Raw genomic sequence first — 72089 nt, forward strand, 5'->3', positions numbered from 1 at the left:
GTATGTGAGTGTTATATAAGGTCTTAACTTATTTAGTTATCTATTTATTTACTTAGATAGTGAGTGAGTGACTTAAAGAAACAAACAAAGAAACTAACTAACAAACAAACTAACAAACAAACAAACAAACAAACAAACAAACAAACAAACAAACAAACTAACAAACAATAAAACAAACAAACAAAGAATCAAACAATCTGACAAAAAAAATGAATAAATAAATATTTAACTAACTAGGAAACGAACTTACACACTAACTAGCTAGGAAACTAACAGACTCTCTAAGTAGCCAGGTAACTAAGTAACAAGCTAGCTAACTATCTAACTAACTAACTAACTACATTGTTTCATTGTTAGCAAACTAGCTAGTTAGTTAGTTAGTTAACTAACTAAATAACTAACTAGCAAACAAACAAACAAACAAACAAACAAACAAATAAATAAACTATAAAACAATAAAAAAAAAATTACAAACAAACAACGAAAAAACAAACAATTTATCTACAAAGATATTAAAAACTACAAAAAAAATTAAAAACACACGAACAAACAAACTAGAAAGATATTATAAACTACAATTTTTTTTTAGACAAACAAACAAACAAACAAACAAACAAACAAACACACAAACAAACATACCAACAAACAAATCATTATCACTATTGTTACTTGGTACTTCAGTTTCAGTACACAAGTTAGTTATTCTGTTCGTGGTGGTTTTTATTGTTTTTGTCATCATTATCATTCATTATTGGTATTACAGATCTTGCTATTTTTTTTTTGGCTGATGCTATTTCTGTATAATTATTATTATTATTATTATTATTATTATTATTATTATTGTTGTTGTCATTATTATTTATTGATTGGTTGAATCAGTGATGGGAGTATATAAGGTACACAATCAAGAAAGAAAGCAGTGGTGAGAACAGCAGATGACTTCGAAATTAGAGTGGGGGTTCACCAAGGATCTGCCATTAGCCAGCTCCTGTTTATAACATTAATGAAAAAGGCAACAAAAGAAGAAAAAGGAAAGGCACCATGGGAGCTGCTGTCTGCAGATGACTTGGCAGTAAGAGCAAAAACAACAAAACAGTGAAAGAAAGGTTTAATAAGTAGAAGGAAGGAATGGACAAAAGGTTTACAAATTAAAATGATAAAAACAAAGTACAGGTGACTGAAACAGAAAGAGAAGTAATTAAATCAGGAAACTATCCATGTGGATTCTGTGGGAAGGGATTAGGTGTAAATTCTGTCTAGTGCACATGTTGCAGGCAGTGGTGCCACCATAGATGCTCAGGCCTCAGACATGTAAGAGGAGTGCAGAATTTTACATGCTCAACTTGCATAAAGAGACAGCTAGGACAAGAAACTGAGAGGGATGAACTAGAGGTGAATGGAAGAACTGTTATTTGGGAGATATTCTGCAAAGTGAGGCAGGAGTGGAGAGGACATTGAGAGTGAGAGTGGCAGCAGCAAGAGTAAACTGGAGGGAGATGGCTAATCTGCTCCTGAATCATAACATCCCTCTAAAGACCAGAGCAGGGGTGTACCAAACATGTATCAAATTAGTGATGTTCTATGGAGCAGAAACATGGTCTATAACTACAAAAATTGATGGAGGTTGTGAGAGCAAGTGATTGCATAATTCTGAGGTATATGGCAGGGATCAGGTTGCAAGACAGGGTGTCCACTGCAGATGTGGCTAACAGATATTGAGTAAAGGATCTGGAAACAATGCTCAGAAGGGAAAGACTCCAATGGTTTGGACATGTAAAGAGAGCAAGGGAGGATACAATGCTGGGAGTTGTGGAGACATTAGAGGTAGAAGGAAGGAGACCAATTGGTAGACCTAGGAAAAACATGTAGGCATATTCAGGAAGAATGGGCAATAGTGGGACTGGATGAGCATCAGGCAAAAGACAAAGTAGAATAGACATGAGCCATAAAGCGTCCAACCACTCAGGAAGGAAATGGACATGAAACGAAATGATGATGATGATTGTTATTAATATTATTTTTACCACTGTTATTGTTGTTGTAATTATTATTGTTATATTTGTTATTACTGTTGTTGTTATTCTTGTTCCTGCTGTTATTATTATTGTTGATGTGGCACAGAGTTTTGTCACCTTCATTTGGTCTGCCCAGTCCTGATCTACACATGCACAGAACCAAATGCTTGCTAAAACAGACTAACTAAGTGAAGCATCTTAGTGTAAGTACCAAGGAAAACCAAAGAAGCAATACAAGGCAGAACAGCTCAAAAGAAAAAGAAATAGATCTCTTGAAATCCTGATTTCTGAAGGCAAAAACAAGATGGCAACAAGACAACATGACAGATTTTATGGGAAAATGGCCATATTCAAGGAAGAAACACTCCCCATAATTCAAATACAAGGGGACCACGTTATCTCATTTTTCACAATTACCGACATTCAAAGGTGCAGGAAAAACTTTACTAATTCAAACAATGTCCAATTTCAAAAATGACATCATCAATTACTTAAAAAAAAATTTGGGTGGAACAGATCCCAACAAGCAGTTTAAAAAAAAAGACACAATACTGTGTCAAAATTAAGCAACCCTGTGAATGTCAACAAAGCCAAGACAAACCAAATCAAGAGTATGACTCTACACCACAGTTGTCATTATTGTTGTTGTTGTTGTTGTTGTTGTTATTATCATCATTATTATTATTGATTTTGTTACTGATTTTGTTAGTTATTATTATTATTATTATTATTATTATTATTATTATTATTATTATTATTATTATTATTATTATTATTATTACTATCATTATAATTACTATTATTATTATTATTAGTGTTCTTGTTCTTCCTATTCCTGTTATTATTAATGGTACTATTATTTTTATAATTATTATTTTGATTGTTCATGTTACTGGTTGTAGCTGTAATAGTAGAGGTAGCGATCGTAGTATCAGTGCTATTCATCACTCCAATAATTTTCCACTGGCAGAGTAGGCCAGGGACAAGGACACTGGTATTTGGGTTCAGTTAGGTAAGGTTAAATGCAAAAAGCTCCAGGCACACTTACATGCAAACATACATACATTTATGCAAACATGTATGCATTCATGCATAACTGCATGAAAGCTTATCCAACATACAGACATTCACATACACACATCCATATATTTTCTTAATCATGCATTTATAAATTACATGGTATTTAGATGCATTCACTTTCATTTCCTCTATTCATTCTTCTTCAGAATGCCAACTGGTGGTGTGGAGACAGCATGGGCCAAGACACCGAGGGCTGGGTCATCATCATCACACTGGGCTCACTGTACCTGAGGAATAAGTCCAAAGTAAATGACTGCCCAATGAAACAACAAATGACCATGAAAAAAGAAATACACACACACACACACACACACACACACACACACAAAAAAAAAAAAAATTCTTATTGTCTAGTTAACATACTACATCAGCAACTATTATTTCTGTTACGTGGTTTTCACTATTCAACAATGGACAAGAGAATCAACAAATTCTCAATCATAACCAACACAAAAATAGTAAAATAGCTATGCTGATGAAGTCCTTTCAACTACCTTTAACCATCCTCTCTTCTATTATTACTAGGAAATGAAAACTCTTGTATCCTACCCTGGGCAATTTTTTGGCTAACAGTATAAACAGCCCCATCTATGTTAAAGTTGTCATTTGCCATGGAAACACAATTTAAGACCCTCTACAACTGAAGATGCTAACTGATGGCCAATCATGACTGCATGTTTCATGAATGTGATATGACAGTGCCCACTTGGGGATGCTCTTTCAATACTGCTAGTCTTCCGAGCACCATATCTGGCACCACTAAAAAATTGCAAACACCATGATGGGCTTGGGCCAACCATCTGGCCCCGAGAGCCTGCCAGCACTATAGGCAAAGATGGAAAAAAAAAAAAAAAATGATTTGTCCTGAAAAAAAATTATTTGCCAAACCACATAAAATCATTTTTTGCAGTGTGAGTGTGGAGAAAAAAACAGAACAAGATCCCTGGTAAGTCCTTCAGGAGACTAATATGGGCTGAAAATAAACATTTGCTTGAAAACACAAACAAAAGTGCCAGGTCAATCTGTCACAAGCTGATGTGTTGGAGGCAGGCAAAAGGTTCCTCGTATTGAGCACTGATCATTTCTTAAGTGACGTCAGATTTTTTCAATGTAAAATTAGCTTCACATTATATCACATACATAATTAAAGGAATGCTTCATTACTTACAGCAACAACACTAGATATTGCCACTTTGACTAAAGAATCGAAAGATGAGGCCAGACATGTCTTGTTGCCAGCATAGGGCTGACCCACCACACTGACACAAGTCCACTGTAACTCTAAAGGTTCTGGCGACACCTGTCCATCAAACGCTAATGCGCGACCCAAAAAGACTCCATTTTTTAGTATAACTGGACCCCCAGTGGTATTAACCACAACAGCTACGGTCCTACTTCCCTCGCGTACCATGTTAAGGGTGGACTCTATCGCTAGCGTGTTCACGACTAGGCCCTTCTAGACAGATCTCACAACCTACGGTGGCGTTAGGGACTAACACGGGGATGTGCATTGCAGTTTGTTGAGGGATTTCATGATTCCCTACGACTATCGCATTGACATTTTTCCATCCACGAAAAACATCAGGTGATGTTGGTGGTTTATCATGAAGTGTGTTGGTGCCCGGTGGTGCCCACACACAGTGGTGTAACAGACTGACTGGAGGACCCTGGACAAACTTAGTTTGTGAAATTTTGCCGGAGGCGGCCGGTAAGTGAAGCAGCGCCCTGGCCCACGGGCTGGTAGTTGGCAGTAAAATAATATAAAAAAAAAGGCACAGCTAAAAATTTTCAATAGCAAACCATTATCATGGAAAACTGGTCACACCTGTAGTGAGACAGTGAGACAGGACGTGGACCGTTTGATGACGACACTGACAGTGAGACTAACGACGACCAAAGACTGGGCACAGGGACTATAATCCAACCAAATTGTTGAGTCAGTTTGGGCGTACGCTCCCACGGGTCCATTTCTCCCCTCTGCTCTGCCACACAGTCCCAACACCTATCTCTTCCTCTCATATGTAAGGTAAAGGTAGCATATGATAGGAAAAAATAGGTGTCGGGAGTGTGGCAGAGAAGAGGGAAGAAATGGACTCCAGGGAGCCTACGCCCAAACAGACTCGACAATTTGGTTGGACTACAGGGTGGTAACTGTTGATAATGAGGACAACCAGAACAGGGGGATACCAGTGTGTGATCCCTCAGTCTTTTCCTTTGCATGGTCGGAGGGGTCAGATTTTGTACCAGACCTTCATGCGTTTCGGAATGAGGGGAGAGGTTTGACTGAAGACTGGCCTTGCAACGACCAGGCAAGGGAGAGCGACTACTTCCGTGCTTTTGTTGATAATGAGATTTTGGATTTCATTGCTGCTCAGTCAAATGATTACTATCATTATAAATATCCACCAGGAGCGCTCTTATGGCCCTTTTCCAAAGTACAGCAATGGGTGGATACAACACGAGATGAGTTGATTGTCTTTTTTGCCCTTATTATGTTGATGCATCTTTGTAAGCAGTCAAATCGACAAGCATATTGGCGGAACACCAATCTCTCAATCCCCCTGTTCAGAAAGTATATCACTAGGGACAGGTTTTCATTGCTAACAAAGTTTTTACACTTTGCAGACAATAATCACCCTAGCAACTCTGACCCTATCTGGAAGGTGAGAGATGTATTTAGGATGATCCTTTCACAATTCAGTAAATACTTTGATCACTTTCAGAAAATGGTCACTGATGAGTCCCTAGTATTATTCAAGGGTCATCTCAGCTTCAAACAGTATGTCACGACTAAAAGACATCGCTTTGGGATATAACTATTTGTTCTTTGTGACTTTGAAACTGGGTTACTTGTTGACATGACTGTTTACACGAGCAAAGACGTGGATATACCAAAAGTCAATAAGAAAAACCCTCTAGGCATGTCTGCTGCTGTTGTCATGAAAATGTTTGATGACGAGATTTTCTATTCTCTTTTTTATATTACTCTCTCGGTCCCACATGTCCTCTGCGTGTATCGAAACACACTAGAAATTAATCACAACAAGGAGAGGGTATTCCACGGCTGCCTGGGATTGAACCCGCGACCAGCGTGACGGGAGAGCCACTCCTTACCGAGTCGGCCAAAGAGGTACCCCACTGGCTAAGTGGGTTATGGGAGGCTCGTTCATCAGGCCGTCGCCGCACTACAAATGATGGCACCATACATAGGTGAGGGTCAAATTCTGTATACTGACAATTGGTATACCAGCCCTGCTCTCTGTAAGTTCCTACATGAACACAAAACGGGGTCATGTGGGACTGTACGGATTAATAGGAAGTTCATGCCAAAATTCAGAGGACCTAAGACAGTAGTTGACAACGACCATGGCAATGATACAGTTCCAAAGGGCAAAAATTCTTCTCCTTCATTCAGATAGAGAAATCTGGTAAGATTCTCACTCTGAATTGGGGCGATAAGAAAGAAGTGCAGTTGCTGTCAATAATTCACCGTGGATAAATGGTAAACACTAAAAAGATTCACTTTCGCACTAAGAAGCCAATTTGGAAACTAGATGTTGTCGTGGACTATACACAAAACATATGAGACTAGTTGACAAATGTGACAGTCAGATTAGTAGCGTTGAGTGCCTGAGAAAATCTTTCAAATGGTATCACAAGTTGTTTTACCATTTGCTAGATATTTCAATGCTCAACACCTACAACATTTCGCTCATCACACACGACTCGACACTGACCAAGAAGCTGATACTTCGGGACTTTGTGTATGATGTCTGTATGCAGCTCCTTGAAGACCATGGACGACCACTCAACCCGACGAAAGGACACCGCCCTACAAAAATTCCAGACTGTTTGTGTGGCTGTATACATTTCCCACCCACACACACACACACATACGTTAGGCTTACGTCCTCCACCCTCACGCATGGGTAGTGGTGGTAGGTGAGGGGAAGAGGATGGGGAGGGGGGGCGGAAGCGAGGGAGGCCAGAGTGAGGCGTGATGATTGTATATCTACATACAGTAATCCCTTGTCTGTTGCGGGGGTCAGGTTCTAGAACCCCCCACGTTAGGCGAAAATCCGCAAAGTAGCGACCTTATATTTTTTTATTGTTTATATATATTTTAAGGCTTTATAATCATACTATAATTCTTGTTTCGACTTCCGACATTTGCTTCACAAATACGTACTTCGTGCAGAAATTAGTTGGGCAGAGCGGAAGAATACTCAGAGAAAGGACAATATGAGCATAGCTCACTTCTTTTATATCACAATTAGATAAATACGTAAGGGGAAAGGGAGGAGAGGGACAAACTGAGTCATGAAAAAAAAATACCGATAGAGGTTGTAAGAAGTGAGAACAAGGAAAAGTAGTGGAGGAAACAGCTAGGGAGAGATAAAGAGGATGAAAACAAGGAGAAGGGTGTGTGTGTGTGTGTGTGTGTGTGTGTGTGTGTGTGTGTGTGTGTGTGTGTGTGTGTGTGTGTGGGGGGGGGGGGGGGGGGAGGGGGAGAGAGAGAGAGAGAGAGAGAGAGAGAGAGAGAGAGAGAGAGAGAGAGAGAGAGAGAGAGAGAGGGTCATATAGGAAAAGGAAAAAGACTAAGAGGACCTACTTGTTGATAACAAAACCACAAAGCACAATTTTTATGCTGGAAGGAGAGGGTAAGGCAAGGAAGAGGGAGTGAGGCAGGGATGGGGAGGAGGGGGGGTGATTGGGGAGGAGGGAGGGACAGAGAGGCTGGGCCCAGCACTGTCTCACTCCCTCCTCACCAGATGGCAGCATCACCTACCTTAGGTTCATTTTCTTTAATTGAAAATTGAGTTCGGAATTATGTTATAAATATAAGGAATATTTATGAAGCAATGACAAACATTTAGCGGCACATAATAATTTTATCGTCTTCATATATATAAAAAAGGACTCCACTAATGATTTTTTTTCATACTTTAAACACCATGAATTATTTCATGAATTAATTCACTCTTTACGGGTTAATCTCAACCTAATGAAGAAGATATTATCTCCCAGTTCTGACACAAATGAGTTGTTCATAACATCCTCGCATTGTAGGATGAAGTCTCTCGCAGTGTAATCCGGTTCATTGCCTGCAAAAGCTCTGACTGATGCCGTAGTCAGCAGAAGTTTAATGGTGTTAGTAGCCATTGTGGATTGTTGGTTAGTTATTACCTTTGTTATGATGCAGGTGGGAAGGAGGAGGAGGAGGAGGAGGAGGAGGAACTCTCTCATCCTCATCGGTCTCTTCCGACTCCTTTACCAACTTCTGATATACCTTGGCCAAAGCTTCTAACTCCGGGTCAGGTTTCTCTGCCATTTAAAAAGAGGCATTAGTAAATTAAGGCTTCATGAGGAGGAATATGGTAAAAGGAAAAGTATTACCGCTAAACTGCACTAAAGGTAATGATCATTCACCGCTAGGTGTGTGCTCACTCACCCCAGATGCTTCCAAATCGCATTAAAAAGAGGGAAAAGAATAATGAGTGAATACTTAGCATGATAAAACTACCTTCTCCACTGTGCAACAAAACACACACAAGAAAGGAGAAAACAAAATGAATGACTATACTTAAAATGCGAACAATGTTCACAATTCAGGAAAAATATTAAACATCCACACACACTTGAATAAAATTCAACAGCCTAAGGGAAACTAGATACGGTTCCACACACAGCACGTAAAAATCACCTGAAATGTCTTAACAAGTAGTGTAAATTAAAACCGATCAGTGTTGTGTCAGCTACATGCATGTGGATACCATGAAAATGTTAAGACGGCCCCCTTGGTACTCCTCCGTCCTTGGCTGGCTTGCCCGCGTCCTTGGCTGGCTTGCCCACGTCCTTGGCTGGCTTGCCCACGTCCTTGGCTGGCTTGCCCACGTCCTTGGCTGGCTTGCCCACGTCCTTGGCTGGCTTGCCCACGTCCTTGGCTGGCTTGCCCACGTCCTTGGCTGGCTTGCCCACGTCCTTGGCTGGCTTGCCCGCACCCTTTGCTGGCTTGTCCCCGTCTTTGACTGATTAATTTCCAGAATGTACCCATAGGCATTTTGAATACAGGAATGCTACTACAGCTGTGATGGAGAAGGTAATGAGAGAATGATTTAGAACAGCCAAAGATCGGGATGGAGGACGCCGAAGGTGACATGAACACCAATGCACTGAAGACTCTAGGAATTCACAACAGTAGGAGTAGTAGTGGTAAACAATCAGTGTTCTTCCCAAAAACCTATCAAAGGTGGTGTCCTGCAGGGCTCTGTCCAATCTCCCACTCTCTTTGTCCATTGATGATCTTTTTCCAAAACAAACTGTTCTATCCATTTCTATGCTGATGACTCTAATCTGCATTATTCAACATCTAATAGAAAATCCTCCCAACAGGAACTACATGACTCAAGGCTGGAGGCTGCAAAACGCTTAACCTCAGACCTTACTATCATTTCTGATTGGGACAAGAAGAACTTAGGGCTGCTTTCACAGTCGTTTTGTTTGTTTTGATCGTTACCAATGGCGCCAATCAACACTATAGTTTTTCACATGAAACTGGCCTATGGGGTAGTGACGGCTGCAGAGGAAGCAAGAGGTGTTGAGAGTGTGTGGTGAGGAGCGGGGCTGGGATAACCCCACAGCCGCCACTACCCCATCGGCCAGTTTTAAGTGGACATTCTATAGCGGTGATCGCCACAATTGGTAACGATCATAACAAACAAAGTGACCATGAAAGCGGCCCTTAGTGTCCTTCCAACGCCTCAAAAAACAAATTTCTCCACTTATCAACTCAATACAATCTTCCAAACGCCTATCCCCTATTCTTCAACAACACAACTATCACCTTCTACAAAAAACATCCTCGGTCTATCCTTAACTCAAAACCTCACCTGCAAAACATCATATCTCTTCTCTCACTAAATCAGCTTCCTCAAGGTTGGGCATTCTGTATTGTCTCCGCCAGTTCTTTTCCCCCTTCTAGATGTTATCCATATACAAGAGTCTTGTCCGCCCTTGTATGGAGTATACATCTTATGCCTTAGGGGGCTCCACACACACACACACACACACACACACACACACACACACACACACACACACACACACACACACACACACACACACACAGCTCTCTTGGACAGTGTAAAGTCTAAGTCTCTCCATTTCATCAGCTTTCTTAATGACAGTCTTTTACCTCTTAATTTCTGCCGCCATGTTGCTGATATATCAGTTACTGATATATCAGTAACTGATATTTTTTGAAGTTGCTGATATATCAGTAACTCAAAAAAAGAAGCCTTGTCTTGTGTCAAGACCGGAGACATTATTTTTTGCATTAAAAACACCTAAACATGATAGGTAGGACACATGAATGGGTAATAATTTTGAGAAAATGTTATCAATATAATGTAAATAATATTTATTGGGTCATGTAAAAACAGCAAATTTTCCAACCAATTTTAAAATGCTGTGGTGTGATGTTATTATCAGTTACATTTTTTTATTTTTTTTAATCTACATACTCTTTTCTCTGAGCTTTATCTCACGTATTATTTTCATATGCATACTGCAGTGTGCCTTTTTAAGCTAGAGCTTAAAAATGCACACTGCATTATGCACATAAAAATAGTTATATGTTCTAAAAGGTTTTAGTCAAATTTTCGCCAACAGTCAACAATATGCTTCTTTACGGTGCTTATGCCAGTAATGTATAGATGCTGTATGTAAGTAGAATGGATTGTTGCAGCTAACAGCAACAAAAAATGTGACAATGTTATAAGGACTAGTTAAGGTTATTTTTATTTTTTTCAAAGAATATTGCTTTAGTGGTACATGTACCATCAATTCTAAAGTTTTCTTTGTTCAAATTATGGGCTGGAGGACAAAAAATAAAGTTTGAATGTGAATATATTGTAACGGTACAAATGTGTATTGAGTGAGTTAGTATGGAATGCAAGTGAGTGAATGACTACATTACAACAAACGAGCAATTAAGTGAGCGACTGTGTGGACGGGTGAACAAGTGTGTGTGATAAGTAGAGATTATTGGTGTGAATGAGGGTGTGAATGGAGGCAAGGCGAGGCACACGGGGAGAGAAGGAGCCGAAGAGCCGTCAACAGGACGCACGTTTTGCTTGACCATCCATCACAGCCCTGTGAACACCACCAACCACCACCAGCACGGCAAAGGCGAGGCAAGGCACAGCAGAGCACAGCAAGGCAAGGCAAGGCAAGGCAAGGCAAGGCAAGGCAAGGCAAGGCAAGGCAAGGCAAGGCAAGGCAAGGCAAGGCGAAACAAAGCACGATTTGGCAAAGCGAAACAAGAAGGACAGAAGCAGCACCACAACACGCCTCAGCCCATAACCACATCCTCGGCCTCTTCAATCACAGTCAGCCCATAGCCACATCCTCGGCCTCTTCAATCACACTCAGCCCATAACCACATCCTCAGCCTCTTCAATCACGCTCAGCCCATAACCCCATCCTTGGCCTCTTCAATCACGCTCAGCTCATAACCACCTCCACGGCCTCTTCAACCACGTCTCAGCTCTTAAACAACACAACCCTAGCCTCGTCAACAACGCTGCTACAGTTACCGGCCCTGGCAGTCTACACCCGCCAGCACCTCACTCGCACCAGTGCCTTCATCCTGCACCAGTCATCACTTCAAGGGTCTTCAATACAGATAAACATTCACATGTTCCCCAATCTCCCTGATAGATAGTTAGTTAAGTTCAATAATATTCATTTATGTATGTATTCATTTAAAAATGTCACTCCGCTAACTGCCAAGGGGCTGTAACTATATTCATACACAAGAAAAGTTGTTAAGTTACTGTAAGTGCTATAATTTTAAGCCTGTCAACCTGCCATTTGGGCATTACTGAACACACACCCACACACGCACATTAGTGAATTATCACCACTCCCCCCTTAACTAAACGTTGTCTCAGAGTGGTTCACACGGGAATCCACTCCCCTTCCATCATTACTGCACATCACAACCCAGAACGAGTGTTCACTTGTCCTGAGGCTTGTCTCAACATCATTGACAACCACTTGGAAATAGCCAGACAACCACCCCGCTACCACATTACCATCTAAACAGTGGCCGTCAGAAGGAATGTAGCATTGCCCTTAAAAAAAAGACGTTACAATATCAATAGTTGTACAGTCACACTACGTATTGCCCAGGGGATGGGATGGCAGGTTCCTCTCTTCTCCTTTTTTGTATAACTTTGCAACAATACACCATCAATCAATCTTTTTCAAGCTAATTAAACTGGTTTCCTTAAAATGTAATTCATACTATATTTTTATATAGCACTACACAGTTATAATTTAAGTTGTTGAAATATATTTATTTTCAATGACTACGTAAAAATGGTACGTGCGGTAAAAAAATATATATAAGCCTCCAGCACAGAAGTAAACTCTTGCAAACCCTAAATGAAATGTTTGTTTAGGGCGTGTGATAGTTATTTTTCGAGTTTGCGTCCTGCGTATAGCAGAAAACTGTTTGTTTCATGTACTTTGAACGTCTGCCTCCAAATAACCAACATAAGCATATATAATTACAATACACACACTATTTAATAGTTTATATTAGGTAACTTATGAAAAATGCCATCAAATTGTGCGTGATCATTGGCAAATCGCACTTTAAACTTGGCGGGCTTAAGGATCACAGTACACATATATACATCCACACAAGAAAGTAGTATCTCAAGTCATATTATGTAAAATATGTGTATGGATGTATGTTTAAGTGTCAGTTGCCATACTCTTAAAAAAAAAATTTCTGTATCATTATATTATTGCCATATTACAAAATGATAAAGTGCATTGAAGCTTTGTTTTGTATTGGTCCATGGCATGCAGTTAGGTTTGAGCAGGCAGGGCTAATGGTGGACTTCTGGTCACTGGTCACCGCCCTCCACACCACCTCCATGGGCCAGCATCATCAACTCCTCCACACAGCTGTGGGTGAGGATAACGTATTGCGTCTCAGACGTGGTGGCCCTGACGTACGGGCCTCCGCCTGGGCCTCACAATGGTCACCTCCACCGCCTGGCCTGGCCCCCGACCCTCACTGACCCTGGTGCAGGACCGTCAAGGAGACCACTGAGCACTTGCTGCACTGCCCCACCTCCACTCCCAGTGGGTGCTGCCATGACACCACCTCCGTGTCCTGGACATGCCCTCCTTCGACCTGCCCACCCTGCTGGCAGCGGCAGGCGTCCACCCCTCACGGCAGGAAGTAGCGGCCACCCGCCCCACCTGCACCTTCCTCAGGAAGACGCGCCTGTGAAGCCCTCTCAGGAAAACACCAGAGATCATGTAAGTGAATAGTTGCCTCAGCCCATAGCAACAACAAGACTGGTCACTTGTGGTGTGAGCAACAGATACCGCATTTCACCCAACAAAGGTATGTAATTTGATTCGTACCATTAGATGCAAGCATCATGTTCACTGTGGTCTACTAAACTATGAAATTATACTGGTGCTTTAATGGTTATCTCGAAAACTAGTGCAGGGGTAGGGGTGGCCATGAGTCACTTTGAAAATTTTGTGAACCCAGGCTTGGTATACTGTATGTTAAATACGCTAGTGTACGTATAGGTACGTAGGTACCGCAAATCTATATATAACTTAGAGAGAATGGGCCTCAGTGGCTCAGTGACACTGGCTTGCCAGGGTGTTGCATCGCATAGGTTAGAGCCCCACCCTGACCCTTTGAGGTGGAGAGGATAGGCCCCCGGGATCTTTCCTTCACCCCAGCCTGAGTGTTGGCCTTAAACTTATGGCATTGGGCTTATCTATTACTGTCTGGGTGGTTGTGCAGCATGCACTGCCCCCCAACCTTGGGGTATATACCCAACAATACCCGCAGGTATTACAGGTAACTCGATTTGCGCGAGTTTGGTTTATGCGTTTTTTAAATAACGCAGGGTTCAAAATCAAAATAAATGTTTCATTTACACGTTTTTTTCACTTATACAAGATATTTTATGGAGTGGCCACCAGATGTCTCACGCAACTGGACTCACACGGTGCCGCGGCCACACAGCTGAGCTCAGTTGTTCCCGCGCGACACTTGAACAACAATACAGTACCCTCCCTGCCACGCTACTCAACAATAACAACACCCTCACTGCTGTGCTACCACGAGGGAAAGGGCAGCCAGAGGAGGAACCACGAGAGGGAGAGGAGGCAGAGTGATACAGTGGGCAATAAAGGTACAAACCTACCTCCTGTTTGATTTACATTGTTTTTGATCTGCGCGACCTCTTCAAGGACACAATACTCGCGTAAATCGAGTTACCTGTATTTCATAACGTTCCCCGTCTCACTGTGGTACTTCTTACCCTAACCATGGGTTAGATCTCATTATTCTATGCATTTTGAATGCCATATATGTGCATCGCAAACGGCTAAAAACTCCACTGCCAATTTTTAAAAAGTTAATGAGTTTTTATGGGTGAGAGTGTGAGTAAAGTCTTAGTATTCAAAGTGGCTAGATTTACAGTGCTGTAACTATATGAATTCTCAGGCTATTTATACAGCCTCCCTTTAATATTGGTAGGCCTAGGCCTAGAACACTTCTAAATTAGACTAGGTCAATGGCTGGGGATTTGTGGGAAATTTACTGTAAAAAGCACCACCCCCTGTAATGTTAGGAATTAGGTCAGTTAACCAGGGGATTAGACAAATTAAATATTTCCCTTATGGAACTAGTCTCGGGCCAAGAGTTCAAGCCAACTAAGAGTATCGTCTGAGCTCAAACAAGCCTTGGATGGTACTTACATCGCTCATCGGCTTCCAGACCGAGACAGTATCACCGTATTCACTGCCTGAAGACTAAACACATTTACCATGAAAGGAATAACAATAGTTCAGTGTTTCCTTTCATGAAATAATAAATAATTGCCCTTGCGGAATTATAATTACAGAGCAAAGATAATTTAACTGATCGAAAGCCACGCCATCTGGCGAGGGAAATTCAAAATACCCCTTCAGACCCACGTGTTGGCTTTTGGCCCACAACATCACCTGCTCTCAAGCTAGCAACACCTCAGCGCTTTCGCCCCATATTAACTCGCGGCAGTGCTGATTTAAACTTAGTCTCGAGGACAACAGGACTCCTCCAGAACTTACTTCAAGAGACCACTTCTTTTGAAACCCTTCGAAAGATAAGCGCCTCCTACGGTGATTACAAATAGGTATTACTATCAGGCCTGTTAGGATTATCATTGCAACGCTGGGAGGTGCTTGGAGGGGAAAGCCCGGCACCCCTGGTGTATTAGTGGTAAGTGGTTTCTGTGCCTTTTTGTGGAGTTGTCCTGGTGTGGTTCAAGTGTCTTGCAAGAAACAATACCGTTGGGTACGGTAAGTTCACTGTATCACAACAGTAATGGCTTGTATGCTTTTTATTTATGGTTGCAGGAATTAATAATAATAACAGCTGTAACATTTATAACATTATATGGGCAGTACGTTAACCTGAAAACCCCCGGAAACCCTTGAAACCCCCCAGCAAGCCCTCAATATCTCATAAATAGCAACAAAAATACTTCATATATACACATCATGTCATGGATGAACGCTCCTATATTGTAAATTTCGGTCAAGATTTACCCTGAGTGTGTTGTTCAATAGAGAATTTCAGAACACTCCTTCAATCTCAGACTGTTGTGCTGATTTCAGTGGTGGTATTAATTTCTTGGGCAAATCCTTCGTTACTTATCTACAGGCTTATTTCAGAATTTTTGCACGCGATGACGGGGGTTGAGGGGGAAAACCCCCCTTTAGGGGTGGGGTCAAGGGGGCGCAAGCCCCCCGTTAGGTAGGCTAGCTTATGTTAGGTTTAGTTTAATTACATTAATTTCAATTTTATTTGATTTGTGGCAGCAGGAAGGCACAAACAGTCAGTGTGGGCTGGGGTAGGGTAGCGTGGTGCTGGGTGAACAGGGTGTTCTCCGAGTGAAATATTCTACTTATTATTAACAGGACTCCCACTTCAATGTCCCAGACAGGACATAACCCCACCCTCAGTACTTCATCATACAGTATACCTGGTATACATCATACAGTAATGTGTGCACAGTACTTATTTGAATTTATATATTTTCATTTATTAATTTCTATTCTTTAACATGTAAAATGGTATAGGTAGCAATCATAGCACTACCTTTTATTCTTTGTACAACAGTTTCAAAATAAATCTGTTTACATGTGGAATTAAGAGCATTGCATGGTAATTCCAAGCTTATGCTCTTTTACTTTCCTCTATTTGTAATTTGTTTCATTAAACTGATTCCAGGTGCTGTTACTCCCGGGCTGCCAGCAGTGAAGCTTTATGACAGAGTACAGGAGGAGTTCCAATCACCTCACAAGGAGACGAGAGGAAGGAGGACCAAGTTAGTGGGAAAAAAGGGTGAGAAAAATGCAGTCACATAACCATATTCTTTACCTATCTTTTGATGCATATAATCAACAATGAAAATCAATGGTAGTTACACCTGAAGATTAGCTGATCCTGAAAATCTAACCTGGGGCGGTATTAATAAAGACTCCTAGGAGTGAAATTCAACTTTCAAAGAGAGTTTCCTCCTAACTTAGCTGCTAACTTCTAGAAGTCGCAAGTTTACTGCTAGGAGTCACCAATTTTAAGGTTATAAAGAGAGATGGTTGCATGTGGAGCGGAGGGAAACTGACTAGTTGGCATCTCGTCTTGGCGGCCGAAGCTCCGCCCCCTCGCCTGCCTAAGCCACGCCCCATGTTGACAAACCAAGTTTACTGCTAGAAGAAGCGACTTAACTGATAGGAGTCGCTGAAAATGTAAAAGTCCTCGTGGGTACTTTTAACGACTTAAAAGCTAACATTTCGGATGTCTCATTCAATATAATAACGATAATAACAGCTGACTGATGGCCCCCACGCACTAATTATCGTGTCTGAAGTGTTGTGCCAATAAAAATACGGACAAACAGCTGTTCCAGGGGGGAGGCACCAATTAAAAAAAAAAAGCAATGTAGCATTGAAGGCGATTATAGTAGGCTACTTATTTAAAGTAATGCACACTTTCCGACATTATTTCCTACATAGCTCATTCACATAGGCATACTAAATATAATCACATAAATAATATCTTTTACAGTAACTTCATACAGGTTGGAATAAGGAATAACCCAGCAGGCACACGACGTCAAACCGACGTTGATAATATGTAGAAATTTGGTCATGACGTCGGACACCATAAAATCGACGTCAATTCAACGTTAGAATTTCAATGTTGATCATGTGTCAGATATCGACGTTGGAATCACATTGAAATCTCGTTAAAAATTCACCGATCTGAAAACTGACCTATTTTGTACGTTGAAATGTGGTTGGAACCTGACGCTGAACCAACGTCTTTCTTCCACGATAAATTCACCGTCGACTCAACGATAGGATTACAACGTCACTTCTACGTCCTATACCGACAATAAATCACATTGAAAAGTTGTTAGGAATTCACTAATTTGAAGACTCCTATGCTCTAAAAGTTGAATTTTGGTTGTAACCTGACGGTGAACCAACGCCTTTCGTCAACCATAAAGTCAACGTCAGCTGAATGTTAGAATCACAACGTTGGTTATATGTCACATGTCGACGTGGAAATTACAAAGAGTTGTGGTTGGAAGTTCACCAAGATGAAGACATGACTTGTATATACTTTCTAAGTTGAATTTTGCTTGTAACCTGACGATGAATCAATGTCTGTCCTGAACCATAAAGTCAATGTCAATGGAATATTAGAATTACAACGTTGATTATATGTTGGATGTCGACGTGGAAATCACATTGGAATATTGTTTTGATTTAAACAAGATAAAGGCTGACCTGCTTTAAGTTGAATTAAGGATGAAAATGGTTACTGAACTAACATTTTCTTTTCAGTGTGATAGCCACATTAACTGTAAAGTGTAACAAAGTCACAATGCCAATGGATATATACATATTCCCTACTCTTGTTGAAAATCTATTGTGAATCTAACACAATTTCAATGTTGATACTTTATTACATTTTGTATTCTATACCTACTGATACCAAAATGGATATCACAATACTGTCACAAAATGTGAGTAATAACTGCAGAATAGCATATTGTAACAGCAGAACATTCGTGTCCCAGTGGATATAGCGTTAATTGGCGTTAATCCATCAAGTACTACCTAAAAGGAATCTAACTCTGTGTAAACACTAATCCTCCCCAACGGCACCATTCCGGCGTCTATAGCATTCAGTCGTTTATAAGTACCAGCCCGCCGTAGATATACAAGCCCCAGAACACAAAGGCCTCGCAGATTTCACCACATTTACCACTTTATTAGGGTAAGTTTGAGTTTATCATGCATTCACAGTTCAAGTTAAACAATGTACAAGAGTTCTCAGAGTATCAAAAAGGTGCTATACCATGTATAACCTTAGTATTCATAGTATATAAGTTAGTAAGTATTTTGTGGAGCCAGCAAATTCTTTCTTGTCTGTTCCCATTTCCCTACCTCAAGCTACTACCTCCTGCGTAGTTATATACTCTTTGTGTCAAGTAAATTTAATAGTGCTAACATAATACTCATGTTATTTTGTATACATAATGTAAGAATTAGTGCATTTCTGTAGATTTATAAATAATAAGACAGGGTATTATGAAGTTTAAAGATTATTATGAAGTTTAATAAGTGCCTGCAAGAATATAATTATAAGCAATTAATTCTTGCAGGGTGCAAGATATGCAAGATATGCAAGATACATGCAAAACTGGAGTCAGAAAAGTAAACCTATTACTTCACGAAGTGGTTTGATCTTCCACCAAGCACCACCGCCCACTTCAAGATATATCTTCGATCAGCTCTATAACAGACTACTGGACTGTGGATGTGTCAGACTATATAATACGTAAGCTATAAACTAATATTGCATCATACTGTACAGTACTTCTGATGGTGTCGTAGTAAGTATAGCACATATGCTTTGTCTATGTTTTTAAAACTAGGTGTGTCATGATCTAGGTTCACAGATATACTGTAGCTTGTATGAATAGAATGCATGGTGACGCACTAGATGTTTAAAAAATTTCCTTACGCCCCGTTAAGTTTCGTGTAGTTTTTACCCCGAACTCCTCTTTGCCCCTTTACCTGGCTTAACCATCAATATTTCGTGTTTATTAGGTTGGCAGTAGTTGCCAGAGTTTAGCCAGAACTACACTATTGACAATCCAGCAAAACAGGTTAAGGTCTTCCCTTCCATCCTAACCTAACCTTTTTTGATGGGTTAGCAATATTGTATCTTTGGCTAAGATCTGGCTGGCAGCCCATAAATGCTCGGCAGCAGACAGGAGTAAACCAGATCTATTCAGTATTGTCACTTAAGTTAACCTTACCTATGTAACCTACCTTTTCCTAACCTATACATTTGTGCATGTCAACTCAGACGGAAACGACCAGTTACCACCATGGCACGTTATTTGAAATGGTGGGGGAAGATCAATGCAGATGTTAATGCTGTAGCACAGGAGAGCAGCTCTAGTGACAGTATTGAGGATAATTTTAATGAAGTCAGTGAGTCAGCTGGTGTACAAGCAGAGGTGCCTGATGAGGTTAGGTGTCTGGAAGCTCCTCAGCTGGCAAGTGACTCTTATTTAGCAAGTGTTGAGGTCGGGCCTAGCTCAGCAGGCATTTCTGACCATAACACATGTTCTTCCTCTGATTCTGAGATAGACAATAGTGATCAAACTACACATTCATATTCTTTTTCTGATTATGAGATAGAAGAATCAAGCAACTCAGGAAACACAGAGATTAGACGTGAGCTAGCAGAATGGGCACTGAAATGTAATTGTACTAGAAAGACACTGAATGACCTACTAGCTATACTTCGCCGGCACGGACACAATGATCTCCCTGCAGATGCCCGAACGTTGCTTCAGACTCCAAGGACTGTAGACGTGTTATCTAAATGTGGTGGCCAATATGCCTATTTTGGTATAGAAAAAGGTATCTCACATATTTCTGGGCTGAAATCACTTATATCAAAGGGAATTAGTTTGCAGTTCAATATTGATGGTTTACCACTATTTAAATCAAGTAATGTACAGCTTTGGCCTATAATGTGTAGCATAAACCGTGGGCATGTCCCTTTCATTGTTGGGATGTTTTGTGGAACAGGAAAACCCAGCCCGGTGAAAGAATACCTTGCAGATTTTTTGAAAGAGCTTCACAAGTTAACAGTTAATGGCATTAAATTTGAAGACAAAACATACAATGTTTCAGTTGATGGCTTTGTGTGTGATGCCCCTGCAAGGGCATTTTTGAAATGCGTAAAAACCCATACTGGATACAGTGCCTGTGAAAGATGCACAGTACATGGATCCTGGGATGGAAGAGTAGTATATAACACACAGGAATTATTCCCTCTCCGTAAAGCACAGCAGTTTCAAAATATGGCATATGAAGACCATCAGATAGAGCAATCACCTCTCACAGACATTGGCATTCTTTGCATTGAACAGTTTGCCTTGGATTACATGCACTGTGTTTGTTTAGGTGTTGTGCGACGTATTTTGTCCTTTTTAAAACATGGTCCCACACAGTGCCGTCAGTCAGCTCGCCAGATATCAGAAATATCAAATAGACTAGTGTCGTTGAGTGGATTGATGCCCAGTGAGTTTGCTCGACAGCCCAGATCGCTGGAAAGCAACTGAACTGCGCCAGTTTCTCCTTTACACAGGCCCTGTAGTTTTAAGAGATGTGGTCCCAACACCAATTTATGACCACTTTCTCTGCTTAAATGTTGCCATAGCTTTTATGTTAGATGCTGATGCTGACAAGAGAAACTTTTACTTGCCATATGCTAAAGAACTTTTAGAGTGTTTTGTTGGCAATTGCCCAGACATTTATGGTAACACTTTCACAGTTTACAATGTTCATAACCTCATACATTTACATGAAGATATGACTTTCTTTCAGTGCTCTTTGAATGATATATCTGCATTCAAGTATGAAAATCATCTCCAGATGGTAAAGAAAATAGTCAAAAAAGCACAAAATCCCATTGCACAGATTGCAAAACGCTTAACAGAACTTAATGCACATGGATCCACTAGTACAGCCAAAGTAATATATCCTGTCATCTCTACAAGGAGCAAAGATAACTGTTTCATACTTCATACAGAAGATTTTGTCTTTGTGCATGAAGAAAAGAGCAGTGGTGAACTTGCTTGTGAAATTATAGGTCAGATTCATATGCAAAATTTCTTTGAAAGTCCTTGCAATTCAAAACTAATGAATATTGCTTTTATAGAGACCAAACATTTGAAGCAAAAGCTCAGAAAGAAAGTAATAGACAGAAGTTGCATTTCTCAAAAGTTGTGTGCTTGCCGTATGATGATGGCTTTGTATTTTTCCCATTATTACATAGGGCTGAAAAGTTTTAAGGATCAGTCCATATTGGACAAAATAGCTTCTTTACCCTGGCCTATCACCAACAAAATCTCAATTACTGTTGTGAACACTGCACTTAGGTGTATGAGTAAAGTACCTAAATATGTATGTTTGCAATTATGTTTATAATTTTGTAGTTGTTGCTTCCTTACTGCATAAAGCTTTTATTTATTTTATTTATTAGATGAAATATAAAAGCATTTAAATTGACACCATCAGGGGTTACAGTAGTGTGCAAGCCATGTATTATAGCTACTATGTATATATATAGCTTATCACATTATTCAATCCACACAACTGCTAAACAGTATGGCAATGTGGGCTCGAGCAGTGTGGCTGGAGGACAATGAAGAGCAGGAGGGTGTTATACCACAGAAGTGGATACAGAATCAAATGGTCCATTGGCCACCTGGTGTTAATGCTGCCCCCGCTATGGCTGAAATGAGAGATCCAACACCATCTTGGAGAAAGTTCACACTTGTGAAAGTAAAAATTGCTTCTGGTGTGTAACAATTTTGTTCAAAACTGCTTTTGCCTATTTGAATTGTGAAGTAAAAGAAGTACTGCAGACTTTTTAGATATTGCTTATTGTGATTTTCAGTTCTCTCAAAGAAGATAATAATGCTACCATACATGTACTGGAGGTTGCATAATATTATTTGCTATGTGCATATGTTTATGCATATTTTATTACATGTATGGTCTTACTTGATAGATGACAAAACTGTCTGTGAGGAATGCAATACTACCACGACATCTGAATTGAGTGATGAAGAAGAGAATGTGAAACGACGCAAGAAGAAAAAAATATTTGAAGACTTCTACGTTGCAGGTAAGAATGAAATCTAAAGGTAACATATTCAGCATAGACTGCACTGTAAATATTAGGTAGACTATGTAAGAGTTCAGCTTTAGAGATAGATGAGATGGCAGTACTGCCATCAGGATTTGATAAAGAAGGGAAAGATGAAGTAGTAAAGTGACCCTGTGTGACTATCCGTGACTGACTGCCGCACCTCCGCCGCTGCCCGTCTCTGGGCCGGCATGGGTGTGTCAGAGGTTGACTATTATTTGCTAAGGAGTATGTGTTAATTACACTTATGATAGACTGTGTTAAGATGTGTAATGTGTGTGTACTTGTAACACATTATTGTGTTATGTGACACCACTATATGTGTAGTGTAATAGAGTAAACACTAAATTAAATGGAGTGTATGGACACTAACTGATACACCTGAATATTGCTGAGCTAAACAGACAGACATCCTGTCACCACTGTACACTCATACACACATACATAAGAGCCTACTTTAAGTCACGTAGACATGGGAATGTCTAGATAATTTAATATACCTATTTTATATATGCCTATTTGGGTTACAGAGTAAGGCATATAGGCCAGGTAAAATAATGGATATAGATTCTCTTTTATGCTAAAGTGAATTTTTTTTTTTTATGATTTGCAGATGAGTGCAATGACATGATGCAGGAAAAGGAAAAGAAATGTGAGTCTTTCCATTAATATTAACAATAAATATCATCAGTATTAACATCCTGTGATGGGAACAAGATATTTTGCCACAGTAATCCCTACATTTTGTAGGGGGTGGCAAAAGGGATAGTGTGGGGGGGTTGGGCTTCCCTTCTTCTGTATTACTATCTCATAAATAGACAAGGCACACTGTTGAGTAAGAGGATAGTAAATCAACTCTGTAAACTGAAGAATATGCCTTGTTTGGATTACCCACCTTTTATGAACTAAACCACCTTGGTACATAGATATGTAAATGTATTTGTAGCTTTTATCTTGCTTTTTACAATCTAGTAGTTGTTCTTGTATTTTTATATCATTGCTAACATGAAAGCACATTGTATTTCTCCACCATGTATCATGTTTTTCAGGTGGTGCCTCTCTACCAAAACCCCCAGAGAAATTTGTAAGAAAGCAGTTGATACAACAAAAGAAATCTCCCCAGAAGAGACAGACTCAGGTGTTTCCTACAAGGACTTCTCCTCGGAAGAGAGTGCTGGATTCATCCCAGAAAGGGATACCACATTCACAAGCCCTTCCTAGATCCTCATTGGAGCTGAGTAAGTACAGTATTGGCTTGCACATCTTGCTCTTGGCGCTCACACATAGTCTTAATGTGTGATGAAAATAACATTATTGGAGCATAAAAGTGAAAGTCCAGAATTTCTGTGATGCCATATCTGTGTGCATTACCACTCTGATGGCAATCTATGGAATCTGTCCAAATTAGGTAATAATTAATCTGAGGCTTATGAAGATTGTAATCAGTGCATTTATTCTCTTTCTGTTTTATGGATTAAGCTGTTTGTTTACTGTGATAGGTAATTTATCATCAGTTAGGTTCTTGTTTTGAATAGCACCAAAACATATTACTCTTATGCCAAGGTTTTTGGAACATAAATAAATTGAAACGTATTCATGGCTTGAGCACTTTGGTGATTTTGGTGAATGTTGACTTTATGATATCTGTTTTTGACAGGTTGTGTTTCACAGGGGGCTGGTCCATCCTCACAAGGAACATCACATGGGATGGGTACAGATGACATGTTGCCTATGTCTGATGGAAGTAAGATTATTTTTCTTGAATGTATTGCAAGTACTTGTGAAACAAACAGACGTGGCACTAGGGCATGGGCTTCAAGGGAACTTACTCTGGACAGAAACTGGCCGAGCCGTGCAACTGACCTACATAAAGTGTAGGCAGGGTATTATCTCCTTTCACTGGGGGTTCAGATGGTAGGGTGACTGGGATTATGTCTTGTTATGGCTTGGCTAACTCCCTTCTTGGGGGAAACAGACTTGGTATATATATAGATAGGAAATATGTTCATCTTATGAATAAGATAAACAGTTATAGATTAGTCTTTGAATAAGCATATGGGCAATATGTGTTTTGCTTTACTTGTAGCTGTTGCTGCTCTCTTTCTTTTACAGGCATTTGGTATGACATCTCTACAGCTCTAATCTTTTCCTACCCAGCTTCATTCCACTCCCATTCTTTACTTCCTTATGTTAAAGTAGGTAGAATTACACTCTTCTTTTGATATCTCTTAGCTTCCAAAATTATAGTTTAATTCCACTATCTATCTCTCTGACGCCTCGCTCCCTCTGGGAGAGAGGCTTTCCTATCCACCCTATCATATGCCTTTTCCAGATCCATAAAGGCTGCATACAACTTCTTATCTTTTCCCAAGTACTCCTCTACTACCATTTTAATTGCAAAACACTGATCCACGCAACCTTTCCCCTTTCTGAAACCTCCCTGTTCCTCACTGACCTTTTCCTTGGTCACTTCTATCAGTCTTTCAGTTAGGACTCTCCCATACACTTTTCCTGGCACACTAAGTAAACTTATCCCTCTGTAGCTGTTGCAGTCATTTCTGCAACCTTTACCTTTGTACAGAGGTACAATGACTGCCTCTCTCCACTCTTCTGGGACTTCTCCGCTCCTCCATGCTAGATCACATATCCAGAACATCCAGTCTGCTATTACTTCACCTCCAAACTTTAGCATTTCTGCAATCACTCCATCTATGCCTGCAGCTTTGCCGCTCTTTAGCCTAGCCATCACTTTCTCCACCTCTTTTCTATTTATTCCTTCCTGCATACCCACACGCTTTCCACCTGCTTCAATGCCTATACTAGATACTATTGCTTCACCTTCCGTCCTTCCATTCATTAGGCGGTCAAAATGCCTTTTCCATACCCCTCCTACCTCATCCTTACTACCTACAAGAACCCCATCCTCCCTCTTCATTCTCACACTCCCACACTCCTCTCCCCATCTTTCTTTCTTAATTTCCTTCCAAAATAACTTCTTGTTCTCACTGAACTTTTCACTCAGCTTCCTACCAAACTCTTCATCTACTCTCTTTTTACTTTCTCTTATCAATTCCTTCACCTTCGGATTCCATGATCGATACTCTGCTTTCCTTTTCCTTTTAATTTCATTTACTTTCATTTTAATTTAATTCCACCTTCCAGATAATTTCTTTATTCCAGTATCCTTCCTATCCTACATTGTTCTTTCATGTTGTGCTTGCATAAGATCTAAATCATTATCAACTGATCTTTTTTCGCACACAAAAAAATGGGGATAGCCCAGACAAGACACATCCCATGACTTAGTGAGTTGATATACATGATTTAAGTCTTGTTTAAGCACACCATGAAAGAAAAATTGAGGATAGGAGGATATTAAAGAAAATATCTGTAAGGTGAAAGCACTTAAAAAATCCACAGAATAATAATATTCTGAACTCCAAACTGTAATGTATGTGATTGTAATAGTGAACCATATTTTCCATTACAGAATTTCAGAAAAAAGTATTGTTCATTCTGTCTAGTATAAGGGATGGCATAAAGCAAATCCAACATAAGATTAACCAGAGCAACAATGACAGTGAGGTGGAGTTTGAAATCAAGAGAATGAACTCAATAGCTGAAGTCCAAGAAAATGAGAAACTTCTTCAGGACCCAGAAAGTCTCAAGCATGCAGTAGGTTATTAAGTCAAGGTTATCTTGTGAAAGTCACATACGCTTTGTGTGATTATGTCTTTATGCACACAAACACAATATAAACCAGGTATATACTGTATATATCCTAATTTCAGATTTCCCGGCTAAGTAGGATCGGAGGAATCAGCATGAAAGATGCAGTTGCCCAAGCAATGCAAAGGTAAATATGTGGTATAGTAGCATTGCACCTCAATGTATGTTATTATAATATTCAGTTTTGCAACCTACATAGGATATTAGAGGCATCAGCATGAAAGTTACAGGCAATGCACAGATATATATACTCGCTAGTGTATTTTGTATTAAAGCTGATATTGCGGCTAGATGTATTTTGTATTATTAATGTGCAGGTCACATGAAATGCTAAGCATGAAAGTTTTCATAATGCTATCCTGTGTACATAATTTATTTTTTGTACAGTAGAAGCTTGATTTTCAAAACTTGGTGGGATGTAGGAGTGTTAATTTTCTTTGATGGAAATTTTTTTTTAGATAGAAGGTTAACTCCCAAGAATGTTTAAATGGGAAGTGTATAGATAAGCGGTTGCCGGTGTGAAGATTATACTTCTAAATCAGTCCCCACTTAATCAGAATTCAAGTCATGCATGCTTGGTAGTCATAAGTGTCTTAGACTTATTTTAGTGATATGATGTAATGGAATGCTTATTTGATATAGGACACTCTCTGCAATTAAAATAAGAATATGGCACTTTGCAGTAAATACTATTTAGCTAAAGAAGACAAATGTTACCAGAATGTGGAAAAAAATCACCTTATACAACACGAAACAATGTAGTCTAACACAACACAGTATAACACTACACAATGCAACATGTAACACAAACCAGTAAGATAAACTAATGTAACAAAATAAAAGTAGATACAAAACAGAACACAAATGAGAGGCTAAGTATGTTAATATGTACGGTGCTACAGTTAGTATTTAGACAATAGGAGAGATTCATACATTCATGCTACACCTACAAATAAAGTTGAGATGCAAGAAGCAACATACAGATAACCAATGATAATGAATTAATTGGATTCTACATGAAATATTACAATACAGCTAGTAATGTGCTAGGATGCACTAGTCAGGATGCAATGTGTTACAGATGTTGATAAAGAAATAAGAGTCTTACTAACAAAAATATAAAAATAAATTATGAATGTTAGGGAAATTGCTAATAGTACAACATTCTGAGATGATTAGTACATACAGCTGCAATACTTTTTAAATCTTTTACCTCTAATAACCCTGAACAACAATGTTTGTTCAAAGCCATATTTTCCTCTCTTCCCTTTCATGTTCATATGTGCCATGACCTCATTGGTTAAGACTCTGTAGGACCCACAAAGTACAGTAACAGAAAACCTTATCCCTTTCCAGTAATATTTTGTCTGGTATTACACCAGATAAGTATATACTCATCAGTCTGGGACAGAATCCAGTGTTGCAGAGGCTGTGGCTAAATGCTTGAAATATGCACCTGATAGGATTGGAGGAGGTGGACGGAAAGTCTCAAATGAAGGTATGCAACATTTTAAAGCACATACAGGGTGTTTCATGAGTCGTGGTACTTATTCAGGGATATGATAGTTTGGGTGATGCTGAGTAAAAAATTCTCTATACACATATAGCGGTTTTTGCTTTGTTTAATCTAATATGGTCAGTGAAAATTAAGTGTGGCGAGGGGCTGGGTATGTGTTGCGGGGAGCGCTCTCTCAGGTGGGACACGACGCGTGTGGCATGATGTGCCTGTCTCTTGAGAAACAGTAATTATTCTTCTGCTGCTCCCTTGGCATTTCTGTTGCAATATCCATACATGAATCTATATTATAACAGAATACTCTACATGTTACTGTAAGTAAATGGCATCTTACAGTATGTACTATGTAGCGTGGAGGAATAAACTTCTCTCACAGGCACGACACTGACGTTTGCGTAGAGTTGCCATGTAGTCTTTTGGGAGGGTGTTGGGTGAATAAAGTGCTGACATGGTCCACGATTATTTGCCATGATTGTACTTTATTCTAAAAGCTAATGAAATCATTGAAACAATTTAGATGCAGCCTTTCTAAAGATTTCAAGTTTCATAGTGTATATGTACTTTCAATGATTAATGTTTCTCTAGAGGCAGGCATATCATGTGTCCCGCCTGAGAGAGCGGTCCCATAACACATACCTGGCCGCTGCCTCATGTAATTTTCATTGACCATTCTTGATAAAACAAAGCAAAGACCACTATATGTGTATAGAGTATTTTTTACTCAGTATCACCCAAACTATCAGATCCCTGATTAAGTACCACAACTCATGAAACACCTTGTATATAATATATATATATATATATATATATATATATATATATATATCTATATATATATATATATATATATATATATATATATATATATATATATATATATATATATATATAGATAGATAGATAGATACTATTATTTTGCTAATAATTCTTCTTCTTACATCAGCATCACCAGGTTCATCTGACCATCCTGGTCCCTGTTCATCTGTGTCCAAGTCTGACCACTCTCGGCAACAATCAAAAGAGAAAGTTTGTACATGAAGAGGTGTCACCTCCTTCAAGCAATTCGTCTGGAACAACAATGCTTTTACCACTGGAAATTGATGAAATGTCATCTGAGTCTTTGTTGGAAAATGAAAGCTCTGATGAGTGATGAATATATATATGTATAGGGAAACTCAATTTAGTTTCTGCAAGGTACATGAACAGCCGGAGTAGAGAAGAGGGGGATGAGAGGTCTCATACTTCTAGAACCTTTATTTTCTGCTCTGATTGCGTCACCCTCCTTTTGTTGGAGGAAATTGGCCGTAGCATATAGATACTTAGTAAAGTAACCGAGTAGTATATCCACTTTGCTGCAACTGTAATATATACTCCTGCAAATACCTATGCATTAAATATCCAAATGCAAAGTTATGATTTCATATTGGTCACTACAAACATGCATTAATGTGTTGTAGCTTAACTTTTGTATCCTATGTACTTTGTACTATGTACTGAGCTAACATACAAGTCCATGTAGTGAAAAACGCCTTTACAAGATGTTTTATGCAAATGACATGAAAGGTAAAGATAATAATAATAATGTTGGTACACATATACAGACACTTTATTTTTACCTACTGCAACTGTTTCTGTAACTTTCCCAGTTTCAAAATGATGTTACCTACTCTGAGAAACCATTGTTCAGTAATGTTAAACTCAAAATCAACTTAAATTTTAGCTAAAGTCAAGTGTTTACAAGTTATTCATGTGTTCAGTATGGGTGATGATTAATGTGGTATTGGAATAGCCCTTTTAATGTGTGTACTGAAATGACGATGAAATACCTATTGATTTTCAGTATGTAAACTAAGCTTAATTGTGTACCAGTTGCACATAACTAACTTTATAGTCTATCCAATCTTGGTCCTCACTTTCTAATGTGATAGCTAAAATAACTCATAAATGTTGAGTTGGTAGTAATGAAAATCTGTACATTTCTTTTCCAGACTATATCTCACTACCAGAAACAATGCAAAGACCTTTCCTGAGACAAAGTCCATGGTTCTGGGTCATGGTGAAGCATATGTCGGATTTACATTCAATCTAAGCTCAAGATCGAATACAGACAGCATGTGCTTCACCAAAGACTATAGACTAGACTGTTTACTGATGTTAGTATAGTCTGGTGAACAATTTTCACGACCTGGAGCAATGCTGAAAATCTAATGTTGATTCTACGTCGGGTGAGCAACGTCAGTTTTTCAACTGGAATTCAACGGGAATTCCAACATTGAAAAACAGAGCATGATTCAACGTTGAAAACCAGATGTCAGTTCAATGTTGAAATTCCACCATTGATTATACGTTGGAAATATTACATTAAAAAAACTTTCAAAATCAATCAATTCTCAACGTAGATTCTACGTAAGGGCCTGACGCAAAATCAACGTTGATGTGCCTGCTGGGAAGTTTCGTATCTGTGACTTGGAGGGACGGGTGCGTCGTCTGCCGCGCTCACCCGTCACCCGCGAGCGTACACACCTGTCCCTCCAAGCCAAGGATACAAAACTTATTCCTTAATACAATGATTCCTACCTGTATGAAGTTACTGTAGAAGATACTTTTTATGTGATTATATTTAGTATGCCTATGTGAATGAGCTATGTAGGAAATAATGACGGAAAGTGTGCATTACTTAATAGGTAGCCTACTATAATCGCCTTCAATGCTACATTGCTTGTTTTGAAGGGCCACCTGTTATCCCATGAAAACTGGCATAATTATTATTGTACTTTGTTTCTTAGGTGACGTCACTGATTGTCAGAGTAGAGTACCAACATTCAATTAAATTACGAATATTTTTTTAATCATGAAAATAGCTAGATTATCTCAATCATATATATTTGGTACGTGTCTTTGATACAATGCATGACGTCATGAACAGCCAATCAGGTGAAAGGGGGGGCGGAGCCCGCATTGGGGAGAGGCTTTTTAGTGTAAATAATTATTATTAGCCAAGTAATTTGGACAGACTATAGCAGTAAAGTTAAAAGCTACTGCTAAAAGGAAAACAGCTTCAAGCAGCACTTCTAAAAGTACTGCTAGGAGTCTTTATTAATACCGCCCCTGGTCTTAACCACCAAATGAACAGAGATAGAACAAGATATAGTTAACTAATATTTTATTCATACTTTGCTTCTTTCTCTTTTGAAAATTAGTATATGCAATTGCAATATACCACGTTTTCTTAGATAAGTGCCTTAACCCCTTAACTCCGGGTGACGACATATGTCGACATTACCTAAAAAGTCCCTCACCCCGGGTGACGACGTATGTCGTCTTACCAATTTTTGAAAAATGCACCAATATTAGTGGCTTCCAGAACATTCTGGGAGTGGAAAATTCCATCATCCATCATCCCGCGCACTCCCGCCACCTCAAGCCGCCCTCCAGGCACCGCCCCTCCTTACTCCCTGTCATCACCGTTTTACACCCGGCACCAACACACGCACAGGCACGTACCACTGCCCCGGCACTCACTCACTCAGTACACTCACTCAGTCCGATTGACACACGGCAATCGTGGGCGCGACAGCGAGGAATACAATGTGTAAACAGCTTGGTGTGGTAGGTATACAAACACGTAGACAATGCAACGCAATACGTAAACATTGGCAAACAGACGGGTGAAGGAAATGTACATTATTTTTCACTTTTGTCGCGAAAAATACAATAATTTTAGTTTTAGGTGTAAACAATGACATTCCAGTGCAAACAATGCATTTTTTTTGTATTTTATAGGTTCAGTAAAGGGGCCATAAGTCATGAATGCTCAATTTGCCACCGAAACTTACAACTTTTTCACAAAAATTTCATGCAAACAAGAAGCAAACAACAATTGGAAATCGTTTATGGCGGATTTTCTCGGTTGATACTGATACCACACACTCATATATCATGAACAAACATTTTTTTTCTTCAAAATTCAATGTTTTTTGGGGTGTAAACAATTATCGTGGGTGTAAACAATCACTACTTGTGATTTCCTTCAATGAATAAGCATAGCCAAACAACGGTGTAACTCACATACGTCATTTTTACCTCTTCATTTCATATGTATCGCGTAAACAAGTCACTGTTTATAATGTAAACAATGATGTTTGTTTGCCACTGTACCTCATATATTGCTACAATACACTTGCAGTCACAAGCAATGGAATGATGTTTTTTTTTCATAAAAAAAAAGTACAATCATCCAATAAATTTAGATGTAAACAACCCATAAACAGCTTTTTTTTTCAGGCCAGCCAACTCTGCAAACAAACAGTGTTCTGCGCTAGTACCATTTCACAGAAAAAACGCGTGTTAACGTGCCCCACTTGTTTATGCAAACAACCGAAATTCCTTGTGAAAACAAAGTGATACTGTGTATATATGAGCTCAGTATTATACAAACAGCTTTGTGAGTGTGTGGTACGTCCATGCGTGCTGGGAAGTGCCAATAAATGGGGGGCAAACTACCCTTGTTTGCTCCCCCCCCCAGACTTCATTGTCTACGTATCGGTCAAACAACACCGCCATCTTGAAGTCCAAGGATGTACTTTCATATGCTGTTTGGTTTATTGCTCTGGGTTAAGTATTTTTTTTTGGCGAATATTTTCCCAAGGGCAACGTTTGCCCAATTATTCCAGACTGCAGCACAACACTGCTGAAATATGCCCGGGGTTTAAGGGTTGAATAGTGAATTTTTATTCTATCTGTTCTCTACTAATAAAAAAATAAAAAATCCACCTTGTTAAAAATTAGCACCGGACATGATCTAAGCATGTTATATTGTAAGTGCATACACTACCCTCTCAAGTTTTGCGGTTTCTGAGTTTAGCGCTTAGTCCTAAATTCTTACCATCCTGACTTTTGCGCACTTTCACCGTGAGTTTCACGCTGCTTTGACATGTACGAGTCACGTCTGCCTACCGTCGGCATCACGTGCGCTGCCTTAGCCCGTACAGCCCCACGCTGTTTTGAGCTCTTCTTCACCTCAATCCCGAGCCCCTATCAGTTTTTTTTATTGCATAAATCAATTGTAAATGATCTAAACCTAAGGGAAAGGGTATAATAACACTCATATCAGCTTATTTTTGCCTCTCTGGGGGATGTTACGGATGGTGCTGCCGAGCGTCCTCCCGCCAACTCCCCACATCTTGCGCGCCACTCTGACGCTGTATTATTCTTGCTTTAGTGATGTTTGTAAGCAGTATGATTATCTCTTTAAATTTATAGTAATAACTAAATACATATTATTTGTGTGTAAATTTATGTCATACATTCACTTTTATTGTTGTCTCTTTCGATCTTACTGTCAATCATTATTGTCTTGGTAATAATATGTAAGAAACACAAAATGTTTTTGATATAGACTAGTTAGTGTTGAGTTCACTATGGTTGTGGCTGGGTGTGGTGGGAGTCAGGCGCTCTCCCTCTCTCTCTCAAACAAACAGCGACGGTGCACTAGTGACTGACAGCCAACACATTGCAAACCTCTTAAACAATTACATTTCCTCGGTGTTTAATACTAACAGTCTTCCTCCCGCTACCACCAACACCAGTACTAATGTAAATCTCGAGCATGCATTGCCTAATTTTGAAATAACAACCGATGAAGTCCTTAAAGCTCTATATCCACTTGAAATAAATAAAGGTTCCGGACCCGATAAAGTATATCCTATACTGCTTAAAGAAACAAAGAGCGAAATACTCTCCTCCCTCACAACCGTATTCAATATGTCCTTGCGACAAGGCATCGTCCCTTCGGATTGGAAAAAGGCTAACGTGACACCGATTTTTAAGAAAGGAGACAAAAAAATAGCAGGTAACTACCGACCCATTAGTCTAACTTCAATTGTAGGTAAGCTACTTGAGCATAATTAGAGACAAAATTGTGAGTTACCTCGAAAGCCACTCATTAATTGGGGATTCACAACATGGCTTCCATAACAAAAGATCCTGCCTATCAAATCTATTGACCTTTTATAACAACCTCTTCCTAGTTTATGACGTAACCAAATCATTGGACGTAGTCTATCTTGATTTCCAGAAAGCGTTTGATAAAGTCATAAATTACTTTATAAATTAAAGCAGATAGGTATTGACGGTCAAGTAAACCAATGGATTGTGAATTGGTTGAGCAACAGACAACAAAGAGTTGTGATTGACGGATCTAACTCAGTGTGTGCGGCGGTCACTAGTGGCATCCCTCAGGGCTCAGTTCTTGGCCCAGTGCTCTTCATTATTTACATCAACGACGTGGATGCTGGACTCAATAATCGCATTAGTAAATTTGCAGACGACACAAAGATTGGTAACTCGGTTCTCACTCATGAAGACAGGCAAAGCCTCTGTAACGGTCCAAATGTGTAATGAGTGAACGAGTATGGAATGCAAGTGAGTGAATGATTATATATTACAACAAACAAGCAAGTGAGCGGATGTGTGGACGGGTGAACGAATGTGTGTGTGATAAGTAGAGATTATTGGCGTGAATGAGGGTGTGAATGGATGAAGGACTGTTCTGAAATCCCTCATCTCCAGTCTCGAACCCTAGAATGATTATTAGTTAGCTAGCGATAGATTATCTAGTTGTAATGCAGAGAGGGAGTCACGTGAAGAAGGGGGAGGAGCTCAGCGAGGAGCAAAGGCGAGAGGGCAAGGCAGGGAGAAGCATGGGCCAGTGAGGAGACGAGCACCACTACAGCACGGAGGGCAACCAGGGAGGAGACAGAAACCCTGAGATACAGGCAGACAGTGAGAGGCAGAGAGCGAGACCGACGAGCGGTGAAGGACGCACGTTAAGAGGTTGGCATGACCGTCCATCACAGCCCTGTGAACACCACCGCAAGCACGGCAGAGGCGAGGCAAGGCACAGCAAAGCTCAGCAAGGCGAGGCGAAACAAAAGCACGGCAGAAGCAGCCTCTTTAACAACGCCTTAAACCAGCCTTGCCGTCATAACCACCTCCACGGCTTCTGCAGCCACGCCTCAGCTCGTAAACCACCCAACCACGGCCTCTTCAACCACGCCTCGTCAACAACGCTGCTGCAGTTACCACCCCCGGCAGTCTACCCCCCCCCCCCGCCGGCGCCTCAATCACCCCAGTGCCCTCCTCCATCCTGCACCAGTCAGCACTTCAACACAGATAAGCATTCAGATGTTCCCCAATCTCCCTGATAGTTAGTTAGGCTTAATAATATTCCGTTATGTATGTATTGGTGTAAAACTGTCACTCCGCTAACCGCCCAGGGGCTGTAACTATATTCATACATAAGAAAAGTTATTAAGATACTGTAAGTGCTATAATTTCAAGCCTGTTAACCTGCCATTTGGGCATTGCTGAACACATACCCACACCCACACACGCACGTTATCACCACTTCCCCCTTAACTAAACATTGTCTCAGAGTGGTTCACACGGGAATCCACCCACCTTCCATCATTACCGCACTAAAACCCAGAACGAGTGTTCACTTGTTATGAGGCTTGTCTCAACATCATTGACAACCGCTCGGAAATAGCCAGACGACCACCCCGCTACCACATTACCATCTAAACAGTGGCCGTCAGAAGGAATGTAGCGTTGGCTTGAAAAAAAGACGTTACACCTCCAAGAGGATTTGCACAAAATTTCAGTTTGGTCGGATAGATGGGAGATGCCCTTTAACGTAGACAAGTGCCAGGTCCTTCAAGTTGGAACAAGAAATAAGAAGTTCGATTACAAAATGCGCGGCGTTAAACTCACAAGCGTTCAATGCGTTAAGGACCTGGGGGTCAAAATCACGTCAAACCCCAAATTCTCACATCAATGCATCGATGCAGCAAATAAAGCAAACAGAATGTTGGGCTTCATTGAAAGAAACTTTTTATTCAAGAATAAAGATGTAATACTTCCGCTCTACAATAGTTTAGTCAGACCCAACTTGGAATATGCGGTACAGTTTTGGTCTCCTCACCATGCAAAGGACATTGCTAAATTAGAAGGTGTTCAGCGTCGGGCAACAAAAATGATCATTTCCTTGTGCAACAAATCCTATGAAGAAAGGCTTTCCACCCTTAACATGTTCTCTCTTGAGAAACGTCGCCTCCGAGGAAAACTGATCGAATGTTTTAAAATACTTAATGGTTTCACGAATGTAGACAGAACAAAATTGTTTATGATCGATGACACTTTGCGAATGAGGAACAATGGCATAAAACTCAAATGTAGACAAGTAAATTCAGACTGCACCAAATTTTTCTTCACCAACGTTGTAGTGCAAGAATGGAATAATCTCCCACCGTCAGTGGTCCAGTGTAACACGATTGACTCCTTTAAAAACAAGCTCGACCGTCACTTCCTTGAACTTAATATTAACTAGAGTAGAAAAACAACGTTTTGGAGCCATCTGATTAGTGTAAATTCACTTCGGTTTAAGGACAGACCACCTAGTCTGGACCATGGGGTCTGTGTGGTCTGATTTTCTATGTAAATCTATGTAAATCTCTCTCTCTCTCTCTCTCTCTCAAAGAGACAGAGAGAGCTACCACATGTCCAATTTGGAAACCCTTGCAATGGCTACCATACAAGCTGCCTAAGTAAAGGGAGAAGTTGGTGTTGGATACAGACGGCAGCGGGCCCTCGGTGTACAAATGCGGTGTTGGTTAAAGTCGACAGCGGGGTTGTATGGGTTAAAAGGCGGTGTCACAATGGCCGTTTTCCTCCAACCATTGGGGACATGGGCAACCGTAATTGCCCGCATGCTCAACCGGGAGCAAGTTGTCGGTTGTCTGTACGGATGGAAAACAGTGGTCGGTACGAGCATACTGTTTTCCGATCTGAGTGCTCTCGTCTTGCAGCAAACAAAGTTAACCTACGCTGGCGTCTTTGACTTGTAAAAGAACAGGTGCTCGTACACCTAGGGACGCTTTCACAGTCACTTTTGTTTGTACAGATCGTTACCAATGAGCGGCGATCGCCACTACCAATAAGAAATACGCTGTCACAGTTGTCTTTCGCGGCAATGTTTGTTTGCAGCACTACCAGAGATTGGAACCTCTGGTAACGGAGCTCCGGTAGCCACGGGGGCTCCCCATTGAAGCTTACCAATGACATTATATAGTAATTAGTACAAATTCTTGCTCTTAAGTGGTTATATTACTTCTTTATACAGACGTAAAGAAAAATTAAACAATACAGTAACACGTTGCAGGGCTTCAATGGTAATATGAGAAAAAACTTGGAATATGAATGACATGAACTCACTTCACCTGCTGACCAGTAAACGTCCTGCTGAGAATTTCAATTTGATTATTTAATGGTTTATTGTTGCAAAAGTACACAATTGAGGAGAAGGGAGCTAGGACTTTAATACTTGTTACCATTATTCACCTGTTAGGCCTTCTTGGCCAAACTTTCATATTATTCTAGACAGCCTCATTATGTATACATGCATAGGGCATACAAATAACAAAATTAGCCCTGTTATGTAAAAAATGAATGTGGTCTGGTAAACAAGTGTGACTAATGAACAAATGTAATGAATGTAGGTGAGGGGTCTGTCTTGCTGACATCTGTTAAATAACAAAACTTCAATACTTGTCACCATTATCAAATACATTTTCATCTATTATCCCAAGGAAATATTAGGCTGTCAGCAAATTTGAGCGCTGTATCAGCGAGACACTTCATCATATTTATTGTTCATAGTTATTATTTATATTTATTCTTCACGTTTACTCTTTGTACGTTTATTTTTCACATTTATCCTTCATAGTCCTCTGCTCAGCTGATGTAATGCTGACATTTCCCGCCGCTCAGGCACGCCAACACTGCCGAACCACACGCCTTCGCCTCGTCGTGATCGTTACCACGCTGAAAGTCGCCGATACCACGACAACAGCGACTGTGAAAGCCTCGATGGTAATGACTGCTACCAGGATGGTAGGGCCTTTGGTTAGGGTGCGTACCAGATGACTGTGAAAGCGGCCCCTAGTCACCGCTCGTAAACCAAGCCGTTTTCAGTCATTTTTTGGGCTCGGAAATCAAAACGCTCTTACACTAAGGCACTCGCAAACCAAAAATGCATTGCAGTAACAAGTGACCTCCGAAAAATAAAAGGGCGCAAGGGGGCGAAGCCCCATTTATGAAGTATATTTTGTCTACAACACACTGCTGTATTGTTTTCCATCGCAAATGGAAGGGAGGGGGGGGGGGTCAAGGGGGGTGAAGCCACCCCCCGTTGGGTAGGTTACATAAAAGTTAGGTTGGGGTAGTTTAAATTTATTCAGCATGCAGTGAGGGGTGGCGGAAAATACGCAGCACAGGACGGGACATTGCAGCTTCAGTCCAGCCGTTGCTGCAAGAAATATCTCTTCACAGAAATAAGTCGCTCTGCTATTCAATATGCATGCACATTCGGGGAATTCAAAGCAGGAAAAACATTAATTTGCCTGGTTTAGTTCTAGTTTGCACACTTGTGATGTTTGTGAGTGGTGAGTGAACTATAGAAACAGTAGGCAAGTTGAACCTTTCTGCGAGCTATTTAGCGCCTGCGGTGGCGGGTTCACAACAGGCATTGAAAAGTCAATCATTTGGTAATTTCCAGAGAAAATACTATTTCTATGATATTCAGCATCATATTTTGTCCAGAAACAAGCAGTCAGCATCTCAAATTAGTAGGCTACCCTCTTGTGAATAATACCCAAAATGCATAATAATAATAGTAATTCCTTCACAATGCTTCATTATTATAAATAGTGGATTGGAGTGGTGCCCCCTAAGATTAGCCTAAACAAATAAGCCCTCACAAGCCAGCAGAGGCCCAATGGACATACTTCTGGACTTTAACTGAAGGCTTCCCCTCCCCAAAACCCCCTTTGTTTTAATCGGAGAAACCTAATATCACTTCCTTATCTTAATTCAACCAAACCTAACCTCCTCCTAATGGGAGTGATATGGGTAGACAAAGACCAGAAGAAAACATCTGAATTAACTTACCTAGCTGTTTGGCAGGGTTACTCTGCAGCAGCTGGATGAGGTCTGGCGGTGGGACGAGCAGGGAAAGGGTGATGGCACCAGCGGGGCGGGGTGAGACGAGCAGGGAGAGGGTGATGGCACCAGCGGGGCGGGGCTTGGCTCACCCCTGCAAGAAACTTCGACAGGGCTGGAGAGGGTGATGGCACCAGCGGGGCGGGGCTTGGCTCACCCCTGCAAGAAACTTCGACAGGGCTGGAGAGGGTGATGGCACCAGCGGGGCGGGGCGGGGTGAGACAAGCAGGGAGAGGGTGATGGCACCAGTGGGGCGGGGCTCGGCTCACCCCGGGGAACAGTTGTCCAAAACGCCAAATTCCCAGCCAAAAACCTACGGATTTGAAAACATGGGTTTCGCACAACTGTTATATGTTTTATTATCATTATTATCATTATCATTATTAGTATTAGTATTATAATTATTAGTATTATTAGTAGTAGTGTAATAATCATCATCATCATTATTATCACATTATCATTATTATTGTTTTTATTTAACCCCAGCAGCGCAGGCGGCGAACATCATATGCCGCAGTGTTGTACCTTTCACCAGCGCTGGCGGCATACGCTGCGATATTTCGCCCTCTCCAGCAAATTTCCAGGACTTTTCTGCCCTCCTATTTGGAGTTGGTGTCACTCCCATATGTCAGAGGAATAATTGCCTGGCTCGGGAATAGCTCATCTGTGTACCTAGCTGCCCTGGTGTCACATGCTCAAAGTGTCACGCAAAAAAAAGTTGGAAACTACGTAAATTTTTGCAAATACATATTTTTACCTATACTTGGTTTGGTGGAACTGACAACTTAAGCTATTCCCCGATGCAGTTTTGATACAAAGAGATGGCATATCAACATCATATATGAGAAAATTCAGGGAATGGGCTATTTAGTAAAAGCTACCACCTCACTGCCATGAGCCAATTGTACAAAGATGTATCTGTCCACCTCTACTTACTAGTGTCATTACTACATGAGATATCAGATTATGTTCCTGATACACAGATTTGGCATATCTAAGTGATTTATGGGAATTTTTTTACAATTAGAAGTGTGTACTTACAACTAAGACACCATATCTCATTTATCACATTTACCAACATACAAGGGGTGCATGTTATCTCATTTATCACATTTACCAACATACAAGGGGTGCAGGTTATCTCATTTACCGACATACAAGGGGTGCAGGTTATCTCATTTATCACATTTACCGACATACAAGGGGTGTAGGTTATCTCATTTATCACATTTACAGACATACAAGGGGTGTAGGTTATCTCATTTATCACATTTACAGACATACAAGGGGTGCAGGTTATCTCATTTATCACATTTACCGACATACAAGAGGAGCAGGTTATCTCATTTATCACATTTACCGACATACAAGAGGAGCAGGTTATCTCATTTATCACATTTACCGACATACAAGGGGTGTAGGTTATCTCATTTATCACATTTACCGACATACAAGGGGTGGAGGTTATCTCATTTATCACATTTACCGACATACAAGGTGAGCAGGTTATCTCATTTATCACATTTACCGACATACAAGGGGTGTAGGTTATCTCATTTATCACATTTACCGACATACAAGGTGAGCAGGTTATCTCATTTATCACATTTACCGACATACAAGGGGTGTAGGTTATCTCATTTATCACATTTACCGACATACAAGGTGAGCAGGTTATCTCATTTATCACATTTACCGACATACAAGGGGTGCAGGTTATCTCATTTACCGACATACAAGGGGTGCAGGTTATCTCATTTATCACATTTACCGACATACAAGGGGTGTAGGTTATCTCATTTATCACATTTACCGACATACAAGGTGAGCAGGTTATCTCATTTATCACATTTACCGACATACAAGGTGTGCAGGTTATCTCATTTATCACATTTACCGACATACAAGGTGAGCAGGTTATCTCATTTATCACATTTACCGACATACAAGGGGTGTAGGTTATCTCATTTATCACATTTACCGACATACAAGGTGAGCAGGTTATCTCATTTATCACATTTACCGACATACAAGGTGAGCAGGTTATCTCATTTATCACATTTACCGACATACAAGGTGAGCAGGTTATCTCATTTATCACATTTACCGACATACAAGGTGAGCAGGTTATCTCATTTATCACATTTACCGACATACAAGGTGAGCAGGTTATCTCATTTATCACATTTACCGACATACAAGGTGAGCAGGTTATCTCATTTATCACATTTACCGACATACAAGGTGAGCAGGTTATCTCATTTATCACATTTACCGACATACAAGGTGAGCAGGTTATCTCATTTATCACATTTACCGACATACCTCCTTTACCTCATTTACTGACATACAAAGTGTGCAGGAAGAAACTTTCATATTTCAAGCAATTTTCAAATTAAAAACATACGTCAACATTTACTAAAAAAAAAAAAACAAACAAACAAACAAACAAACAAACAGAAAACCTTATTCCCGATAACCGATAACTGATAATGAGAAACCTTAACGTGGATAACCGATATTCATAACTAGAGACACAAGTATAGGCGATAACCGATATAAATCCACAATTCCGATACTAGCAAGCGATAAGTCCGACAGGCGAAAACGATACTATATTGATATTTCAGATCGAACAACATTGATGAATTTAAATTTTCATTATCTGTATTTTAGGATACTTACAAAACCTTAAAACCACACGTTGACACGTACACATGGACGGTAATACTAGAAATGCCTGAGCCGGTGTTGTGTTATTTGGCGTCTCCACCGTCAAAAATTGTTTACAAACACTGGTCTCTCGTGAACGGTGCATGGTCAGACCAGCAAGCGTACACCTGTACAGTCTCACAAAGCTTTTAAACCGTAATTAAGAGTTGCTGGACGGCTGAATCAGACATATAGTACCACTACCACCATCCTCGCTGTTTCTAGAACGACACTCTGTACGAGTTGTATTTATATGTACAGAGTGTCGTTCTAGAAACAGCGAGGATGGTGGTACTGTATGTTTGATTCAGCTTTCCAGCAACTCTTAATGTGTTAAAAAAGCATTGTGAGACTGTACAGGTCTACACTTAATGGTCTGATCATGCGCAGTTCACGAGAGACCAGTGTTTGTAAACAAAAGCGCCAGCTTTTGACGGTGAGACACCAAATAACACAACACCGGGTACCTTCAGTATCATGGCATGGTCACAAACGAATATGGAAGATCAAATTTGAGGCAGTGAATAATCATTTTTGGGGGCAAAGTTAAATGATTTTTCTCTATGATATATTGATTTTTGAGTATCATAAAAAAATAACCTAGTGTTTTAATTTTCATGATCTAAGTATGAAATCTCATCACCGAAGATATTTCATACCCCAAAGTTTTTTCATAGAACACCGGGCCACGCATGCGCAGTAGGGAGACAACGTTTTTTTTTTCTGAAAGGCGGAAAAAAAAGTAGCGATTATCGCTAGTTTGGTTACAAAAGTAATGAAGATACCGATATATATTTAAATAAGTAGCGGATGGTCGATAATCCGATTTTGTTATCAGCGATAAAGTATCGCGATAACGCCCAGCTAAGGTCATATTACCGTATTTCTTATATAGGATGAGGTCATCTATGATGTGATCTCAATCCGAGATGAATATAGTATGACAAAATGTCGCTGTGAATCTATCTATCTGTATATTGAGGCTGTTTCCCCCATAAAAGGAGTGACTCCACACTCTCCAAAACCACAAATCTACTGAACTGTGGCCCCATCACCGGATGCAGTTTAATGTCCGACCCAGGATAATTACTAATATTTCCTATTACATATATTTCACAGATGTGAAAGTAAGAAAGAGTAGTTACCAACAGCAAGATGAAGGCAGTCAGTCTGATACCCTACATATAGCTAGCAGCAGTGACAGTCAACACAGCAGTTTGGACCTGCATGACAACCACAGCCTAAGGAACAGATCTGACCGACAGACAAGACATGACAGCAGTGACCAACAAAGCAGACATGACAGCAGCGATTGACACAGCAGACATGACAGCAGTGACCGACACAGCAGACATGACAGCAGCAATTGACACAGCAGACATGACAGCAGTGACCGACACAGCAGACATGACAGCAGTGACCAACACAAAAGACATGACAGTCGTGACCGACGCAGCAGACATGACAGCAGTGACCGACACAAAAGACATAACAGGGGTGACCGACGCAGCAGACATGACAGTCGTGACCGACACAACAGACATGACAGAAGTGACTAACACAAAACACATGACAGTCGTGACAGACGCAGCAGACATGACAGCAGTGACCGACACAAAAGACATGATAGGCATGACCGATGCAGCAGACATGACAGTCGTGACTAACACAACAGACATGACAGTCGTGACCAACGCAACAGACATGACAGAAGTGACCGACGCAGCAGACATGACAGTCATGACCAATACAACAGACATGGCAGCAGTGACCGACGCAGCAGACATGACAGTCATGACCAACACAACAGACATGACAGTCGTGACCAACACAACAGACATGGCAGCAGTGACCGACGCAGAAGACATGACAGCAGTGACCAACACAACAGACATGACAGTCGTGACCAACACAACAGACATGGCAGCAGTGACCGACGCAGCAGACATGACAGTCGTGACCAACACAACAGACATGACAGTCGTGACCAACACAACAGACATGGCAGCAGTGACCGACGCAGCAGACATCACAGTCCTGACCAACACAACAGACATGACAGCAGTGACCGACGCAGCAGACATGACAGTCATGACCAATACAACAGACATGGTAGCAGTGACCGACGCAGCAGACATGACAGTCGTGACCAATACAACAGACATGGCAGCAGTGACCGACGCAGCAGACATGACAGTCGTGACCAACACAACAGACATGACAGCAGTGACCGACGCAGTAGACATGACAGTCATGACCGACACAACAGACATGACAGTCGTGACCAACACAACAGACATGACAGTCGTGACCAACACAACAGACATGACAGTCGTGACCGACGCAGCAGACATGACAGTTGTGACCAACACAACAGACATGACAGTCGTGACCAACACAACAGACATGACAGTCGTGACCGACGCAGCAGACATGACAGTCATGACCAACACAACAGACATGACAGTCGTGACCAACTCAACAGACATGACAGTCGTGACCGACACAGCAGACATGACAGTCGTGACCAACACAACAAACATGACAGTCGTGACCAACACAACAGACATGACAGTCGTGACCAACACAACAGACATGACAGTCGTGACCAACACAACAGACATGACAGTCGTGACCAACACAACAGACATGACAGTCGTGACCAACACAACAGACATGACAGTCGTGACCAACACAACAGACATGACAGTCGTGACCGACACAACAGACATGACAGTTGTGACCAACACAACAGACATGGCAGCAGTGACCGACGCAGCAGACATGACAGTCGTGACCAACACAACAGACATGACAGTCGTGACCGACACAACAGACATGACAGTCGTGACCAACACAACAGACATGACAGCAGTGACGGACACAACAGACATGACAGTCGTGACCAACACAACAGACATGGCAGCAGTGACCGACGCAGCAGACATGACAGTCGTGACCAACACAACAGACATGACAGTCGTGACCAACACAACAGAAATGGCAGCAGTGACCGACACAGCAGACATGACAGTCGTGACCAACACAACAGACATGACAGTCGTGACCAACACAACAGACATGGCAGCAGTGACCGACACAACAGACATGACAGTCATGACCGACACAACAGACATGACAGTCGTGACCGACACAACAGACATGACAGTTGTGACTGACACAATAGACATGACAGTCATGACTGACACTACAGTCGTGACCGACACAACAGACATGACAGTCATGACTGACACAACAGACATGACAGTCATGACCGACACAACAGACATGACAGCAGTGACCGACACAGCAGGCATGACAGTCGTGACCAACACAACAGACATGACAACAGTGACCAACGCAGCAGACATGACAGCAGTGACCGACAAGTGAGCGATTGGATTCAGAATCTGTCTAGTGAAGACCTTGATGATGTTCTACCCTTGAACCAAGGAGAAAACCGTCAGAGTGGATTTCCTATGGATTAGGCAAGTAAGTTGAAAAGTTTTTGTGCACTGAGTAGTGCTCAAGTGTTTTAAACACTGAACAGTGTAGTGCTTTTCATTAGGTGTTCCAATTCTTCTTGTATGAATATATTGTAAAGGTACTGAGTTATGTTGTCCTAACAGTTTTACGTTCTTTCTGGTTGCATTCATTGTGATCACAATTTTCGGTAACCTGACATTACAGTGAGTGTACCAAAGTCCTGCTGTCTTTCACTTAGTGGCACCACTCATCATCTACCTGCAGGTTCCAAAGATTACACAAGTGTCCTATACCATGTACTTACAGCATCATGTAGTTTACAATGCTATGATTTTCACGATGTATCCTGTAAATACTTTTTTTTTAATCTGTCCAAAAGTATAAAAATTAAATGGAGATGTAGCAACAATGTAACATAACAGGGCTTTGGAAAGTATTACAATACTGACAGTTTAAATATTATTGTTCAGCTTCTCTAGCCATTCCTTGTTCACAGGGCAAAGAGACTATCTTCAGATCACAGTCAAGCTTAACTTTAAAGGCATATGCAAACCCCCTCCCCACTTTATCTTGGACAGATGAGAAAAGCAAAGTATAGACAGTGATGGATTTATAAAACATGATTGAGGATTATACTTAACCATGCTTAGGGATATTTGATTTCAGTTAACAAATCTGAAGGAATTTAACTGCATGTATGGAAATTTCCATGTAATTACTGCAAAAATCATTATCAATAGATTATTATTGGATTTGTGTTGTGATTTGAAAGGAGTTATGATATTAAGTTAATAAATTATTAGCATTAATCTGTATAATATAGGTACTAGTTCATATAAATATTTGGTGGAGAGTGGATTGTTAATTTGTGAGGGTATGTGTAAGTAGGAAGATTAAATAAATAAGAGTGTAGCTCTAAATAGTTTCCACACCATAATTAATATGGTCCACTCACTCAGATTCACCACATTTGGATAACAATATCTGAGGAGGATTGAAAATATGCCTGTTCTAAAATGCCAAGTGTATGTCAAAACTTCTTTCCCTCACTTTTTTTTCCAGAATTCCAGAGGCGAGTCATTCATTTGTCGCTGGATATGAGGACCTCTTTGCAAACTCTTACTGGCTCTACACCAAGTGACAATGATATATCAATTCAACAGCTGGACTCTATGGGGGATGCAGAGGCATTTGAAAATGAATTGGCAACACCCTCTTTTCGCTAAGAAATGACAGAAAAATTTGTCCACATAGGTGGAATTTCAGTGAAGGATATGATATCAAAGGTATTGTGCAGCATTATGTTGAAGAAGTTGATGTGTAAGTACAACATGTATGGACAACGGGGCAGAGTGGCTTTTAAAAATACAAGATTGTGCAGTGTCATCACAGACTGTTATGAAGAAATTCAGAGATGTGAGTTTAACAGAAATACAGAAGATGATTGCAATAAAATTGTGTAATGCCCCCAAATTGAAGTAAAGTGGAAACTAAATCATGTAGGGTACTGGGCAAATAGTGATGCTGGGTCAGGGGATACCATAAAATCAGGTAACCAGACATTTTTTAGGGCTTTGGCCTATAAATTCTTGTAGAACTACACTATTTGAAACCTGTCCTTACTGTGAAAACTGTTCTATGATCTGTCCAACAGTGTGGTTACTCAGGAAAACTGTTGATACCCACATTTTTATTCCAGGTACGGTGTGCAAAAAATGTAGCAACAAGATATGTGTATTCTCAAAGCATGAACAGAAATTTGTATTAGTAATTAAAAGCCACACCTGTAATATCAAGGCATACTGTGTAGAACAGTCCTTAGGTTAGGGCTGAGGAGGTAAAACTAAAATCTGAAATCTGCCACAAAATGGTTGTTGATAATGAAACTGGCTTTATAATGCTATCCAAGAGCTCAGCTGGAGTCGGAGTCAATGTAATTTTACTGACTCCTGCCTCCTTTCACCCACTATTGCTGTGACTTGACTGCAGGCCTGCCATGAATAACAGCAAATTGTAAAAATGATGATGTACAGTATTGTATTGTGGCTTTTCTTTCTCCTGATGGATATTAAATTTACACAGTATTATATTGTATTGTGGCTTTTGTTTCTCCTGATGGATATTAAATTTACATAGTATTATATTGTTTCATTGCAAAAACATACTGCAATGCTGTAGTGCTTTATGTGAATTTTCTGTATTGATTATTTCCTAGTTTATCAGCAATGCATATCCTATATTGTTTAAAGATGTAAATGTCATGGTAGGATGTGTGTATTTTCATTCCTAAAATCCTGTGCATTGTATAGAAATATATACATTCACTTCAAGATATTCATGTATGTATTCCTTGTACTACCATCATAGTAGTGCCATAATATATTATGCATTGTAGTACTTATAAGGAATACATATGAATATCCTGCAGTATGTGGATGTATATAATTCTATTCAATACAAGATTTAAAAAATCCAGATATACAAATCTTACCTTGGAATTTATATCTTTAAATAATACAGGAATACAGGACATACACTGCCGATAAGCTAGGAAATTTTCATATTAATACAGAAATTACCCAGGAAATTACGAGTAATTCAAGTGTTTTGGTCACGTGAAACACTCGTGTTCACGACACGTAAAACTCGTGAAAATTTCTCGTGAATTTCATGTGTCAAAAACATGTCAATTCCTTTTTGCGTTTTAGATCAGTTTTCTTGTGATATTCACGTGTCATATTCACATGAATCTGATCAGATTTATCTGAGTTTTGCCCACTGGGTATGGGGTTAAGGGCAATTTTGGGGTACCATCCAATTTCTGCTGAACAAAATTATTTGCAACGAGTGACATGCGACATACAAAACTCCTTCAAGTATCGGTAGTATCGGCAGAAAGTCAGCCGATACCAATACTCTTAATTAAAATGTGCCGATACATCGATACCGATACGTCGGTACAACCCTACTCTGCTGTTCAATACCGTAAAATGGGGTGACTTCAGACTTGTGGATGACTTCAGACATTTCCGGATAAAATATTATTGAGTTATAGTACAGTCGTCCCTCAAATAGTAGAGTTTCCAATACTACGGTTTTGGATTTATACGGATTGTCATAGACTACGCTTCTCCATTACCACATAACATAACATGGGACCCAAGAGACAAGCCAAAACACCTGCTGAATGCACCCCAAAGCATTCGAGAAAGCTATTCACCTTGCAGAAGAATTCAGATTTAGAAGAAGTTACGTTTTGGTACGAGTTAAGTTGCGGTAGGGAGAGCTTCCACGTGAATCTGGGTCCCGCCTGGCTCAGCTTCTACTCGCCAAATTTGCCAGTTATGCATAATAGCATTTTCTGCTGCAGTGTTACCACGCTGGGCAACGGAGCCATCCTGGCAGTGCTCCCTTCCACATTGTCAGCGAGCGAGCCATGTCATACACTCACACTCTCTTGCTCTCTACCACAATTTTTATTGTTCTCTAATTCATACTTGAAATAAGATATGAAACAGTAATTGTGGAGATTGACTCAGCGCCTCCAAAATACGACATTACGCCTCCATATTATATAGTTAAGGGACGCATATTTAAACTACTCCAACTGAATTTTAAATATCCTGACCTCTAACGGGGGGGCATTGCCTCCTTCGACACCCCTATCGTGGTAACACTGCACTGTGACTGCAGCAGAAAATGCATAACTGGCAACCTGGGCCCATGGGTAACAGCTAGCTGAGCCAGGCCGGACTCGGATTCCATAGGAGTGCCCAGGAGTGTTTCTAGGAGGGGGGGGGACTAATTTTATACGGATTTTCAAATAGTACAGGGGTCCTGGGTCCCTAACCCCCGTACTATTTGAGGGACAACTGTATAGAGAAATTAAGACATGGTAGTGAAAACAAAAATGTGCATTTTAATAAAAAAAAAGGAGTGATGTGGCTATAATGAGGATACAATCATACTGCTAACCCATTTACACAATTTATGTAAACATTCATTGAAGGCGTTATGAAATAAAGCATGTTTTTTCTCATCCGTCAAACTTCTATTGAGCGTAACAGGCGGGAAGGTGTGAAGACATGGGACCAATGCGAGAATGTACCAAAAACATCTGGGACACCATACACACGTTTACTTTTGCTTCTGTGTCCATGTTTCAATACCCACAGGCCTAACAGCAAAATATTTTCTTTTTTCAGATTTAATGGGGAGACTTTGGCCATGATTTGGGGTGACTTTGGCCGCATGCGCCAAATTTCAAATGTCGCTACTGATTACAACAAGTTTTAAGCCATAAACTCAATATAATCATCATGTATTAGTGAGTGAGTGTGTGTGTGTGTGTGTGTGTGTAAGAGAGAGAGAGAGAGAGAGAGAGAGAGAGAGAGAGCGCGCATATCTTTCTCTCTTCCGAAATAGTAACCACACATCATGGGATGGGAAACCTCTGCAGACGATGCAGGAGGAAAAGGATCTTGGAGTCACTATCAGAAGTGACCCGACACGTGAATCACAGTAAAAAAGGCATATAACAAAGCCAGCGCTATGATCGGGTTCATAGCGAGGAACTTCGAGTGTAAACGCCAGACGTGATGTTATCCTCGTATAATAACATAACAAGACCGCACCTCGAGTATGCAGAACAGTTCTGGTCTCCTAATTACAGAAAGGATGTTGATTTACTGGGAAGGATTCAACGACGTGCCACGAAGATGATTCCAACCTTAACCCTTTCCTTGTGCGAAGTGTGAACGTGACTATCCCCTCAGGCACAGTCGGGCAGCCCAATTGGGGGTCTCTTTTAACCTCTATATCTCAAAAACTATTCATCACAGCTTAAAAAAAAAAAAAACATTGGAAAGAAGAGGTCCAGATCTATAGGAGTCGGTTATGTATGCCTCTCTTGCGAACGTACATGCACGTTTAGGGAGTGTTGAATGTTAACACTTATGTCGGTGCGTGCGTGATGATCAGCCATATTGAGGGAACTGCGGACATTTTTTTCTTCAGATTCTGGCAAGGGAGCATTGCCAACTGCAATATTTACAACTATTTGGTCAAAGAATCAGTCAGTGACAGGTGAAGCTATGCAAAAATGCCGCTATATTGGGCAAGAACATCCACCAGTCACTCATCTGCAGATTTGCCGCGCTGGGCTGATATGATTTTCCACCAAATTTAGTGAAGAATCCACTCAATTGGCAATCCTGTGTTGTGAGAATTAATGTTGCAACATTCTCATATGCAGGAGATTTGAGTGCGGGTGGAGGTCGCAGCGGGCGTTTAGCACCACCAGCAAATACGCCTAACGCCTGCTGCAAGCGTTTAGCAATGAAAGGGATAAGGGCCCAACCGCAAGAGGAATGACTCAAGCAACTCAATCTCTTTACATTGGAGAAAAGACGCCTACGAGGGGATATGATTCAAGTCTTCAAGTACCTGAAAAAGTTCAGTAACATTGATTACTCCAAATTCTTTGAGCTGCAAACCAACTCAATAACTAGAAATAACGGTTTACCCATTCAGTCGAGTCGATGTAACACGGACATTGGAAGGAGTTTCTTTTCAAACCGAGTCATCCGCCACTGGAACAATCTTCCCTCAGAAGTACTAAATTCGAATACCATCAACTCCTTTATATATCGAATCGACTGTCATTTCGCTGCGTCAGGAGTAAATTGAATATCAAGGTGCTTTCATCTGCTCCTCAAGCCCCAAGTGGCTGTCGAGCAGATTAAATCACTAAGGCAGGCAACCTGGTAATGAGCCAATAGGTTTTCTCTTGCCTGCATTTCTATGTTTCCATGTTTGATCTCTCTCTCTCTCTCTCTCTCTCTGAATTCCACACACATACATATATATTTCTTTCTCATTATTTTTGTTATTTTCTGTTAGAAGTGATTGTTATTGTCATGTACAAATGCGTGCAAGACACACTTACGTTATTACCAGTGGTGGGCACCGATCACTTTTTTGCTGTTCCGATCTCCGATCATCCAAACAGTTTGGGCAACTGATCCGATTCCGATCACCCGATCATTTTTTAAGTACTGCTGTTCCGATCACCATTCCGATCATCCGATCATTAAAACTTATTATAATTAGTATTATTTTTTAAAATAATAATTACAAGAAACACCTATTATAGGCGTTCTTTAAGTAATACTTTCAAATAAGTAATAACTTAAATATCTGCTGATAAATATTCTTATTTTTCCTCTTTCTTTTGGTATATAGGACATTGTATAGAAGAAATGTTATCTTAACTTCTTATTTTATGCATTTATATAAGTCTTATATACCTCATTTATCACATTTACCGACATACAAGGGGTGTAGGGTACTTTATTTATCACATTTACCGACATACAAGGGGTGTAGGGTACCTTATTTATCACATTTACCGACATACAAGGGGTGTAGGGTACCTCATTCATTACATTACTGACATTCAATGGGTGTAGGGTATCCCATTAATCACATTTACCGAGCTACAAGAGGTGCAGGTTATCTCATTTGTCACATTTACCGACTTATAAGTGGTGTAGGTTATCTCATTTACTGACATACAAGGGGTTCAGGTTATCTCATCACATTTACCGACATACAAGGGGTGTAGGTTATCTCATTTATCACATTTACCGACATACAAGGGGTGTAGGTTATCTCATTTATCACATTTACAGACATACAAGGGGTGTAGGTTATCTCATTTATCACATTTACCAACATACAAGGGGTGTAGGTTATCTCATTTATCACATTTACCGACATACAAGGGGTGCAGGTTATCTCATTTATCACATTTACCGACATACAAGGTGAGCAGGTTATCTCATTTATCACATTTACCGACATACAAGGTGAGCAGGTTATCTCATTTATCACATTTACCGACATACAAGGGGTGTAGGTTATCTCATTTATCACATTTACCGACATACAAGGGGTGTAGGTTATCTCATTTATCACATTTACCGACATAAAAGGGGTGGAGGTTATCTCATTTATCACATTTACCGACATACAAGGGGTGAAGGTTATCTCATTTATCACATTTACCAACATACAAGGGGTGAAGGTTATCTCATTTATCACATTTACCAACATACAAGGGGTGGAGGTTATCTCATTTATCACATTTACCGACATACAAGGGGTGGAGGTTATCTCATTTATCACATTTACCGACATACAAGGTGAGCAGGTTATCTCATTTATCACATTTACCGACATACAAGGTGAGCAGGTTATCTCATTTATCACATTTACCGACATACAAGGGGTGCAGGTTATCTCATTTATCACATTTACCGACATACAAGGTGAGCAGGTTATCTCATTTATCACATTTACCGACATACAAGGGGTGCAGGTTATCTCATTTATCACATTTACCGACATACAAGGTGAGCAGGTTATCTCATTTATCACATTTACCGACATACAAGGGGTGCAGGTTATCTCATTTATCACATTTACCGACATACAAGGTGAGCAGGTTATCTCATTTATCACATTTACCAACATACAAGGTGAGCAGGTTATCTCATTTATCACATTTACCGACATACAAGGTGAGCAGGTTATCTCATTTATCACATTTACCGACATACAAGGTGAGCAGGTTATCTCATTTATCACATTTACCGACATGCCTCATTTACTGACATACAAAGTGTGCAGGAAGAAACTTTCATATTTCAAGCAATTTTCAAATTAAAAACATACGTCAACATTTACTTTTAAAAAGATTAAAAAAAAACTCAGGTAAGACATATCGCGATAGGCAGTCGACAAAGACATATGGTACTGTGTCGCAATTCATCCACCCTTTGTTTGTAAACAAATCCCACGCATGCGCAGATTGGATGTCTTAGGATACGTGGATGGCAGATGACACCACACCGTTTAGGACACGTAGCAATGAATTTAAGTTGGATAAGTTCAGGTTCAACAAAGACATAGGCAAGAATTGGTTTACCAACAGTGGGGGATGAGTGGAACAGACGTAGAAGTCATGTGGTGAGCGCCAACACGATAGATACATTCAAGAAGAGGTTAAATAAGTATGTGGCGTATGGTATGTGGGTATGGGGCGTTAGTTTGGTGCCGTGGTCTGAGCGGCATGTTGCGCTGTCTCGCGAGACCTCCTTCCTCCTCCTCCTCTTGTTGCGGGGGCCGGGAGGCATTTTTCCCAACTGTATACTGGCTCGTCAAGGGAGGCACAACCAGCCAATCACCGTGCGTCTTACTCATGACGTCATGAGTCACCACAGCCAATCAGCATTATTAGAAGTGAATTGGCAAAATTAGGCAAATGCTTGCATGTAACTGCAAGAAGTGAGATTGTTTGACATTCAATGACTCAATTTTATTGTAACACATCATTCTGACCAAGTAAAGCAATGATGCATGTTTTTGCTGCCATTAAATCAATTCATTACTTTGGTCTCCCCACCCCCACACCCTCAAATATTATTTTATATAAGTATTACTAGCATGAATACTGAATGGGCAACTGTAGCATAATATTAAGTTAAATTTATATTTGCATTTGTAAAAAGAATGTTGTGAATACAATGCATAGATGTAGTTGTGTAACCCTGTTGGGGTTCTCTCTTTTCCCGCCACTTAATTCAAGCCTACGACAAAATCATTGTTAAAGCTTAAATTAAGGATTCCTATTAAACAACAATGGTAAGTGCAAGGAATGTCAATTAAGTTAAACTTCAAACTCCAAAGGGATCATAGAAAATGACCAAACGAGTAAAGCGGTGTGATAATGATCATTATTGTGACTTCAAATGTTTTATATCAGCCACAGTATACACAGCAAAATTGCTGTGAACACTTATATATAAAAACACTTTATTAATGTTCTATTGAAGGATCAAATATTAAAAAAAAGTCAAGTTGCAACGTAGCCTAGCACAGTGTGGTCAGATAAATGGTGGATCTATGTGACTGTTTCTTGTACCACATAAGTGACTTTGTATTGCCCATGTTATTTGCTTATTATGTAATTTAATTGTTACCTGTTCTCAGTTATGTAGCAAGAGTGCAACTTCGCAATTGTTTTTTCAAAGAAGTTTGATAAAAATTAACAACATTTCAGCATGCAGAATATTATTACTTATGTTGAACTTATCTAAATAAATGTTTTTTATGGTTTCGTGACATTTTTAGTGCCTTAAATTTTAAAATTTTATGCCATTTCGACAGTGAAGAGCAGCATGAAATTAGCTAGGTAAGTATGCTGCCAGTAATTACATGTTAGTATTTGTTGATTCCAGCCAAGATCTTTATAAAATGTGCGCAAATTAGTTTCAAGAGGCATTCCATAATATTATGCTATAGTTGCCCATTCAGTATTCACGCTAGTACTACTTCTCATAGAAAATAAGATTTGAGGGGGAGGGAGACGAAAGTAATGAATTGATATCATGGCAGCAAAAACATGCATCATTGTTTTACTTGGTCAGAATGATGTGTTACAATAAAATTGAGTTATTGAATGTCAAACAATCTCACTTCTTGCAGTTACATGCAAGCATTTGCCTAATTTTGCCAATTCACTTCTCCTAATAATGCTGATTGGCTGTGGTGAGTCATGACGTCATGAGTAAGACGCACGGTGATTGGTGGGTTGTGCCTCCCTTGACGAGCCAGTATACAGTTGGGAAAAATGTGGCCGGGAGCCTGACGGGTGGGTGGGGGGGGACGAGGGAAGGCAAAGCCCTCCCCCCCCGGTTAAGAAGGTGACGCTTATTGGAGTAACTATTTAGCAACGTGTATAAAAATAATTGTAAGAACTCCGCAGCCACTTGTTGCCATGACAACACTGACCACTTTTTTATTGTGATCGGTGATCGGAAGTTAGTTTGTGAGGTTCTGATTTCTATAGTCCGATTACCTTTTACAAAGATGATCCAATCTTTGCATTCCGATCACCAAGTGCTGTTCCGATCAGATCGGAAGATCGGACGATCGGACTGATGATCGGAAGTGCCCAGCTCTGGTTATTACACTATAATAACATTGAAGGTCAAATAAGCCAGAGCCAACAATGAACCAAAAATATCAGATGATATTCAATGTGGATGTCAATAGCTGGCCTGTGTGAGAGAGAGGGAGGGGGACAAGAGGGGGAGGGATGGAGCAAGCGAGTGAGAGAGGGGGGGAGAGAGAGGGAGCGAGCTAGGGATGGAGAGAGGGGGGAGGGAGGGAGGGAGCGAGCTATACTCCGGCTCAACTAAACGTGCGGTTGTGGGCGGGTTCAGCGTACGGGATCCCTTGTATAGCGTAGCTGCCTCCTAGCCATCGATGTAGAAATGTTCTTATATAAGTAAAACCATGGCAAATATGATCAGCAAATATGCATACACACTTATCTTAGTATAATAACATATGAAAAAACAGTTAAATTATTATGGATAAAATATTTATAAGCATATAAAGAAATGTGGCATAAATATTTTAGTGTTGCTAAAAAAAAAAATGCTATACTTATTGTTGAGTTTCCCTTACGTTTAGAGATGGGTAAGTAGCTTCACAATTATATTTAGATTATATCGTGAAGGACTGTATGTTAAAATAAGCTGACATAGGTACGAAAAAAAATACATTCAAATCCTTGTAACGGTAACGTACACTCCTGGCCATCACCCAGACACTCCCAGCATCCACACAGGTGGAGAGATTTTTTGTCTGTGTAATTTCCCACAATTTCTGTATTATAACATAATAAATCAGGTTGAGTAAACGAGAGAGAGAGAGAGAGAGAGAGAGAGAGAGAGAGAGAGAGAGAGAGAGAGAGAGAGGCAACCAACGTGGGGTAAAAAATGTGTCAACACTGTACTTCCACTTATTCCCTAGAGACCTACGTCACAGCCGCTCGTTTGGGTGAGCTAGAGTATAGTAAGGAAGAGCAGGAGGAGGGACGGAGATAATCATGGTATACTATTATACCTATTGATATTTACATATTAAGATGTATTTGCTTTATCTGAACAATATTGTTTTATTTTCAAGGAGTCATTATAGACATTTCATAAAGGAAAAATGTGTGTTTCCTGTGTTACAAAAGTTCCTACACGTTCTGTGTACCTGAATAACTTGTGATAAAACACTGACTGTCACTTTATTGTTTAGTGCACAAATTATGTGTTCAATGTCAGAAAAGGAGTGCAAAATTACATTTAATCATTATTTATTCCTTTAGGAGCCAGAAATTTATGTTTTTGATAGTTTGATTTTTTTAAAAACTTCCCTCAGTGTCCGAAGTCGCCTCAGCAACGTCCGAAGCCACCCTCAAATGCGGCCACTCCCAGTTAAAGGGAAAGAGAATAAGTGTACGAAGTCACCTCACACCTGTCCGAAGTGACCGCCGATCTATTATGACTTTGGACACCATTATATACGTGATTTAACAAGAAAGCATAGACCTGGAATTTTTTCAGCTTGACCACCATATACCTACGTTCTTAAGCCACACTTTCACGTAAAAAAAAAATCTTTTAAAGGCATATTATACTGAGTTACTGCTTAGAACAGATCAAAATCGTCCGAAGCCACCCCACTGTATGGTACACATGCACACTCGGGGAATTCACAGCAGGAAAAACATTAATTTGCCTGGTTTAGTTCTAGTTTGCCCACTTGTGATGTTTGTGAGTGGTGAGTGAACTATAGAAACAGTAGGCAAGTTGAACCTTTCTGTGAGCTATTTAGCGCCTGTGGTGGCGGGTTCACAACAGGCATTGAAAAGTCAATCATTTAGTGATTTCCAGAGAAAATACTATTTCTATGATATTCAGCATCATATTTTGTCCAGAAACAAGCAGTCAGCATCTCAAAATTAGTAGGCTACCCTCTTGTGAATAATACCCAAAATGCATAATAATAATAGTAATTCCTTCACAATGCTTCATTATTATAAATAGTGGCTTGGAGTGGCGCCCCCTAAGATTAGCCTAAACAAATAAGCCCTCACAAGCCAGCAGAGGCCCAATGGACATACTTCTGGACTTTAACTGAAGGCTTCCCCTCCCCAAAACCCCCTTTGTTTTAACTGGAGAAACCTAATATCACTTCCTTATCTTAATTCAACCAAACCTAACTTCCTCCTAATGGAAGTGATATGGGTAGACAAAGACCAGAAGAAAACATCTGAATTAACTTACCTAGCTGTTTGGCAGGGTTACTCTGCAGCAGCTGGATGAGGTCTGGCGGTGGGACGAGCAGGGAAAGGGTGATGGCACCAGCGGGGCGGGGCTCGGCTCACCCCGGCAAGAAACTTCGACAAGGCTGGAGAGGGTGATGGCACCAGCAGGGCGGGGCTCGGCTAACCCCGGCAAGAAACTTCGTCAGGGCTGGAAAGGGTGATGGCACCAGCAGGGCGGGGCTCGGCTCACCCCGGTGCACAGTTGTCCAAAACGCCAAATTCCCAGTCAAAAACCTACGGATTTGAAAATATATCATATAAAAAGAAGATTTTGCTTCGTTGAATGTTTATTTTTTATTTTTATAGAGGTAAATTTCATAAATTTACCTTACATGATACATTTTTTTTCAATTGCACTAATGCTTCTGTATTTCAGGAGTAACATAATCATTTATTACTCATTTTGAAATCTTTGTCTCCCTTCACAATATATAATTATTTTTCTATGAATCTCACTTTCTTGCATCACATATATATCTATAATCATTTAAGTTGCTGTTCTGGTAAGAAATTCTAAATGAGAAGACACCTAGGTACCCTGTCATAGTGGGATTTGTTTACGCAGAGCTCATCAATGACTGAACGTGTTGATGTTTGGTGTGTTCTCTGAAGAAAACGGAAAGGCCACGGTAAATTTAAATCATGGCAGCGGCAGCTTCAGGGACAGTCTGAGGGAAATTGGAATGGTTTTTGAAGGGGCACCCAAGAGTATCTAATTTTTTTATGTTATTCCTATATATTTGTCCTACAAGGCTGTAACTATATAGTACATCATTGAGAATGCTAGAATCTGTTTTGTATATGGCTTGTATCAAAAGCATTTTATATCATAATATTGATACTATGCATATATATGTATATATATATATATATATATATATATATATATATATATATATATATATATATATATATATATATATATATATATATATATATATATATTTAAATTTCCCACTAGTCGCACTAAGTAGCCATGGCGTGTGTGGCAACAATGTTCTACCAAAACAGCTGCCGAAAGCACCAACGTTGCCAAATTGTCGTACACTGAACATTGCATTTATCATTTTTAGGCTCCAAGACTGTCGTAACCACACAAATAACGATAGGAAATTAAAGTTAGCGTTAAAACTGTTAAATATTGATGGGTTTCGTTCTTTTTTGCTATAGTTATCGGTCAGAAACTACAAAAATGCAATGCGCTGAGTACGATAACTTGGCAACGCTGGAAAGCACCCCAAAGGTTTAGAGAAAGGTGTTCACCTTGCAGAAGAATTCAGATGTAGGAGAAGTTATGTTTTGGGATGAGTTACGTTGTGGTAGGGAGAGCATACCACGTCAATGAGAGCAGTGTTCGTGATATCAATCTTAGTGAAAAGTAATTCTTGCCGCAGTAACTGCCAGTGCTACAAGAGTGCTGCAAGAGTGGAGATAAAGGCCGCCCTTTTACTAAGCCTCGTCGTTGCTATGGTAACGGCATCTCACTCACAGCAAAATTGCGTACGTTGATCTTCCTGGCAACGTTACACATGCATTACTAGTTGTCCTGTCTGACAAACTCCTTACAACAGAAGATGAAAAAGAAGCTGTAATGGTAATGGTGCCACAGAGGTGAAATGAAATGGAAACACTTATATGTGTTTGTTTGGGCCGCCATATTTGCTGATGACATCATCACAGCATGAAGGCGCTCCATCTCTCAAAGCCGGGAGCCAACAGATGTGCCAAGTTGGCAACTCGTGCTGCCGCGTCATGCATTTGAGAGCACTCGTGACATTCCGAAAGTCCCAATTCCCTATCTCAAACACAGCCCAGGAGCACACTAATTTTATCCGGATTTTTGAATAGTACAGGAGTCCTGGGTCCCTAACCCCCGTACTATTTGAGGGACAACTGTATATATATATATATATATATATATATATATATATATATATATATATATATATATATATATATACATACATAAATTTGCCGTTTTTTAAATGGAAGAGTAGGGCATGTTTACGTTCAAGATTTCATCGCAGTACATAATAAAACAATAAACTACAGCCGCTTTTAAATTTTAAGGAAATTCATTTTTGTCGTGCAGTTCATTAACACAAGGTGATCCTCCCGAAAACCTTCAGAAATTGTTGTAAATAATTCACATCAGCTCCTCAGTTTGATTATACAGATATAGCATTACCCTGATGCTTATGGACCACTTTGCGGCTCGGCTTATCCCACCCCGGCATGACACACGTCTCGTCAGGGCTGGAGAGGGTGATGACACCAGCGGAGCGGGGCTCGGCTCACCCCGGCGTGACACACACCTCGTCAGGACTAGCTAGGCATTTGGCTCTACCACTTCCTTACAAAAAGAGTCCAAGTTGTCACAGTGGATGGCCACCAGTCCAGTGAGGCCAGCGTCATCAGCGGTGTGCCACAAGGATCAGTGCTGGGCCCTCTCCTCTTCCTTATACACATGGGAGACATCGATGAGGGGATCAGGAGCTCGGTTATCTCCTCTTTTGCCGATGATACCACTGCGAGTCACACTACCACCACCGTGCAGGGAGTCGCCCACCTACAAGAGGACCTCAACAAAGTGTACGCCTGGGCCGCAACCAACAACATGGCATTCAACGAGGCAAAGTTTGAAATGCTGAGATGTGGCCCTGACCACACCGTCAAGACGTCTACTTCGCTGCTCACAGAAGGAGGACAACAAATATCTGGACAGCCACATGTAAAGTGCCTTGGGGTTCACCTCAGCGACAATGGTTCCTTCTCACACCACATCACAGAAACAGTGAAGAAGGCAAAGGCAATGGCAGGTTTGGTCCTTAGAACATTTGCTTCCAGAGAACCCAAGGTAATTAATGTTAACCCTCTGGAAGGCCCTGGTGCAGCCTACGCTGGACTATTGTAGCCAGCTGTGGTCACCACACAAGAAGGGTGATGTGCAGAGGCTTGAAACTGTGCATAGAGCCTTCACAAGACAAATCAGAGGGTAACATCACCTAGATTACTGGGAACGTATGCAGAAACTAGGGCTCTATTCACAACAAAGAAGAAAGGAGAGATATCGGGCCATATTTTTATAGAAAAATAATGCGCTGCAAGAGCACGTCAATCAGCGGAGCGGACGAAAGTGCAGCAGAAGGTCCCTCCCAACAAGAGCACCAGGTGGAGGCAGGACCCTGCTGGCCCCCAGTCTGTCCCATGAAGGGCCATGAATCTTTAACAGCCTGCCAAAGGAAGTCCAAAACCTAACAGGTTGCCCGGTAAACAGGTTTAAGAATGGGCTGGACAAGCTGCAACAAACAGTCCCAAACGAACCTCCAGTGCCAGGCTACACCTCAAGATGTAGGACTTCCAACACGATACCGGACCAAATTGCCCTGTTGAGCAGGGATGGCAGGACCGGGAGCAGCGGTGGACCACCACGACTGTGAGGCGGAGCCTCTAAACAACACCAAGTAAACCAAGTAAAATAGCTGGGGAGGGTGATGGTGAAATGCCAGGATTTTCTCTTTTACTATACTCACACACGTCCTCTGCATGTAACAAAACACACGAGAAATTAATCCAGACAAGGAAAGGTTTGCCGGCGCCAGGGATCGAACCCTCGACCAGTGTAACAGGAGCGCCACTCCTGTACCAGTCGACCAAATTAGAGGTACCCCACTGGCTAAGTGGGTTATGGGAGGCTCGCCCATCAGGCAGGTCATGTCACTACAATGGCACCAGCGGGGCGGGGCGGGGCTCGGCTCACCCCGGCATGACACGCACCTCGTCAGGGCTGGAGAGGGTGATGGCACCAGCGGGGCGGGGCGGGGCTCGGCTCACCCCGGCGTGACACGCACCTCGTCAGGGCTGGAGAGGGTGATGGCACCAGCGGGGCGGGGCGGGGCTCGGCTCACCCCGGCGTGACACGCACCTCGTCAGGGCTGGAGAGGGTGATGGCACCAGCGGGGCGGGGCGGGGCTCGGCTCACCCCGGCGTGACACGCACCTCGTCAGGGCTGGAGAGGGTGATGGCACCAGCGGGGCGGGGCGGGGCTCGGCTCACCCCGGCGTGACACGCACCTCGTCAGGGCTGGAGAGGGTAATGGCACCAGCGGGGCGGGGCGGGGCTCGGCTCACCCCGGCGTGACACGCACATCGTCAGGGCTGGAGAGGGTGATGGCACCAGCGGGGCGGGGCGGGGCTCGGCTCACCCCGGCCTAGCATCCCGATCGTCCTCCTCGGCCACACATCTCCTCCAGGCCAGCTCCCTGCCTGTCCTGGTTGAGGAGTCAAGGCAGCGTGAGGCAGGGCAGCATGGCGTGGTCGGCGGCACCGGTGGTTACCTAACGCGTGGCGGCGGGTTGTTGCTGTCTTCCGCCGCCTCCTCCACTATGTTCACCGCCTCACATGGCTCCGCAACATGACGACCAAACGCAGTGTTAAATCGGACGCTCACGGACATTCTCAGGGAAAAGTTACCGCCAAGATATGGCTGGGAAGGGAGAAATACCTGTAGGGGATCAGCGCTGGCACATTTACGTAACGGTGTGGCGGCGTGGGCGGCGGCGGCGACAACGACGGCAGTGTTGCCACCCACGCACGAAGATCATAAAGCCACGACTGCCTCCATAGTAAAAAAGTCAAGATTGGCCTAAAATATACTAGACTTAAAAATAACACTTGCTATTATGTGTTGATTTCAAAGATGCTACGAAAAACAGGTATTAATCTTATCTCACACAAAAAATAGAGGTCAACAGCAGGGCCTCATTGGCACCACCGCTGGTAGTGTTGGACTCTCGGCACCGATGCCAGATTATCGTACCCAGAGCATAGTTTTTACCAGTTTCTTACGCATAAATACTGCTAAGAAACATCAGGAATTAACTATTTTAACGATAACTATGAATGAATCTCGTTTTTGGGACCCAGGAGACAGTTTGGGGGTCAGAAATTGGTATATATATGAGGCTGAGTACAACAATCTGTTGGGAATCAACCAACTCTGCAGTTGGGGGTTGCCTGTTCAGCTTAGTTCCTTAGGGTGCATATATGGTTCTCTTGATGTAACGTTCGTGACACTTGGCAGTTTTGACATCACTAATGAGTAACGGAGTAACACGATGGAAAATAGGCAACTTCCCAGGGGGCAAATCAACGTTGATTCAACGCTGAATGCCCCGGCCGACCATCCATTCGTTGAATCAACGTTGAGAATTAATTGATTTTGAAAGTTTTTCTAACGTAATAAATCCAACGTTGAATCAACAGTGGGATTCCAACGTTGAACTGACGTCGATCTGCTTGTCAATGTTGAATCTTGGTCTATCCCTCAATTAACGTACAATGGGACTCCCCTTGAATTTAAGTCAGAACCCTGATCAACCCTACATTAAAAAAACGTTGAGAATTAATTGATTTTGAAAGTCTTTTTTAACGTAATAAATCCAACGTTGAATCAACAGTGGGATTCCAATGTTGAACTGACGTCTTCTTGTCGTCTATCCCTCAAACTTGGGAATCACGTACTACGTTGAATTCCCGTTGTAAAAAAAACACGTCCTCCTGACGTGGCATCAACGTCACATTTTCATCATTACTCCAGGGCCTAGATTCACTAACAATCGAGTTACGACGTTCGTAAGTCACAAAAAATGTCTTAAGGCAACCGTCGGCTGCTTTGGGCTATTCACTAAACAGTTACGACACTTCCGGCACTGTAACTTTACGGCAGCTCCAGGCATGGCGTAAGATATCGTGACCCGTACGTAGGGCAGATTTTCTCCACAATACAAGGAAAAATGAAGAAGAAGAGGAAGACCCGCTGCCAAAATAATGAACAAAACGTCACAGTGCTATCAACACATTGCTTTATAAGGACCTGTCAACCGTATATAATACCTTTCACTGAATATGTGGTGATTGTGAACTCCTACACTATTGAATATGTAGCGTTCTCTTTTTATTTCTATTACCTTCTTGTTTATGGGTGTCGCTACATCCCTTTTTGACGACCACTATGGTTGTGATGGTATGTGGTAGCGTGGTAGTCGTCTACATTCCCGAGCGTTGGTCCCGGATGGTAAGGCCTCAGGACAAGTGAACACTCGTTCCGAGGTTTGTGACCAGAAGGGCGTTACTTGTTGTGTGATTAATTATGGAAGGTGGGAGGATTTCCGTGTGAGCCACGTGTGAAACAATATTGTTATGCCGGACGTATTGCTTGGGTTCCGTGTCGCCGTCACAAGACTCCGTGGGAGGGAGATATGTAAACACTTTGCACCGCTTCTGTTGTTTAATATTCTTCCTTAGTAAGTTAGTAGTACACTTCACTCCGACTCTTCACTGACCACTAGCTTACTATGACTGGGAATGTCCCCTCTCGCCCTCTTCTCCTTTATATATCCAGAACAGTACAGTCTAGAATGTTACAGTATATTTTAGATCATACAAGAACATGTAGCAAAAGTATGTGCGAGTTGGCAACACTTCCCGCCTGGCGCCTGGCCGCGCCCCGCGGGGCGCGGACGAGGCTTTGCTCCCCGCCCCCCTGCTCGATCGCTTCTCCTGGAGCCTTCTAGAGGCCTATGGACACAGGGGGAAGCTTCCAGCACAACACTATCCCCCCCTCTTAATTGTGATCGTCCCGATCACACACTTAACTATATACAAACATAAGAGAATTAATCAAAAACATAATAATCGTCGTACCGCTGTGGACGCCTGCATTGTCTCTGTCTTCTGCTCGGTGCCTCCTGCGCGTCTGTCTCCTGGTGCGTCTCGTCGTCGTCCGCTTCTTGGGGTGTCCCTGAAACATCTGCCGAAGCCGGGAGGTTATATCCCTCGGCTGAAAGGTCCAGAAGACCTATGTCGTCGTCGACCTCCTCTCGGTCCTGGACGTCCCTTGCGTTTTCGTCGGCTGCTGGGTGTCTGTAGTTGTTCCAGGTGTAGTTTCCCGGACCGTGGTACCTCCATAGGCGGTTGACGTGGACAACTTTCGGCTTGGTCCTTTCCGTTCTCCGGATTCGGTAAGTCACGTCGGAGAGGCGTTCTAGCACAGTGTAAGGGCCTTCCCAGGGGCTCTGTAACTTCGGAGACTGTCCTTTCTTCCTCTGCGGGTTGTAAAGCCAGACATGGTCTCCTTCCTTGAAGTCAACGTGGCTTGCCCTCATATTGTAACCGCGCTTCATGGCCTCCCCGGAGAACTTCAAGACACCTCGAACTTGATGGTGCAACTCTTCCAGCCGTTCCTCTAGTTGACGGGCAAAACTGGAGGCGTCCCTTGGAAGGCTTTCCCCAGGAGGCCTTCCTGTCAGTAGGTCCACCGGCAATCGCAGCTCACGTCCAAACATCAGCTTTGCCGGTGAATACCCCGTAGTTTCGTGGGCGGCAGACCTGTAGGCCATGAGAAGCGCAGGCAGCTTCTGATCCCATGAAGATTGATCATTGTTGCACTGCTTGGCCAACTCCTGGCCCAACGTCCAATTAAACCTCTCCACCATTCCATCTGACTGTGGGTGCAGAGGAGTGGTCCGGGTCTTCTTGATACCCAGAAGCTTGCAGCACTCAGCAAGGACTGTTGGCTCAAAATTCCTTCCCTGGTCGGAATGGAGCTCGTTAGGCACACCGAAGCGACAGAAGAACTCCTCCACCAAAACCTTGGCGATGGTAGTGGCTTCCTGGTCAGGGATGGCGTAGGTTTCCGGCCACTTGGGGAAGTAATCCATTGTGACGCAGATGTACCTATTTCCGCCCGTCGTTAGAGCAAGGGTCCTGCTATATCCACTGCCACCCGTTCCATGGGGGCTCCAACCTGGTATAGTTGCAATGGGGCACGGTGACGCTTCTTGGGGCCCTTCTTTGCACAGCACACCTCACACGCGTGACACCATTCTTCCACGTCCTTCCTCATGCCAACCCAGTAGAACCTTTGGCGCAGGCGACTCTGTGTCTTCTTTACCCCAAGGTGTCCGCTGGTGATGCTGTCGTGCATTTCTTTCAAGACGCCTTCCCGGGACTTCACAGGTAGCACCGTGGACCAGTAGTGGTCAAGACCATCATGAGAGACCCAGCGTCGCTGCAACACCCCGTCGTCCATCCGAAGAGTGTCCCACTGAGTCCAGTAATTCTTGGTGGTAGGGCTTTCTCTAGAAATTACGTCCCACCCAGGTCGCGTTGACGACTGACTCAGCCACTCCATAATTGGTCTCAGATCTCGGTCCTCCCGCTGCAGTTTTCCCAAGTCTTCCCATGGCACCTCCGCTGTCTGTTCCACTGTAGTGCGGCGGCACATATTCTGGACGCTTTCCCTCTGGAGGCAATGTTGACACTCAGGTAGGCAGGGGCGCCGGGTCAAGCTGTCCGCGTTACCGTGTGTTAGCCCAGACCGGTGCACAATAGTGTAGTGATGCTGCTCTAGTTTACCTATCCAGCGAGCAAGCTGGCCCTCAGGGTTTTTCAGTGATTTCAGCCACCGTAATGCAGCGTGATCCGTGCGGATGGTGAAAGTTGCACAGTACAGGTAAGCATGGAAAAAGTCAAGGCTCTTGACTACTGCCAGGAGTTCTTTCCGGGTCACGCAATAGTTTTTCTCGGCTGGAGTGAGCTTCTTGCTGAAGTAGGCCACAACCCGTTCCATGTCGGCACATGCCTGGGACAGCACTCCACCAATCCCCTCATCACTGGCATCACAATCCAATATAAAAGGCTTAGAGGGGTCTGGGTAGGTGAGTACGGGCGAGCTGATGAGGGCCTCCTTGAGCTTCTCAAAGGCAACCTGAGTTTCCGCTGTCCACTCAAACTTGCGCCCCTTCTTCGTCAGGAGGTGCAGTGGTGCAGCAATCGTAGCGAAGCCTTTTACAAACCTGCGGTAGTATGGGCACAACCCGAGGAAGCTCCGCAGCTCCTTCACGTTGGTGGGTGTCGGCCAGTCCCTTACCGCAGCCACCTTCTCAGGATCAGTGCGTACTCCAGCCTCGCTCAAGATGTGTCCCAAGTATTGGAGCTCCCATTTGAATAGTCAGGATTTCTTCGGGCTGAGCTTAAGGTGTGCAGCTCTAAACCGGGCGAAAACCTCTGATAGCCTTTCCATCTCCTGTTCGAAGGTCTGGCCAAAGACAATCACGTCGTCGAGGTAGATGAGTGCCGTCTTCCAGTGAAGTCCCTCCAGCACCCTCTCCATCAACCGCTCGAACGTGGCCGGCGCGTTGCAGAGGCCAAAGGGCATAACCTTAAACTGCCACAGGCCTTGACCGTAGGAGAAGGCTGGTTTCTTTGTCCTGTTCCGCCATTTTGACTTGGTGATACCCAGACTTCATATCCAGTGTTGAAAACCACTTGGAGCCCACCAAAGCGTCGAGCGTGTCGTCGATCCGTGGGAGTGGGTATGAATCCTTGATGGTGAGATCGTTGAGGGATCGGTAGTCCACGCAGCACCTGAGGGAACCGTCCTTTTACCTGACGAGCACTACAGCAGACGCCTACGGGCTGCTGGACCGCTCGATTAACCCCTGTTGCCGGAGATCATCCATTACCTCATCCATCTCCTTGCGACGGGCTGGTGCCATCCTTCGAGGAGCTTGCTTCACTGGGCGGTGGCTACCTGTGTCGATGTGGTGCTCTACCAGGTCCGTACACCCCAAGTCCAGGTCTCCTGTGGAAAACACATCTGCATTCCTCACGAGAAACTCCCTGAGCTGTTCCACTTGGGGCTCCTCTAGACACTTGGAGCTCCTGTCAAACAGGTCGCGCAGGTAGTCGGGCAGCTCCTCCTGGTGCTTCGTCAGGGTTCTCCTGCAGACACAGGTTCTCGGTTCCTGGTCGATCTCTTGGCACAACCCCACCATGGTCCCTTGTTCTATTTTCTTTGGGCTAAAGGAGACATTGGCCACGACGACAGGCACTTCCGCTGCAGCAGGGTCTACCAAAGTACTGCCTACAATCACCCCGTTTTCTACCGGGAATCGACTTCCACTCTCTACCACACACAGGCTAGCCGGGGGGGCACCCGTAATTTGACAGGGTAACAGCATCTCCGACCTCGGAGGAATAATGGTGGTGCGTTTGACCGTCACTGGCAGGTCTTCATTGTTCACAGTTGTCAGTGGCACCCTCCTTCCTACAGTCAGCTGCTTAGCGCGGAAGTCCAGCTCGCACCTGTGGGAGACAAGATAATCCATACCTAGGATGTAGGGGTCGTCCATGTCAGCCACGTAGACAGAGAGGAACTCTTCCTTTCCTCCGAGCTCAAACTTCACATCCACTGGGCCTCTGAGCTCTGCGTAGTGTCCTGTGACTCCGCACAATCGATGCGGCGTCTTAGGAAGCCGACGATGACTCACCACGTCAGGCCGCACCAATGTGCGTTCCGAGCCTGTGTCGATGACCACAGGCCACAACCTTGCCCTCCACTTGGCAGCTTGTCATGGTGGCTCTCCTGCACACTGATATCTTCGGGGCATGTACAGGACAGACTGGTCGTTGCCCCCGTGAACCAGTCCTTCTTAGTTTCCCGAGTGGTGGTCCCTCGCTGGGGGCACAGTTTTCCGACACTAATTCTTCCAGTGCCCCTTTTCTCCACAGATCCAGCACTTGGGTCCTTTCCTGGGCTTCTTCTTCAGCGCCACCTTCATATTCCTTCTTCCTCTTATAGCATTCGTTCTCCTTGTGCCCAACCTTCTCGCAGTACCAGCACGTTCCTTGGAACCTGTCTGTGTCGCTGACAGCGCCCTTTCGTGCCCTAAGGCCAGAAGTCGAGTCGTCCCTGAAGCTTGACAAGCTAGACCTAACAAAGGACTCAAACTCCATGGCACGTGCCAGAGCTTCCTGCATTGATGTTGGCTTAGCTTGGTTCACTTGTATCTTCAGCTGAGGGCTGTCCAGGGCATCGATGAATTGATCACGCAGCAAAACCGTCAGCAGGTCAGGGGTGGCACCTGGGTATGCCTTGTGCGCCATGCTCTCAAGGTCCTGAGCGAGTTCCTGAAGAGACTCGCCGCGCCTCCTGTTGCGGGTTCTGAACCTAACCCTGAAGAGCTCGTTCTGGTGCTTGGTCCCATATCGTTGCTCCAGCGCCTGTGCCAGCCCGCTGTAGCTGCCCTTTGTCGCATTGTCGAGCTGAGCAAGGACCTCCAGCGCCGCCCCTTTCAGGCTAGTGGCCAGCTGTACCGCGCATTCTTGGTCATCCCATCCGTTCCGAGCTGCCAACAGCTCAAACTCAGCGCGGTAAGCCTCCCAGGAGACCTTGCCATCAAACTCCTGAGGCTTCTTTCCAACAGGCGACCTCAGCGGACTCATGGGGCTGGCGGAGCTTCTTGCGGGGATAAACTCAGGCGAAACAGGGCTCAAACTACCCGGACTTGCGTAGGAGAAGCATCTTGGGTACAACTAGCCCCTGCAGGCACTGGCTGTCCGTTTCCAGCCAAGCAGTCTTCAAGGGCCTTCACTCTGTCACTTACATCACAAACTGCCTGCTCAGTACGGTTCACCTTTCCCTGCACTTCTAATATTTCTTTGTGTGTCGTCTCTCGTACCACCTCCATCTCTTGTTGAAGATTTGTGTGTTCTTTCTCCACTTCTATCAGGCGTTGTCCCAAGTTCGTGGTCACATCAGTCATTTCTCTTCGCACTGACTCACTTCCATCTTGTACTGCTTTTAGCTGTAGCTGTAATCCTGTGAAGCGATCTTCTAGCTGTTCTTTGAGTTCTTGGAGTGTTCCTTCTTGTTGTTGCTGTGCTCTTTCTTGTTGTTCTTTGAGTTCTTGGTGTGCTCTTTCTTGTTGTTCTTTGAGTTCTTGGTGTGCTCTTTCTTGTTGTTCTTTGAGTTCTTGGAGTGTTCTTTCTTGTTGTTGCTGTGCTCTTTCTTGTTGTTCTTTGAGTTCTTGGAGTGTTCCTTCTTGTTGTTGCTGTGCTCTTTCTTGTTGTTCTTTGAGTTCTTGGAGTGTTCCTTCTTGTTGTTGCTGTGCTCTTTCTTGTTGTTCTTTGAGTTCTTGGAGTGTTCCTTCTTGTTGTTGCTGTGCTCTTTCTTGTTGTTGCTGTGCTCTTTCTTGTTGTTCTTTGAGTTCTTGGTGTGCTTTTTCTTGTTGTTTTATATATTTATATTATTAATGTGCATTTTCTATATATATTTTATACAAATATACGTTACTTTATGTCTTTTTGATTATATATTTTCATACAAATTTACATTATTTTATGTGTATTTTGTATATTTATTTCAATACAAATTTACCTAATTTTATGTGTATTTTGTATATCTATTTTCCTACAAATTGAAATTATTTTTGTACATTTTTATATATATTTTTATACAAATTTTAGTAATTTTATATATTATTTTGTATATTTATTTTCCTCCATAAATACATTCTTTTATTGAAATTTATTGAAATACGAATCTACCTTATAATAGGTGTATTTTATATATATATATATATATATATATATATATATATATATATATATATATATATATATATATATATATATATATATATATTTTTTTTTTTTTTTTAATACGTATTTACATAATTTTATGTGTATATATATCTATATATATATATATATATATATATATATATATATATATATATATATATATATATATATATATATATATATATATATATATATATATATATATATATTTTTTTTTTCATAGAAATGTACGTTATTTTATGTGTTTTCGTATATATATTTTAATACAAATTAACACTATTTGATGTGTATTTTGCATATCTATTTCAATACAAACTTACCTTATTGTATGTGCATTTTGTATATTTATTTTAATACAAATTTAATTATTTTATCTGTATTTTTGTATATATATATTTTTTTTATACAAATATGCGTTATTTTATGGGTATTTTGCATCTTTATTTTTATAGAAATTTAAACTATTTTATTGATATTCTGTTCATTTATTTTGATACGATTTTACATTATTCTATATGTATTTTGTATATGTTTTTTTTTATACATTTTTCCATTATTTAATATGTATTTTGTATATATATTTCATACAAATTTACGCTATTTTATGTGTATTTGTTGATATATTTTGACACAAATTTACAATATTTTATGGGTATTTTGTATATCTATTTTCAAAGAAATTGAAATTATTTCTGGATATTTTTGTATATATTTTAATACAAATTTTAGTTATGATATGCGTTTTTTTTAAATTTATTTTCATTCAGATATATATTATTTTATTGATATTTTGTTGATTTATTTTGATACGAATTTACATTATTTTATATGTACTTTGTATATATATTTTTATACGCATTTACATTATTTAATGTTTATTTTGAATATATATTTTTAAACAAATTCATGTTATTTTATGTGTATTTGTATATATATTTTCATATAAATTACATTATTTTATGTGTATTTTTTGTACATATATTTTTATAGAAATCTCCGTTCTTTTATGTGTATTTTGTATATGTATATTTATGTGTATATTTTTTCAATATAAATTTACCTTATTGTATATGCATTTTGTATATTAATTTTAATACAAATTTAAATATTCTGTGTATTTTTGTAAATGTATTTTTTTATAAAAATATGCTTTATTTTATGGTATTTTGCATCTTTATTTTCATACAAATTTACATTATTTTATTGATATTCTGCTCAATCATTTTGATACGATTTGAAATTATTCTATGTGTATTTTGTATATATTTTTCATACAAATTTACGTTATTTTAGGTGTATTTGTTTATATATTTTGACACAAATTTACAATATTTTATGGGTATTTTGCATATATATTTCAAAAGAAATTTACCTAGTTTTATGTGTAATTTGTATATCTTTTTTCATACAAATTCTAATTATTTCTATGTATTTTTGTATATATTTTAATAAAAATTTTAGTTATGTTATGTCTATTTTGTAAATTTATTTTCATTCAAATATATATTATTTTATTGGTATTTTGTTGATTTATTTTGATACGAACTTACATTATTTTATATATACATTTTATATATATTTTTATACGCATTTACATTATTTAATATAAATGTTGAATAAATATTTGTATTTATTTTGATACGATTTTACGCTATTCTATTTGTGTTCTGTATATATTTTTTTCATACATATTTGCATTATTTAATGTGTATTTTGTACATATATTTAATTCAAATTTACGATATTTATAGTGTATTTGTTTATATATTTTCATTCATATTTACATTATTTATGTGTTTTTTGTATATGTATTACAATACAAATTTACCTAATTTTATGTGTATTTTGTATATTTATTTTCATACAAATTTAAATTATTTTTTTGTATTTTTTTATGTATTTCGTATATGTGTATTCGTATATATATTTTGAAATAAATTTACATTGTTTTATGTGTGTTTTGCATATCTATTTCACTACAAATTTACCATATTGTATTATTTATTTTAATACAAATTTAATTATTTGATGTGTGTTTTTGTATTCATATTTTTTAAAAAAATATGCTTTTTTTATGGGTATTTTGCATCTTTATTTTCATACAAATTTACATTATTTTATTGATATTCTGTGTATTTATTTTGATACGATTTTATATTATTCTATGTGTATTTTGTATGTATTTTATTTTACATATTTACATTATTTAATGTGCATTTTCTATATATTTCATACAAATATATGTTACTTTATGTCTATTTGTTTATATATTTTCATACAAATTTACATTATTTTATGTGTATTTTATAAATGTATTTCAATACAAATCTTCCAAATTTTATGTGTATTTTGTATATCAATTTCCATACAAATTGAAATTATTTTTTGTGTATTTTTGTAAAAAATTTCATTCAAATTGTAGTTATTTTATATATTATTTTGTATATTTATTTTCCTACATATATACACTCTTTTATTGAAATTTAGTTTA

General features: G+C 41.0%; 1 protein-coding gene and 1 long non-coding RNA gene across 5 annotated transcripts; one reads left to right on the forward strand and one right to left on the reverse strand.

The window, feature by feature from the left end:
- Positions 1-2132: 2132 nt before the first annotated feature.
- On the reverse strand, positions 2133-17927 carry LOC126992492 (uncharacterized). The gene is made up of 2 exons (XR_007746580.1): positions 8283-17927; positions 2133-3322 (listed from the first exon to the last, which is right to left on the reverse strand). It is a non-coding gene; the product is annotated as an uncharacterized LOC126992492 (long non-coding RNA).
- Positions 17928-18026: 99 nt separating this feature from the next.
- Positions 18027-26678, forward strand: LOC126992490 (uncharacterized). Of its 4 annotated transcripts, XM_050851248.1 has the most exons (9): positions 18032-18477; positions 18866-19041; positions 21893-22086; positions 22300-22416; positions 23051-23089; positions 23487-23675; positions 24095-24181; positions 25928-26112; positions 26229-26672. In XM_050851248.1, exons 2-9 carry the CDS (start codon positions 18896-18898, stop codon positions 26295-26297), a joined length of 1026 nt encoding a protein of 341 aa, XP_050707205.1. In that variant the 5' UTR covers positions 18032-18477; positions 18866-18895; the 3' UTR covers positions 26298-26672. The 4 variants fall into 4 exon arrangements, 3 of the variants coding, with proteins under 3 accessions (XP_050707207.1, XP_050707205.1, XP_050707206.1); XR_007746579.1 differs by lacking the exon at positions 21893-22086 and having other exon boundaries at positions 18027-18477; positions 26229-26676; XM_050851250.1 differs by lacking the exon at positions 25928-26112 and having other exon boundaries at positions 18029-18477; positions 26229-26678.
- The last annotated feature ends 45411 nt before the right edge of the window (positions 26679-72089 follow it).

This window comes from Eriocheir sinensis, unplaced genomic scaffold, assembly GCF_024679095.1.
Source record: "Eriocheir sinensis breed Jianghai 21 unplaced genomic scaffold, ASM2467909v1 Scaffold477, whole genome shotgun sequence".
Classification (NCBI taxonomy): Eukaryota; Metazoa; Arthropoda; class Malacostraca; order Decapoda; family Varunidae; genus Eriocheir; species Eriocheir sinensis.

Bases quoted from the DNA above. Each gene is read 5' to 3' on its own strand.
- LOC126992490 (XM_050851248.1), top strand. From the start codon at position 18,896: ATGCAAAACTGGAGTCAGAAAAGTAAACCTATTACTTCACGAAGTGGT. The intron at 22,417-23,050 runs GTAAGAATGAAA...TATGATTTGCAG, and splicing joins TGAAGACTTCTACGTTGCAG to ATGAGTGCAATGACATGATG. The intron at 23,090-23,486 runs GTGAGTCTTTCC...CATGTTTTTCAG, and splicing joins GCAGGAAAAGGAAAAGAAAT to GTGGTGCCTCTCTACCAAAA.